This window comes from Lagopus muta, chromosome 1 (assembly GCF_023343835.1).
Source record: "Lagopus muta isolate bLagMut1 chromosome 1, bLagMut1 primary, whole genome shotgun sequence".
Classification (NCBI taxonomy): Eukaryota; Metazoa; Chordata; class Aves; order Galliformes; family Phasianidae; genus Lagopus; species Lagopus muta.
The window spans coordinates 110456084-110528172 of NC_064433.1; the positions used below are offsets into that span (position 1 = coordinate 110456084).

At 41.9% G+C, this 72089-nt stretch overlaps 1 protein-coding gene across 1 annotated transcript; it reads right to left on the reverse strand.

Annotated features, from left to right (window-relative positions):
* Positions 1 to 476: 476 nt before the first annotated feature.
* Positions 477 to 46348, reverse strand: LOC125698036 (amine oxidase [flavin-containing] A-like). The gene is made up of 15 exons (XM_048955884.1): positions 46206 to 46348; positions 32593 to 32687; positions 28074 to 28211; positions 20768 to 20872; positions 18132 to 18223; positions 13357 to 13498; positions 11632 to 11781; positions 10291 to 10450; positions 9079 to 9175; positions 7484 to 7537; positions 6213 to 6270; positions 5701 to 5798; positions 4214 to 4325; positions 2687 to 2749; positions 477 to 1841 (listed from the first exon to the last, which is right to left on the reverse strand). The coding sequence occupies exons 1-15, from the start codon at positions 46249 to 46251 to the stop codon at positions 1686 to 1688; spliced, it is 1566 nt and encodes a 521-aa protein (XP_048811841.1). The 5' UTR covers positions 46252 to 46348; the 3' UTR covers positions 477 to 1685.
* Positions 46349 to 72089: the final 25741 nt, after the last annotated feature.

Sequence of the window (72089 nt, forward strand, 5' to 3'; positions counted from 1 at the left end):
AGCTGCAAAATTAGAAGTTTTGAATCAGCAACAAAGCGACTGGCTCTAACTACCATAAATACAAATGTGGGTGAGTATTTTGGAATGGGTGTTGTGCTCAACACTGTCACCAAGAACATCTGCTCCAATCGGAAAGGGGCGTGATGACAAGGAGCCACCAAAGCAACACCTTCCCTCTGCAAAGAGCTGCTGTTGAGCCCACCAGTGCCTGGGCTGAGATTGGTCCACATAAATTATGGGGTCTGCAAAGCTTTTGCCCTAACTCTTATCCTTCCCCTGCCCCCCCCCCCCAAAAAAAAAAAAAAAAAAAAAAGTAAGAGGACATTTCAATATGATGGACAAGGTGGCGAGGAGTGAAATCATCTTGCTTGGTAGGTGCTCCCATGTGTGGCTACTGCACATGATACGACCTGTGATTTTATAAAGACACAGAGAAACACCACCTTCCACAAACTCACCAAAAATGACACGAGAAAAAGAATATGCAGAAAGTTTATAGAAGAGATCCTCTTATCAAGGTTTCAGGATTATTGAAAGGCACGTTTCACTGATGTTGAATGACAATGGAGTTCATGGACACATACAGTGCTCACATTTCACGGCAAAAAGATCGCATAATGATGGTATGTTGTGAAACCTATATTCCAGACTTCAGTTAACACTAAAGTGATTATTTTAAGAGTGTCATGTACATAATAAGAGCGGAACAGGCAGATGCATTCAATTACTGTAATTTACAAGGCAGTAATTCAAGCCCCAAATATATTTCTCCTTATTGTAGGAAGACAGTACAGATTACGAGCAATACGAGGGAGAGCAAATTGACAGGGAGCCAGGAAACTGCTGATGTTCTGAACATAACAGCGAGCATGTGCTGCAAGTCAGAGTGGCTTCAGCTTTGCTATTTCACTTCACTCCACATTAACAGCCAGTGGCCAGGATGGATCAATTGCACTCGGGCCAGGAAGCAGCCGAGAGCTGCTCCATGGAAGAATTGCAAAGCGTGAGGCTCACTGCCCTACATGGCTTTTGCAGCCACACAGTGTTGCAACTTGCTCAGCTGTGGGCAGAACGATGTCCACGTGTGCTTCTACTCTTGCTCTTTAATGATCCACTTCATGCTAATTATCTTCTTTCATACAGCTGATAATAAAGTTTCACATTGTGATGATTAATAATTAATCAAATGCCTTTGGAAGTTAATTTAACAATTCTGTGCCTGATTGGCATGCTAATCTCTGCTGCGCAGCAGGGATGCTACAGAAGAAACCTCCAGTATTCTGAACTACTGAGGTGAATACGCAAGGGTACTTACTAACTCATGTGACCAAAAATAAAGCAGCAAGTGGAAATGAATGCATATTCCAAGAGCTCTTCACTTTTCGGGAAAGATTTTCCTTTGCCTTCCCTATATTAGGAATACAACACTGATATAAAGATGTCCGATCAAAACAAATGGACAAGAGGCAATTTTCAAAAATACCCCCACAGTTGATTTAGTTTTGTTTTGCTGGTAGCCACTGCAGTAGATTTAATGCATTAATTACAGTTCTAAAAAGAAAATCACATGGAGAACACCTCTGGCCCTTTCCAGTTGTCCATGTCACTTCTCTTCAAAAATAACCCTCACCTGATAAAAGGGAAGAAGAGCAAGTATGCACATTTGGCTGGACATTTAGTTTGCACTAGTTTCGAATTAACAGTCCCTTTTTTGATGCAAACAGCACTGCAGCAGCCACAGAGGTGAAGAACACAGTAGACCCAAGTAGACAGAGCAGTCCTGGCGCAGATGGCAGGTTCCTCTCCCAGAAGGTGGTGATGAATGGTCGGGATGGGACATCCTGGAGGAGAGAGAAATTTGTATGATCACAAGCTCTCACTCACTATGCAAGCAGACACAGCAAATCATAGAATCACAGAATCATTAAGATTGGAAAAAACACTCTGATCATCCATCCGTCCAACCATCAACTCATCACTACCATCCCACTAAATCTTGTCACTCTGTGCCATATCTACCCTTTTCTTGAAAACCTCCAGGGTTTGATGACTACACCAGAAAAAAAATATGGAAAGCTTTGCAAATTTGCATTCTATCCTTGCACAGGGATGCCCCCCCCCCCCCCCCAGGCAAGGGATATCACAAGCTTTTCCTGAGGACCAAATAAGGTAAGGGTGGGTCAGGGTTCTGAAAAAAATCTGCTGAACCACATGGCCACAGGACAGCAAAGGCAGAGCTATTTATGGGTCATGGTTGCCCATCTCTTACAAGGGGATAATGATATTCCTTGGACAAGTTGAATAAATGGATACCATCAGCATGTGAAGTAAGGGGAGAAGGGAAGATTTATGTTGGATGTCAGGGGGAAATTCTTTACTATGAGAGTGGTGAGGTGCTGGAACAGGATGCCGAGAGAGGTTGTGGATGCCCCGTCCCTGGAGGTGTTCAAGGCCAGATTGGATGGGGCCCTGGGCAGCCTGGTCTGGTATTAAATGGGGAGGTTGGTGGCCCTGCCTGTGGTGGAGGGGTTGGAGATACATGATCTTTGAGGTCCCTTCCAACCTGAGCCATTCTGTGAATCTGTGATTCTGTGAATTAAAACCTAGCAGATAAGCCACCAAGAGAGAGCCTGCAGATCAATCAAGGGGTTGAACTCTCTGATTACAACAAGAAAGTCAGGCTTACCTTTGACTCTGGCTCTGGCATCCAAATTTCATTCTTGGGGATCTTCCCCATATGATATAATATCTAGAAAAGATAAACATTGGTACCACATGAGAAAAATGAAAAAAAAGCACCAACTACTTTCTGTTTCAGGAAAACAGAGCAAGATGACACTGATAAAAAGCAAAATTGTGACCATAAAACTGAATAGTGGTTGAACCAGAAAATGAATAGTGATTTCTCTGTTCATACCAGTAATGAGAGAAAGAGGCAGTTTTGATAGTTTGTGTAAAAACAGGATAGCTATTCATCAAATGATTATGTGCCTACCAATGTTTTAAGGATAAAAGGAAAGTTCCACAGAATCTCTTGTACCATCTGCAAGAAGTAGGGCAATCCAAAAGACCTATAGTTCTCCCAGATGTTGTGTTTTGGCTTTGTTCTTCTTTTTCTGACTATGAGCGCTCTCTTACACGGCAGCTTGAGAAATAGCACAGTGCCACGAACTCAGGACAGAAAGGCTGCTGGGAATGATGCTTCTTGAATCACAAATGAGGAAAATGAGAGATTCAAGTCTGGGGCTTTCAAAGTGCGCCATTATGAAATTACCTCCTGGCTACACCCAGGTAGTATGAAGTTCATCATGGATCTTTTTTTTTTTTTTTTACAACAAATTGATTTTAACAATCATGGAGGCTCTTGGGGGCGAGTGAATGTCTCCAGAAGAGAGAGCTAACTGTTGTTATAACAGCTACTCAGCCATGGAGAAGAGAAATGAGAAATGAGGAGACTCAAGCACATAATGAAGATTATAAGGTGAATATGACTCTGTCAAAGGGAAACAAGTGGTTGATTTTCCATTATTTAACAGAACTGTGTCTCTACCATATAGCAGCTGTAACTGTAATACATATCATTTAATGTGCATTTTTCCCCTCTTTCCAGACAGTTGTAGAGATTTTACCGACTGGGAACCCAGCCCAATGTGTGTCATTCTGAAGAGATTTAAACATTATCAGAGGCACCCATTATGGATTCATAAAGCCAAGCTCACTGTTCTCTCTGGTGAAAGGAGAAGAAGAAAGGATGAATCAAAAATCAGAAAAATGCTCATGTTTCCAGATTATTTCATAGGAAATAACTGCAAGCATTTCTGAGACTGAAACTGATTGCAAAGCCTGCCACAATTAATTAGATAGCAAGCATGGTGGTATATCTAAGGGCCGTAACAGGTTGGAGGGTTTGTTTTTGTAGGCATGGGGTATACAGCATGAACTTCAGTTTAAATCTCTGGTGTGGAAACATGCTGTGTAATGTTCATATTGTTGTACTTTATTCAATAAATAAGTTCAAAAAGTGTTGTTCTGGCTTTTTTTTATATTTATTTTTAAAGCCTTTGTTTCACTTTCTTTTCTAGGATTATCTGATTCTTCCCCACCGACCTCAGCACAATCACAGTGTGTGAGGCACCAAGTCAGACCCCTCCAAGCCATACTTAATCCTTTTTAGCCTTTAAAAGAGATGACCAAAGCAAACCAGTGTCTGTACCTCTCTGGCTGCTCTTTCTCCTGCCTGTACAGCCCCCTCCATGTACCCACTCCATTGGGTAGCCGTCTCTGTGCCAGCAAAGTAGATTCTGTCAACGGGCTGGCGAATGATCCTTCAAAACAAATGGAGAATGTCAGATGACAAGTCATAAGAAGGCGATGATCCTTCTAAAAGCAATTTGTTGGCTCTGATGAAGCATTCGACTTTGTTTCTCCATCATTCCTGCAGAGCAGGGCTGGGAGGCATGGTGAAATAAGCTGTTCCTGCAGGACCACCAACTTGTTTCTGTAAACAACGCTCAAGAGCTGAGAGAGAAAAACCAATGCATAAATCAGTATGCCCAGCTTCTGTGCAAAATAATATCAGCCTTATTTTAGTGCTAGGATAAGAAATAATCTTAATGGCCTCCCAAAATGTAGTGCAGCTGGCAGGTGCGTGACAGCTTTGCTGTTATCCTGCTATTACAATGGGGTTTGAATTATGTTTTTGCTGTGGTGGGTCACCAATATCAGCTACTCTTTGGACTTGCCTGGTTGCTTGCCAAAAGAGACTTGCTGCTGAAGGCCTCTGCATTCAGTGAGTTGCATCTGACCCTGAACAGAGCCATAAGCCAGCTTATCAGCCATGCAAAGCTGCACAAGCATCTTGCTCAACACAGATAAAGAGAATGAACTCCCTTTCCCATCCAGCTGTGGATAAGAGACCTCAGCCACTGCTACATCTGAACACAAAGCGTTCAGATAAATTGCTACAGAAGAGTCTGTGCATGAGATGACTCCTTCCCAATCACATCTTGGACAGAGGTCAGGTATAACTCCACAATGGACAGTCAGTTTGAGGAAAACATGCAAGAGCCCACACTGTCGTTTGGTGCTTGGTAATGAATATGCAATTTGCCTGGTTGTTTCTAATAGGTGCTGAATTGTGCTTTCCATAAGCTTTTCAGTGATACACCAAATGTTAATCACTGTTATCTGCTATGACCCTTTATGAATACAGCAGTTCTGTGTGGGGAGAGTACTGCAGGCTTTGCTGAACGGGAAGAGAGTGTGAGTTTTTCTGTAAGGATTTTGCATCTTTTCCCTGGTGATGCAACTCAATAGGCTCTGCTAGAATTCGATGCTCCACCAGCACAGTCAGCGGAGACGCCTCCTCTGTCTTAAGGAGGAGGCCTCATGCTCTTGAGGCCTTAGAAAGCATTAAAAATTATAATGCAAATAGGCAAATAGTGCACAGAGGTCGATACTGTAACTAGACTACTGTGGAGAGGTTTTATAGCTCCGGCAGGTCTTTTCGTGACTGTGTTTTGCTGCCTTGAAAATCACAAGAGAAACTTGGCTCTTATTAAAAGTCAAAAGCAAGACTCATTAGCTGGCATGTAAGGGAGTGCAAAGAGGGTTGGAAGTCCCCCACTGTGCTAAATATGCCCTAAGTTTTTTGCATAAAACAGATCATTGTACGTGAGCTACAAAAGTATTCTGTTTTACCTTCCATATGAATACATTATGCCAGGTGGGAAGTAGGCTGTGTAACAGCCCCCTGAATACTGCTCCATAGTCCAGTTCTTCTCTTCATAATGCACTGGCTGTAAGTATTACCAAACATTAGACAGTGAAACAGTGGCAAAGAAATTGGAAATAAAAATAAAAAACAAGTTTCCTTTGAAGAAGGGAAAAGAACAGGTTAAGGATGCCATGTCATGTCCTCTGATTAATGCTATCCATGTACACACAACAAACATTTGCATCTTTAGAGAAGCAGTAGTTTCCCAGGTGGAAATGATAGGGCAAATCAAACCACACTCTTCCTCATTCTTGCAAAGAATGAGATTTGCCAGCTCTATTTTTCCTGCAGTAGATGCTGCTGCCCTCCCCTTGGCATTGTAGATTCTATGGCACAACACAGAATTTTGGGTACCAGGAATTTTAACTTCATCCTCCAGAACAAAACAGCAACATTATTCTACAAACGGAGGTGAAAATGGGTACTAATTTCTTACATGTAAAGCCTCTTCCATCTGCATTGCCTTGGCATATGACTCACAGATTTTCTTCCTCCTATATGAAAATAAAAGCATTTGGGAAAAGAAAAGAGGGAGATAAAAACCTCTCAGCTATTGCTCGTTATAAAAAAAAAAAAAAAAAAATTGTACACATTGCAATACACTGGAAAGAAAGCTGGGTTTTGCTTTGCTTTTAAGTCTGATTTCCAGTTCTTATATTAGTGTGCATATTCAAATACTGATGCATAAATGTGACATCCAAAGTGAACCCTGGAATGGAAAATGAAGGCCAATTTTGGCAAAGAACTCTAAAAAATAAATCTTGGTACAGTTATTCTAGGATGCAGAGACAATTTGTTCTCATGTTCACTGGTGTAAGACCAGAAGAGACATAATATAAATCAATGAAATCCTTACAGATCTATTATAGCTGAGAACAAAATATGAGCTGGAGAGTACTACTCGCACTCCTAAGCAGAATTCCTCTTTTTTTTTGCACGTATACTAAAATTGCATTTAGAACATACTGTGTTCACTTCAGAGATTAATGAAGAAATCATACTGTAAACATGGATGTTTAAAACTTCTGGCGCACAATCTAAATGTGAAGGATAAGCAGCACTGTGTACATCAGAGCTCCATTTATCCCTGGGGTGAAACATTAATCAGTGGGGATGCAGTCTGAGGAACATGGAGGAGCAGGATGTGGAAACTCAGAAATATCCACAATTGGATGATATCAGTGTTCGTGTCTAGACCTAAAAGCTAAATCTTCACCCCAGTTTCCAGTATTGGCAGTTGCACTGATCATGTGTGTATATACACATGCACACACAAACCACATACACTTCTGTGGAGAAGCATCATAGAATCATATTATAGAATCACAGAATGGTTTGGGCTGCAGGGGACCTCAAAGCCCACCCACCCCAACCCCTGCTGTGGGCAGGGCTGCCCCCCACCAGCTCAGGCTGCCCAGGGCCCCATCCAACCTGGCCTTGAGCCTCCAGGGATGGGGCACCACAGCTTCTCTGGGCAGCTGTGCCAGCGCCTCACTGCCTACTTGGGAAAGAATTTCCTCAACATCTAGTCCAAACCTCCCCTCTTTTAGTTTAAAGCCATTACCCATCATCCTATCACTACCAGATGGTGTAAAAAGTTGGTCCCCCCTCCTGCTTGTAAGCTCCCTTCAAGTGCTGGAAGGTCACAATGAAGTCTCTCCAAGAAGTATCCCATATCTGAAGTATTTACTGTTTCTGAACTCTTACCTCTCCTCCTTACTGAGGCTGGCCAGTTTAACAGCCTTTCTGGTAAGGATGAAACTGAAAAAGAAAAATACGGCATATAAATATCACAGTGTCAGCACTCCAGCTGATTTGTAAGCTTTTGCTTGAAATGACTCTAAAAAAAGATGGGTCAAGCATTCTAATGGTATGTAATGGGCTTGAGAGCTTTTCACTGTATGACATCACTTAGTAATTACAGGTCACAGGGGTGAAACGCCTATGTGGGATACCCTGCCGAGTTAATTGAATGGAGGGCAAGTGTTCCCAGGGGGCATGCAGAAAGGAGGGCCTGGCAGCTACCAGCTGAGAAAGCTGCAGATTGTAGGCGTGTTTGCAAAGCTGCCAGCGCTGGTCTCATTCTCGTCTGGAATGAGCTCTTCATCCCCACTGATTCAGGAGAGCAAAGTTATCCACAAAGTGAGCAGAGAGAAATGACAGCATTTAACAAGCCAGCTTGCACCAGCTCCCTTCTTACACCTAGTTCTCATCCAAAAGGTCTCAGACTGAGTTTTCTCGTGATTTCGATGCTTTACAGGCAGTTTGCCATACCACTGCCCCTGCTGACTGGCTCTGTTAAATGCCTGCTGCTCTGGCATGACCATGGCCGATTTTGTAAGAACTGGGACTGATATTCTCTCAATTTGAAAGAAACAGATTTGGTGATTAGTTTCTCTGACTTCAGTGGAGATATGCAGGAGATGAAGTAGGTTTCTACACCAAAGTTGCTCAGAGAAGTCCACAAGAAGAAAGCATGAAATCATTTGCCTTTTGAGGTCTGGAGGAGGTTTATTGCTCTCAGGGCAGAAATTGTTAAGCTTTGAATATGCCCATAAACACGTGCAGTTCTGTAGAACTGGCAAGCTGTCTTGCCAAATATTCCACATTTAGTTGCCTGACATTTATATTGGCTTTTTGGGCGGGGGCAGGGGGGGAAGTTCTCCTCAGATTACAGTGGAAATATTTGTAAAAATTGTTTGTTCATATTAGCTTAACCTTATTTTAAAAGCCAATAAATGCTGCTACATATTTTCTCATCTGTTTGTCTAAACTACAGCTCCTCTACTTGGCAGTTTCTTCAGAATGCTGATTTCCTCACTGAACAGCTGCTGCCGAACTTAACCACAAGCCAATCCCCTTCGTCCCTCCTCAGTCTGATGAGGAAAGGAGGCAAAGGATGATGTCTTGAACAACTGCATTTTCATTTTGGTCCAGCTGCTAAATACGAGGACCAACGTGAGCAGAATACAAGCTCACAAAACTAGGTAAGGAAAGGATTTATTTCTAAATCTAGTCAGCAGCAAAATGCTATCTGATTGCTTAAAATGAGCAAAGATTAATTCAGCATCCCTTTCCCCACAACTGTCTCTGTATGGGGATATTTGTAGCAGTTTATTGGTTTTTTTTTTTCCTCACATAAAAGCTTACATAGGCTAGAGGGGCACAAGGGAGATGTAGGAAGTACTCTATCTATGAATGATGTGGGAGTGGGCATAACTGATTTGAATCTTATTCCCATCTCTTCCTCTTTCACTGGCTTCCTTATACAAAAGAAATACACATGTGCTAGAGCTCCTAACCCCATAATGGCAGGAAAAGATCCATCGGGTTTCGTGTCATCCAAGGTAATTCCAATTGGACATTCTTCATCATCAATGAAGAGAGAAGCACAGCAACCTAAGGGGAGAAAGGAAAACAAAATGGTTGTCAGAAAGACTCAGTGATGATCACTACTTCTGACAGCAGCGAACAGGGGAAACTATCAGTAAAAGAATTGTACAGTAGATCCCCAGTCACCAAAAAGATCTACAAGTCTGAAGCATTCTTACAACAGTTCCTCCTTCTCTTTTCCACCTGGCCCTGGGTAATTCTGTACACAGACAGTGTACTGTTACTGGAGTCCAGTAACAGTAATGGTCAATCTAATCAAGTATCACACCCCCATTCCAAGCGACGTGTTTCAGATGACCATGCAAAAAATCCTGTAGAGATGGCAACGCATAAACCTGCATACACTTCTTTTTATTCCCATTCAATTACTGGTTTATGTCTTTAAACATGCAAAATTATATTCTTTCAATTGAGAAACATTCCTGACCAGAGCAAATCATTATACAGGAAGTGGAAACAGAGAGGTTGGAATTAGATGATCTTTAAGGTCTCTTCCAACAGAAGCCAATCTATGATTCTATGAAACTAATCTGTCCATATAAATGTTTCTGGAAACGGTAATTGATTTTTTTATCATTTATTAACAGTTAAAGCTGAGAAATGTGTGATGTTGCAAATGTTGGGAAAAATACGTCCCAAATTGAACAAAAAGGTAACCTACTTTTTCCATTCCTCTGAGATATCAAGTTCCAAGAACGGGCACGTAACCAAGGAAGGGCCTTGCTCGCACCTAAAGCTCTCACTGTGATTTGCTATAAATTCTCTCTGGCTGCCCTAACTGTCCCAGCAAGAACTTCCTACTGCAGGCCTCTGTTTCGGTGTGCTGCAGGTGGCTTGGCAGCTTTCAGCTTTAGTTCACTGTGAAATCTGGCTTCTATCAGTCATCAGCTCAGAGCTTTGGGACCCTGCTTGGGTCTGAATTCTGCTTTGAGATGAAGTGTATGCTTAAGCTTAGAAAAACAGCTCTCCTTCCCAAAGAGCTTTACTTTTTGTTTTTCCGTGTGTTTAATGTAGTTTTTTTTCCACATTTAATCCCTCCTTGGATTTGTTCCCTGACAGACAGCAGAGCTTCAAAATTAGCAGAGCACTGGACTCCCAAGTCCTTCACCTTCCTCACATACCCTTCCTCTGCCAGAAGGCTTCCTTGTAGTACATCATGCATTTTATGACAGATCCCATAGGCAAACGCTGAATTAACTGGTTTCTCTTTTGTGGCAGTTCTGGTTTGAAGTGAATCTTTGTTGTCAGGATAGGAGGGATAGCAGAGATTACATACTTGCCCTGAAAGGTAAAACACAGTCAGTAGAAACAAGGCACTGCCTCTTACTGAAGTTGTCCTGCAGGACACATGCATTGGAATAGCCTGCCTATTATAATAAGCCTATAATAGGCCTGCCCACAGCAGGGGTTGGGGTGGTGTGGGCTTTGAGGTCCCTTCCAACCCAAACCATTCTGTGATTCTATTCTATGATTTTGAAGATGCTCTTATTCACTGTTAACAACTTTACCACGCTTGACATTAGTACTTGGCTTTCCCACACAGGTATTTCCAGGTGACCAGAAGAATTCTGCCATTTGGGAAGAAGAATTTTTCCCATATTTAGGGAATATACATAAATATAAATATTTAGGGAAAAATACATTGTTTTGTGATTAGGTGATTCTTGACAGCTTTTTGAATATTACAGGACCAGAGATGAAATCTGGCAGAATACAAGTTGGGGAATGCGACAAGCATAGTTAAAAGTGCCTTTTCCTCCTCCCAAGGAAATATGATCCACATTTACCCAAATGACAAACTGTTAAAAAAATAATCATTATAATTTCTGTGCATATTCACAGGATACTACTTCAGGATAAGCAATAGCAATGGTGATTTCAGCCTTCCTGAATATGCTCCATCCTTCGCACAGTTCTGTCTCTGACCAGAGTGACGAAGGATGCTCTGCTTCAGGGCTCAGGATGACACTGAATCATTACACCCAGGCTTGGCTTTGTATGTAGCACTGCATGTCATCATTGCACTGACAGCACCTCCCTGCGTGAGGGGGCTGAGCTTTGGTCTTGCTTAGTTTGTGACCAGCTGATCTTTCAAATCTTAGTAAATGAGTATAAAATGCCTCTTCCTTCCCTTCCCCTCCCATCCCCCGCAAACCACAAGTTTAGATACAAACAGGAACCTTATTTTTCTTCATTTGAAATAGTCTCAATGTTTAAAGTGTAAAATCATACAGTCTAGAAAATGTTAAGACGGACAAGGCAGACTAATGAGCAATTTGCAAAACACCAAGACTGACTGAGCCATAAATAAATCTATAAAGCAGGTTTCACAGATTGTCTGTCAGGACAGTCTGAGGAACAGACACTCACAAATGAGTACTTCCTGATTACATCTGGCTAAGAGCTACAGCAGATGTATTCCCCACTAAATGCATATTCTTCTTTTATTCTGATCAAATTACCTCATATGTCTCACGGTTTAGAGTCTCCACAATGACATTATCACCTGTCTGATCAATACAGACCACAGGTCTCTCCAGTTTAACCCTGCCTTTGAGGCGCTCCATTATTTTCTCCGATATCTGACCAGAACCCCCAACAAACTTCCTCTCCTAAAAAAAAAAAAGAGGAAGAACACAACAAAACAAAAATTCACCATCATTAGTCACAGTGACATTGAAAAAGACTTCTGTTCATAATGAAGAAACTGCAGATCAAATCAGCAGACTTTCAGAAGAGCTAATCCCTAAGCCTTGAACTCAATGGAGAATGATACCAAAAGCATTTTTGCAATGGCTTTCCCAGCTAGCCAGTTTGGAGGCTCATGAAGCCAACAGAACAAAGAAACGTGAAACAGGTAATTTACCTACTTTAAACAAACCAAATTAGGCCACGAGTGTAGAATGTAATGAGTTTTATTCACCCCTGGGAAGACACCACAATTTGCAACAGTTGTTTTTTGGGTGTAGAGTGTCATTGGAATCACTGACCCTCTTTTATCTGCCGGTCATTGTAGTGATATCAAGCAGTTCACTTCTATATGTTGGATACAGATACAGGCAGGGAGGTTATTTTTATAAGACTCATCTTGGCTGTTAAGTCAGAAACACTCACTGCTGTTGTTCAGCTGATTTTGATCAGGATGAGGGAAGGCAGGTAGAAACCAAGACAGTTTGATAGATCCAGGCTCAAGGAACGTGAAGCACTGTTTTCAGTCTTGTTTTCCTTTCTCCATGCCTTGTCTAGCTAGGAGTGTCCTGGAATTCATCTTACTTTTAATTCTTACCACAACATCTAGCACTTGCTGACGTGGAACAGCAACTGTAGCTGAGAGGCCACTGGGCAGGAAGACTTGCTCTTATTTGAGGGCAGCATTAGCTTTGGTTATTTCCTTCCCAACACACAGTTGTCTATTCTCACCACAATGGACAGACGTTGATGGGGACTTCACATCTCTCCAGGCAACTTCTTTTTATGTTTCCCTACCTTTAGTACTAGGAAGCATGGACCTCTCTCTGCTTTTGCAGTTCATGGCTTAAGTCTGAAATACTGCACATATCTTCTGAGGCAGTGTTAACTGAAGTAAGCTAAAGAAGGGTATTAACATACCATATCCCAACTATTTTGACAGATTCCCTCTTCCCTTTTCTGAAACTTCATCAAGAACAATCACATAAAAAACATGAGGTTCTGCATCCTGATAGAAACAAGATGAAAAAGTCTCAAGGACTCAAAAAACATGCTTCCATGTAAGCTGCCTCAAGATGGAGGGTCATTTTACAAGCTGTTTCCAATTCTTGTCATTAGAGACTTTCACAAAAAATAAATAGGTATTTCAGATTGAAGCACGCTTGCTTTGAACTCTCGACAAACATTCAAATGTGATTATTATCTCATGGAAAACAAATTGGCAGATAAAGAAAAGCAACAGAACTGTAACTAAAGGACTGTGATGCACTGAATGCAGGAAGGAAGAATTAATTAAATTGTCCCAGTTTATCCCAAAGCTTTGCTAACAAAAAATCTCACTGCACAGAGCTGAGAGGGCTGCTCAGCCCTGTGAGAACATAACTGCCACATAAACTTGATGTTTTGTCCTTCTTCCATTAACTGCACAGTTGGACAGATACAACACTCCACTTGCTCTTTTTGGTTTCAAGGGGGAAAGAAAGTGAGACATTTCATACCTGGCCCCCATTGGTGACAGAGAATATCCTGGATGTGCCACCACACTGCCTCACATACCACAGGAACCAGAGAGCAGAGACTTCATGAGGCTCAGACGTGACATTGACATTCACGAAGAGGGTGGCAAAGTCTTTAACAGCTCTGCATGAAACACAGGAGCAGAATCAGATAGTGAATAAATGTGACATGCTGGTGGCTTTCATTATTACTTATTTAGAAGGGTTGCTATCCTACAGTCAAAAAAATCGAAAATGGTGTGTATGTGTCTCATTTTCAGCCTGAAGCTTGAATATTTCACAGAATCACAGAATTGTAAGGGTTGGAAGGGACCTCAAGAGATCACCAAGTCCAACCCCCTGCAGAGCAGGTTCCCTACAATAGCTCACACATGTAGGCATCCAGACAGGTATTGAATATTGAAGGAGACTCCACAACCTCTTTGGGCAACCTGCTCCAATGCTCTGTAACCCTTATAAAGAAGTTCTTCTGCACGTTAGTACGGAGCTTCTTATGTTCAAGTTTTAGGCCATTGCTCCTTGTCCTGTTGCCACTGAGAAGAGCCTGGCCTCATCCATTTGCCTCCCACCTCCCTTCAGATATTTATTAACATTTATCAGATCCCTTCTCAAGTCTTTTTCTCAAGGCTGAACAGACCAAGATTACTCAGCCTTTCCTCATACAGGAGGTGCTCCAGGCCCCTTATCATCTTTGTAGTTCTCCACTGGACTCCTTCTAGGAGACCCCTGTCTTTTTTTAACTGGGGAGCCCAGTAGTAGTCTACATGTAACCTCACCAGGGCATAGTAGAGGCAGAGGATCACCTCCCTTGTTCTGCTGGCCTAGCTCTTTTTCATGCACCCCAGGATACCACTGGCCTTCTTGGCCACATTGCTGGCTCACGGCCAACCTGTTGTCCACCAGGACATCCAGTTCCTTCTCTGCAGAGCTCCTCTCCAGCAGAGAGGAGCCCCTAAACTGTACTGATGCATGTGGTTATTCCTCTCCAAGTGCAAGACTGCACTTGCTCTTCTTAAACCCCATCAGGTTCCTCTCTGCCCAACTCTCCAGTCTGTACAGGTTCTGCTGAAGGGCAACACAGCCTTCAGGTGTGTCAGACACCCCTCCCAGTTTTATATCTTGAGCAAACTTGCTGAGGGTAGAGTCTATCCCTTCATCCAGGTCGCTGATGAAGATGTTGAACAAGACCAGACTCAGTACCAACCCATGGGGAACACCACTAGTTACAGGCCTCCAACCAGACTCTGATTGCTGATGACCACCCTCTGACCTCTTTCAGACAGCCAGTTCTCAATCCACCTCACCATCCACTTATTTATCCCACATTTTCTAAGTTTCCTAAGTTGTTGTGGGAGACAGTGTCAAACACCTTGCTGAAGTCAAGTACACAACATTCACTGCTCTCCCTGCATCTACCCAGCCAGTGATGACATCACAGAAGGCTATCAGGTTGGTCAAGCATGATTTGCCCTTGGTGAATCCACGTTGACTACTCCTGATAATCTTCTCTTTCAATTGCGTGGAGATGGCATCCAGAACAAGTTGTGCCATCACCTTTGCAGAGACATAGGTGAGGCTGACTGGCCTCACTGGTTATATCAAGATCTCCTTCCCCTTCTCCCAAAACATTCATCCATGCAATTTTAAATCCCACTCATTTTACCTCAGTTACTTCTTAACTAGTTTTCCATTCATTGTTTCTTTCATCAAAACATATACTTTTCTCAACAGTAGAATGCATTTGGTAACGTGCTAGTGAAAATCTTCTGCATTTCTCCTCCACAGGGTACTCATCAGGCACATTGTTTCCAAGGCCTAATTGGCCCTTAGGACCTCAACTAGACACACTGCCAAGACATTCCCCATCTTCCACACGACTGTGCTGCACACTGCTTCTGTGAGACTAAGAGTTAAACACTGTAAGTAGCTCAAAGAAATCCAATACATAACTTACAAACTTTTATAACCCAATTTCTCTGGACATGAAGTCCAGTCACCTCTAGTCCATTAGCAAGGATATGAAGACACCATGCATGCAAGAGCCCTCTGTAACCATCCTGAAAACACTGACGTACAAAACGCTGTAACCTGAGAAATGTGTAGAGAGTCTCCAGGTTCAGTACATGCTGACCTATGACACATAACAAATTATTCTTATGTTACAATCTCAACCAAAGTTATACAGAAAATGCTGTAAAAGAGCTTTTCTGTTTAGGGCAGTACAGTTTTTAACTATTTAAAAAAATCTGTTTTATCTTGAAGATCTAAAAGAGGTTTTTCAATATGTTCCCGCTGTGCACATCTATTAATACTGCAGAGTCAGATAGCCACTGAAAGTAGAAACAGCCTTGCAGAGGAGCACTTTCCCACAGAGATCACTATAAACCCAGTTTTGCTTACACTTCACTGACTTCCTGACTAAGAGGAACAGTAAAAAAAAGAAGAGGAAGAGCCAGTGCACTTGGAACAGAAAGGGTGGCTCAAGGGGACTGACTTTGCAGAGAAACAGCTCATGAAATTTATTGTAAAGAAAACTACGATGCAACAGAGAGCAAGAAAAAGTCGAAATCACTGTATCTTGTATCACATGCAGCCAGACCAAGATTTAACACAGTGAAATAATTTCAAATGGAAAGTTTTGGCCCGGAAGCTGCAGGCACAGCGCTAAACCACAGTCAGCATGAAAAAGTAAACACAGCACAGTCAAACAAACAAAAAGTACTGAATGCAAGGCAAGAGAGTAGTACAGAGTAGCATAGGGCCAGCAAAGCATGCAGGGATACAGGTGCTAGCATAAGCATGTTTCTCTTTGCCTAATAAATAGAATTAATTGAAAAGGATAGGAAGAAAAGAGTATTTCCAGCTGTTATCATTCCACATTGAACACTGTTCCTTTTTCTATTCATACAGTGTTGTCCTTCATAGACATATAAAATGCACCGCACATCTTCTAAGCAATATATTAACTTGGGCCATGATCCTACAAATTAGGGAGATGCACTGTTGGATCTGCTACTCATAGACAAGGAAGACCTGTTGGATGAGGCATAGGTGAAAGGCATCCTTAGCTGCAGTAAGCATGAGACTGTGGAGTCTAAGACCTTGGCAGCAGTAAGATAAACAGCAGAATTACAACCCTGGATTTTGGATGGGCAGATTTTAGCTTCCTCAAAGAATCGACTGGCAGGATCCCATGGGAAACTACCTGGTAGGGCAAAGGAACCCAACAGAACTTGCGGATGCTCAAGGACAGCTCCTTGGAGCAGAAGAATGGTGCTTTGCAATGGGCAGAGAGTTGGACAAGTATGGCAAGAGGACAGCAGGGATGAAGACAGAGCTCCTGGCCCAGCTCAGGCACAGCACAGCAAGGAATGTAAAAGGCAACAAGACCACCTTGTTTCATTTCAAGGGCTAAAGCAGACACACATTATAACTAAGTATGAGATGTCACAGCTAGCATCATTCTCCTAGTCTGCCATGGGGCTGGGTAAAAACTCTTCACTTTTTCTAGCTCCATTTCTACGCCAGCCAGTGACCTTCATTCATACTTACAAAGTGGAGTTATTTACACTTTGCTTTTTCTAAAGACAAAGAAAAGTATGTTCTCTTTTGTGGAAATATTAAAAAGAGCACATGCTGTCACTCCCACGTGGGTCTGCAGAAGAAAACCTCAAGTTCCTCTAGCATCTTTAATCATATCTGCCAGCCAACATAAGCACTGTGTACTTACCCTGTCATCCACACATCCTCATTCAGCACCTAACAACAGTACAATAAGATCAGTCTCATCTCAAATATCTCCTGCCCTCTCATTGCCTGTGTATACACCTGCTGTCTCTCAGACTAAACTGTAAGCACTTGGGATGAAATGCCAATATATTTCTGTTGTGTTCACAAAGCATTGTACTCTGTAAGTATCTGGTCTGTGAATAGAGCTCAAAGGCACTAAAATCATAAAAACAGATGTTGATAATAAAGCTTAGCCTGCTCAAATGACTGGCAATTACTTCTTTATTATTTGTGGATGGCACACCCTTAACTTCTCAAAAGAGTTTCAAAAGACTTGTTTAAATAGCTACTGTTTTATGTCAGTTCCAGCTGTCTGCATGCTTATCATAGACGTTTATATCTCATCTTCTCTGTCTGTTCCCTATAGCAAAACCACTAACTGCACTGAAGACCACAGGAATTTTTCTACAAGGCTTCACATCATACAGTAATACTTCTCAACTCCTCTACAAAGACTTCTTCCAAATTCCTGGTAAGTTTCATACCTCTTTGAGTCAGTCCTATTTTTCCAGTACCCTTTTTTTTATTTTTTTGTCACACTAAGAAAAGAAACATAATTTTAATTTCCTCCATAGCACTGAATAAAAAGGAACAAATGTTAATCTTGTTTTATTTGAGCTACTGTGTGTTACAGCAGTGTGAACTGTTAATGCTTCAATGTACTGTCCATATTACCTTTCTTTTTCTACATTGTCACTGTCTTATACTACCATCCTTGCCTTTGTTGGTATGAACCACATCTCATCTGCTTGACACACTTACATCTTCTTGGGCTTAATCTGTCCTTTCAATTCCCAAAGGCTTTTGCTACCCCTCCATCCCATGCGTGCATGGCCCGCTAGAGATTTGATTGTGCCCCATCTGAAGTCAAAGGAAGCACAAGCAGGTCCTTCATGCAACTGTATTCCAGAATTTGCTAGGGGCCAACTGTCATTCTAGGCTTGATTTTGAAGCAAGGAGTTACTTACTTGGTCCAACAAATCTTATTTATCAGCTCTTTCATGGTCATTTTGTCCCACTTTTCAGCATGTGGAGCGTCCCATGGTGCTTCAGGAGGAATCTAAAGACAGAAGCAACTTATTGAAGAAATAATTCAGTGCTGTATCATTGCCAGGTCGTAGCTAGTTTGTGGCACAAAGTTGACTGTTTTGCTGGCCCCAAGATTTGTTTTTGTTCTCTGTTCATGGCTGTAAGGTTGAAACAAATGCACTGAATGGACTAGCTTTTATATTTCATACCCTTGGGTATGAATTGTATCATGAGAACTAAATCTGACTTTGATTAATGAATTATATCCTTATGTTGGGACTCACCTGGCCTTTAGTGATCTAGGAGGGAGGTGTGTATTCTAATTTAATTGTCTTGGTTTCCTCTAAAAGCAAAGCAAAAAAAATTCCTTCTCCAGACATTCACAGAGTTATAAGACAGATATCTGAAGACCCTTATGTCTCTCTTAACTACAGACAGATCAAAAATGTCTAGATACTATTAAATGATGTTTACACAGTTAAATTCTTGTTGATAATCCATGACATTTGAGTTCACTATTGTACATTTTAATGTTTTTAAAATACATATTATTTTACAAAAATACGTATAGTATAGTGTACAAATTTGATTGTGCTAAACCCCATACAACAAATGAACTTTGCTGTGGTAACAGTAACTTCATAGAATCATAGAATTGTAGGAAGGGACCTTTGAAGTCCAGATGGTAACACTCCCTGCAACATACAGGGACACCGACAGCTCAATCAGGTTGCTCAGAGCCCGGTCCAGTCTGAATGTCTCCAGGGACAGGGCATCCACCACATCTCTGTCTGTGCCAGTGCTTTACTACCCTTATCATAAAACACTTTTTTCTTATATTCAGTCTTAATCTTCCCCCTTTTGCTTTGAAACTATTTTCCCTTGTCTTATCGGAAAAAAAAAACCCACAAAAAAACAACAAAACTCTGCTAAACAGTCTGTCCGCTTCCTTCTTCCTTTAGATATTGAAAGGTCTCTATCAGGTCCCTCCGGAGCCTTCTCTTCTCCAGGCTGAACAGCCCCAGCTCTCTCAGCCTGTCCTCACAGGGGAGCTGTTCCATTCCTTGGATCATTTTTGTGATCCTCCTCTAGACATGCTCCAACAGGTCCATGCCTCTCCTATACTGCAGACTCCCCATCCAGACGCAGTACTCTAGGTGAGGTCTCACCAGAGCAGAGCAGAGGGGCAGGATAAACCTGTCTGCTGGCCACTCTTCTTTGGATGCAGCCCAAATGGTTGGCTTCTTTGGATGCAGCCCACATAGTTGGCTTTCTGGGCTGTGAGGGCACATTGCTGGCTCACGTTCAGCTTGCCATTCACCAGTACCCCAAAGTCCTTTCTGTCATGGCTGTGCTCCATCATTACATCCCCTAGCTTGTACTGCTAGCAGGGGTTGACATGACCCAGGTGCAAGACCCTGCACTTGGATTTACTGAACTCATAGGTTCATGGAGGCCCACTGCTGGAGCCTGTCTAGGTCTCTCTGGGTTGCATCCTCTCCCTCAGACGTGTCAGCTGCACCACACAGTTTGGCATCACCTGTAAACTTGCTGAGGGTGCGCTCAATCTCAGTGCCAATGTCACTGATGAAGATATTAAAGAACATTGGTTCCAGTGCTGAACCCCAAGGGACAGCATTTGTCACTGATCTCCATTTGACATTGATCTATTGACCACCACTCTCTGGGTACAGTCTCATAATCAATTTCTTGTTCACTGAATAGTCCGTCCACCAAATCTTTATCTTTACAATTTAAAAGAAAGATTTGTGGGGTACTGTGTCAAAGACCGTACTCAAGTTCAGATAAATGACATCAGTGGTTCTTCTCTTGTCCATTGATGCAGTTACACCATCTCAGAAGGCCACCTGGTTAGTCATGTAGGTCTGCCCTTGGTGAAGGCAAGCTGGTTGTCTTGTATCACATCCCACTCTTCTATGTGCCTTAGCATAGTTTCCAGAAGGATCTATTCTATGACCTTCCCCAGCACAAAGGTGAGGGTGACAGTTTGGTAGTTTCCTGGGTGGTCCTTTCTACCCTTCTTAAAAATGGATGTGATACTGCCTTTATTCCAGTCACTGGGGAATTCACCTGACTGCCATGACTTTTCAAATATACACTATGCTTGTAGGTCATTGTATGGTGGGGCCCCTGGATAAACCATAAAGCATCTGATAAATATTTGAAAAACAGTACAACTCTCCAAGGGATACTCTTTTGTACACAGGAAGACCTCCAGTTGCAATTCTCATCTCCTAGTTTGTGTAGTGCTTTGACAAGCCCTGACATGAGAAAGTACAAACATTAACTACATACATTGAAAGTACTTTTTTTTTTTCAGATATCTTAGACAATCAGATCTTTTTCTACCTTCTTGGTGAGAAAGCCCTGTCATAGCTTATAGCTTCTGGTTAATCTAGATTTCTTTCCCGATTAGAGTTACTGTTTTATTTTTTATTTTTTTTTATATTAAAGAAGCAATAAAAAGTCTGCCAGAGAAAAAAATATAAACAAGGCAGATTTTCTCATGGTGACGTAGGCATTACAAAAAACAGGTGGAATTAACACAGCCTACCTCTTTTCCCATCTTGTCCATGGTCCTCCAGAAGTTATTGTAATCCAGATACACTAAGGGATTCCATGTTGGAGGGCTAATACCCGTGAACTGACGTGACTTTCCCTAAAATAAGAATATAAGTAACATAAGTAACAGAGACACCAAAAAAGCCTACCCACATTAATCATGAACACAGAATTCCCAAAGTCATCAGTTAGTCAAACTTTTGGCCCCAAAAGTGCTAACAATTGAATGCATAAAGCTAAGTATGAAGAAAAAAAAAAATGTTGGGCTGATATTACAGCTGTTGTTTTTTTATTTTGTCCTGGACAGATTGTCAAATTCTGGGCTTTGGAGAGTCAGGCAATGACCAAGGAGGTGATATTCCTTCTTCCTATGCATTCTTCATTACCACATATTAACATATCTTTATATCACAGAATATGCTTACCTGCCTGCTGGACAATTTGCATGTTTAAAACTGCACACATTTTAAACTTTCTAACTATCAAAGTGCCTTTATGACACACTCCACCTTTATAAAATAAACATATCTCTATTATTCCAAGTGTCTAGTGAGAAAAATAGACCCCCAAAAATTATTTTGCCAAAAAGGAAGATTTTAGGCTGCAGAAAGAAAAACTCTGCACACTTGCAAAAATATTATCAATACTTACAATGCTCAAGACACACAGTTGCAACAGGAATACAGACCATTTACAGATAATTCTGTGATATAAAGATAAGCAAAACAATCTAACAGCAGCTGGTTCTTTCTGATAATATTAATCTGAAAGAGGATTGGATGAGCAGGCAGCATTTTCTCTCATTAAATTGCTTTGAACCATTTCCCATGTAACTCAAGTGCAAATGTCTCACCAGAACTTTTAAATATTTGCTTTTCCAGGTGTGTCAAAAGATTGCACAGGTCACGTGGCAGTATACAGGGAACATGCTGGACCATAGCAGGTAGGAGCTGTGGTGCTATGCTGTGTTTAATATGCTTCTTGTGCAATGCGTATGCCATACCAACCCACCAAAGTCTTCCCCACTGATAACTGTATGCAGATTTCTGATATTTTCCAGACCATTTCTTTGCAAAGATCTTAACAAAAATAAATGGCTCAATATGAAATTTAGAGAGCATACTGAAGTTTCAGACTTGAGAAAAGAAGTAAGAAAAGCCAAACTCTCACATTTTGGTCAATTTTTGCCATCCCCAGAGCAGATGCAACAGCGGAAGGAGGAGTACTTGGGCAGGGGACCAAGTCATGAGGTAGTCTGGGAATATGTACAAGTTGGCTAGGGAGGTTGCTCCAGCCTTCTCCAGGTACGTGTGTGCATGCAAAACAAATTTCTGCCACAGACAGAACAGAGAAAACGTTCCTACAAACTACCAGTAAGGGAATGCTCCTTTCCTTTTCCCTAAGCAGCATTCAAACATAAAGCCCACCCACCCCAACCCCTGCCATGGGCAGGGCTGCCCCCCACCAGCTCAGCTGCCCAGGGCTCCATCCAACCTGGCCTTGAGCACCTCCAGGGATGGGGCACCACAGCTTCTCTGGGCAGCCTATTCCTCACTGCATGTTCAGACGCAGAAAAATGGATCAAAAAAATGTATTCAGTGTGGCCAACTGCATGCTCTAGCTTCTACTGTATCAAACTGATGCTGTATCAAGCATGGTAATCCTTATGCAAAGCAGTTAATACTTAAGTAATTATTTTCTTCTTACTGCACAACATTTTGTTTTTCTAAAGATTATCGCACAGCACTCTGTCAGAGTTTATTTAATGCTGGTCAGGAACGCAGGTGGCATCAACATGTCTTCCTCTATGTGCTTTAAAACTAATAATTCTGACCTTAAGAAGAGGTGAAGAGCAATGCTAACAGGTAAATATGAGTTATTACTGAAATCTTGTCATGGTGATACTGTAAGAGAAAAAAAAAATGCCCTCAGTTCAGGGCTGTTTTGTTTAGTTTGAAAAATTTCCCACGGTTTTTCACTGTTGAGTAAAGATGTTCTAAGTCTTTCAAGAGAGTGTTTGAATGGAGTGATGTAATTTGAAAACACTTGCCCTGTCCTTGGCTCACATAACTCAGAAAGAGAAAACAACAACAACAAGAAAGCAGCAGCACTTCTTTTTAAAAGAAAGTAAAATAAACAACTTTTAAGGCTTCTTTCCTTTTTTCTTTTTTTTTTTCTCTTTTTTTCTTCTCCTCAGTGAAACATATCCCTTACATTTCTTGAAACAACAGCCCAAGAAAAGTATCACTAGGTAATTCTGTGATGGGGTTTGTGCCATAACTTTTCCAACTCCCAGTATTGACTCTACCACGATAAAAAGTTCCAGGTTCAGAAACTCTCAAACATATCCTGCAGATGGCTGCAGATGGAATGATTGCTGGGGCAGAGAGAACCTGCTCACTGCCTGCCTGCCTCATGTCTTCCTGCAAATTGTCCAACACTACACTAGCTTTGAATCACCATGACCACAATCCATTGAGAACTAATCAAGAAATCTTATAGTCTAGGCCACTGGTATGTCACAATGGATATTCACTTAACTGCTATTTGAAAAAAAAAAAAAAAAGAATGATCATTTCACTGATCTGATCTTTGGTCCATGGCAAAGGTCAAGAAGATCAATAGGAAAGTGTATTTTAACCCTCTCAGAACTACCAACTGCCAAATGACAATGAATACAGTCTAAATCAATGTTATTTTCTGTTCTCTTATGCATGCAAAATTCATAACTCTAGTAAGATTCAAGACAAGGGGAGGAAAACCTGGAAAAATGCAATATAAACTGACCTGGAAGGGGCTGAGACAGAATTTATAGAGCCTGGAACAGTTCACAGGCTCACTAACTTCTTGTGCAGGGGACTGGACCTGTAACAGGTCAGAGCCAATTGGACAAAAGCCCCATTCTTGTAAGTTCCAGGAGAGAAATTCCCACTGTCCACCACCAGACAGAGAGCCAAATCTCTTTGTTCACATAAGTTCCTCCATAGCAGGGACTAATCCAGCCCATATGGCATGGGGTTGGTAAACTATTCATTGGTTTTTAATATCAGCTTCCAGCTACGCACAGGAGCTCTGGTCACATGCTTTACAGAGAAGGTTGCTGCAAACAGCCAAGATCTTGCAACAGTCCATTTTTAAGCAAGTTTACAGTGTTCTGGGTAGATTATTTTGGGAACTACTGTTTTCTTAACTGAAAGGCAAACAGCCTCCTGGCTTTGTTCCCATGCAAACACAAGGTTGCTTGATCGCCTCACAGAGTTTATCTAATTGTTTTTTCCCATTTCCTGGCATGTTGAATACTTTCCTGCAGACCTCAGAGTTGCATCCTGCTGCCTGCCTGGATTAGTTATCCCACATCAATCCAAAGAAATTATATCCCCAGGCACTGTAGTTCCACGACTAGCAAGGCCTCAGAAAGATGCTGTGCCATCCAAGATCTGTCTTCTCTCTGCCCAGAGTTAAGCTGCAGTTTGTAGCCATTGCTACAAAAATATAGCACAAGTGGTAACACCACTGCATGAATGGAAAATTTTGCTTAGGAGCATTGTTTAGTGGGCATGATGGTGATAGGTGGATGGTTGGACTAGATGATCTCAGCAGCCTTCTCCAACCTTACTGACTTTTTGATTTAACTATTAATATCTTTGATGATATCTATGAAATAAATAGGGTATTTAAACCTCAATGGTGTCTTTATGTATATGAAGCCATGAAGAAATCAAATTACTTTGAAAAATAAAGTTATGTAGAACTATCATCTACAAGTACCTTGGTTTTGTCAGCTTGTGGAAAAAGCCTGGCTCCTGGCCTCTGTACTGAGACCATCTATGCGTCAGAAGCAGAAAAAACATTTCTTATGCTTCAAGAATAAAACTCCTATTGCTCCTGGGCCATATACAGCATGCACAGTTGTAGCAGCAGCTCCTTAAGGTATGAGTCTCTGGTGTGCACCCCTCCATGCTAAATACCTCCAGCAGGTCTAACCTAGCAGTACCTGGGGTTGCAGTACCTGGGGTTGCCTTTGATTCCCATGCCTGGACTGCAGATATACAGTGACCTGCAGAGACATACTGTGACAACGTTAATCTCTTAACCTTAAAGCTAGATGAAGGAAAGAGAAGACTAGAATGGTGAATGTGAAGCACCGCATTAAAAAAATGCTCATCTTTTGTCACACGTTACCTTGCTCTGACAATGGTAAGCAAACAAATAAGCAAAACCAGTCCTTATTTATTGCTGTCAGGTGGAGTTGAGTGCTGCAGCCATGCACCTAGAGGACTGCTGTCATATGAGGAGGTTAATACTATACCAAAGCATGAATGCCTTTACATTCTAAGGTCTTCTGCTAAAAAGAAGGTGAAAATGAAACACAGCAAATTTCAAGGATCTGTGTAAAAAAGCAAAGCTATCTGCCCCTTCTGGAAAGACAGAACCTCAGCACATCTGCCTTTTCTCATCCAAAAAATGCTCTTTATGAACTATGGGAGAGCAGCCATGGAGCAATCTGGCTGGAAAGAAAGTCTGGCAAAAAAAACTACACCCAGAAGTTACAGATTTTCAGTGACAGGATACAAACAAGTTTCTGATTGATATCAAAGCAGCCCATTTTACCATGCTAACTGATGGGAGAGAATGAATATATAAAAGAAAAGATAAACTTTAATTATATATTTGGAATTTCAAATAAACCAAGACTACAAAGCAAACCTGCCCACAACAAGCAACACAGTTTCTAAAGCATCTAGCATGTGGGATTTTTCCACAAACATACTGGAAAAATTCCATCTAGAGCACAGCAGCTCATGAAATCCCTCAGGGGGACTTCCACTTTCCCTTGGCAGCTTCCCCTTCTGGATAAATCACTTTCCTACTTTTCCCTAACCCAACCCAAGCTGTATCCTGGAAACCTGCAGAAGGAGCCAAACTGAACTGACAACTGTGGTAAACAAACAGCCAAAAATCTCTTCATCTGGGCATGGTGAGGATCACATATGATAGAATGAATGATTGTCAGAACTACATCTAAAGAAATGTTCAGCCTTTCCTCAGTACAGCTCTCCCTCTCACCTCTGACAAAACTGCTGCAAGATTGCAGAGTCCACAGATAGGCTCTTGGGAAGAGCCCCTCCTTTCTGACCCTGCCTTCACAGCCACTAAGGGACAGAAACAGTACATGAGATGCAAGGGGAAAAGCCTTCAGGCTGACTCCTCAAACTCGAAGGCTGGCAGTATCCAAGAAGCTGCACACATCCCTCTTCTAGACTAATATTAAATTCCTGGGGCAGTGTCCTCTAATATCAATTCACTTCTTCAGTAACACATTTTTTATCTTCTACAAAATACTCCTTTGGGTTCCCTAAGCACCTCTGATACATATGAAATGTACACCTACAGCAAAGAAAGCACAAATCCCCACCAGGAACACTCACTGTCAGTGCACGATAAAAAGTACAAACCCTAAGATCACTGAGCACTCATCAACCTAGCCAACAACCTGGACTGCACAGTTTGTTTTCAAAAAGTTTCAAGCAGAAGTGGGATGTAGAGATAGATCAATAACAAATCCCTGAAACAAAGGACACGGTGACTACGTGAGCTCTCAGAGAAGAAGGAGAAAAAAAAGTGAAAAACCTTAGGGAAAGAAAAGAAAACAAAAAGCCTGCAATTCATGGGAAGAGGTTGTGGGAGGAATGAGACCTACTGCAGGAAAAGCATAATTATTATTTATTCCGTGTTTAAGTCTTTCCACACAGGGAGACCTCAGATTCTCTTTGCTGTCCTCCTGTTCAACAGCTATGCCTCTCTTGACAACCTTGGTTTTATTGGCATGACCGCAATGCCCAGTCTAGAATTGATCCACAGCCTGTGATCCAGCTAACAGCTCATAATTCCACCTCTTGCTTAGGAACATGATTCCACTTCAAAGAAAAATTACAAAATTACTTGGTCATTAGCAAGGACATGCATAATGTAATAAGGGACAGAAAAAGATGTATTTTCAGCGTCAAAATGGATTAAGGACTCAAATTCATGAAACCTGTTAGAGCCTTTTATTTAACACACAGAAGATAAGTGCCTTTTAAGAAGCAAAGAGTTCCATGTGTGTGCTCAAATTAAATACAGTGGGCCAAGCATACAGCTGGTAAAACCAGCCTACCTCACTTGCCATAGAACTATGTCCATTTTATACCAGGTGGTGCAGTCAATATTTTGAGTGGATTGACTACACAATTATTTAAGATGTGACTATTCTATGAGCATGGCATGAATCTCCCCAGTAAGGAGAAACTACAGAAGTAGGCCACTGAACTTTCCAGCATGAGCTTATTGCTCTAAAAGTAGGAAGATAATAACAATTAAATCAGTTAAGGATCCACCACATAGACCTGCCTCTATCAAGCAGGTCAATTCTGCCTCACACAGGCTTCAAGCCTTGTCTGGGAAGTACCAAAACAAAAAGATATTAAAAATAATAATAATAATAATGGAAAGTAATTTGTGAGTTATGAAGATGGACACTTAGCACCTTATACCTTTGTCCCTCTCTCTCTCTCTGACCACTCTCCCTCTGTACTGGTCCTGAGCAGGACCTGAGTAAAAAACTGGTGGGCTAAAGAACTAAGACAAGAGCTGATAAACTGCTTTAAAGATAGTTTTCATTTCAGTTCACTTTAGCCATTTAACCATACCTAACCAGAAGGAGTTATTCGAACTCCCTCAGTCTCACATCTCAGACACGTTTATGGTGAGCCTTGGAAGTGCCTATTCCTCACCATGAGCCAGAGAATCTCAGCAAGTGTGCAATTTCTAGATATCCAATTTTAAGTAAGATGAATCCCACTCTAAGGGACCGGGAGATACCTCATGTGAAGCTAGCTACATAAGTGGGCCACAGTCATTACAATACTCCAAGGCTAGTCCCATAATACTGTTGTTTGATATCATTATTCAATATTATCGAATAGGATTATTCTTTTTCCAGTATTGAACTGGGCTTGTATTTCAGAAAGAGAATTTTCAGGCAACAATCCTTTAGAGAATATGTGAAAAGATAATCAGGTGCTGAATGTATCAAATTTTAGAATGCCACATGTCTAATTTTTTGAGGACTTTTCAAAAGAAAACAAGAATCATTTATCTAACTGCCAGGAAGTTATAGGAGAGTAACAACACTTCAAACAGGTGCTAATGGGATTCCCAAGAGCAAGCTTTAAATGAAACCCCTTGAATGACTGCCAGTAGTTTCCAAAATTCAGCGTTATCTTTAAGTATCTGAAAATGAAAGATGTAATACTTACCCACTTATAATGGATGAAATAGCCATCTACATTCACTTTATAGGTCTCAATACCCAGCTCTTTTGCCAGCCGGAGAACACGATTTTGTGTAGGTCCCACATATGCTCCACCAACATCCACATAATTAACTTGCTTGTTCTGTCAAAAGAAATAATACAGGAATCAAAAGCTCTGTAGGAAACTCCTCAGTACAAACACCTATAACCAAGAAAAAATATTCCATGCTGAATAGCACTGCAACCATATGAAGAGGAGACAAGGCATACTAACATAAGCAACAGTGAGCCCTGTAATGACAGACACACAAAAGATTAGTGTCTTTACCATGCACATGTTCAACAGGGCTTAACTTGTTTAAATTTCACTATAGTTTTCAGTACTGGCTTTTTCTTGATACAAAAGGCATGAGAATATAAGAAATATCCAACTAAATACATTGGTAAGAAGTCTAACCTCACTCTCTCAGCACTCATAATACTTTAATTGCCATTGCAAAACTTTTCTCAAATCAAAACTATCTCAAGCACCAGGGTTGTTTTCTTTTTTCCTTTCTCTCTGCAGATACCTGCTTACATTTAATGCTGTAGCTGCTGAGCACTGCAGTGCAGTATTCAAAGGATGTAAGCTCCTTTGCAGAATAGCACACTGTGGATCTACCCCGCTGCACCTGAGCTAGCAGTCTCTAGCCATGCCTGCCAGCAAAGGCACTCTGCATACAACACTTGGACCAGCATCATGCTCACTTGGGAAGCAGGCAGAAAGTAAGAAGTTTAAGATACATGCTGTTAAAAGAGGGCTGATTTTCCAAGGCAGTAACACTCAGGATAGTTAACTTTTTTAAGGCTGTTTATAGCATGCATTTGAAGCCAGGCATTTTCAGCATCACAGAGGGATGCTGTTTATGTTTCATGTACAATTATTTCCACTGAAACCCCACTGTTTACCACTGTTTCCCAAGCAATGGCATCTGATCTAATTTAAATCTCCCATTTTTAGACTGGGAGGCAGAGGTAACATCTGTATTACATTACCCTGTGCCTCAGGTGACTCATCGATTCTTTCATTTTCTTTTCAATGGCAGCCAAGATGCAGTCAGTTTTTAAAAGCAGGATAATGTTAAGCCATGCTAAAACATATGCCTGTGCTGTAGTGATGTCTGGCCCTGCTCAGGCTGCTTTCTACATAGCTATCATGCCTGCTACAGTTTGCAAAGTGAGAGTGGAATGGGAGGAGAAATATTTTGACATTCACAGTCTCAGATGATGGTTTCTCTCTATAATCACAAAATCACTGAGGTTGGAAAAGACCTCTACGATCATCTAGTCCAACCGTCCATCTACCATCAATATTGCCCACTAAATTGTGTCCCTAACTACTACATCTACAGCCTTTCCTTAAACAGCTCCAGGGACAGTGACTCCAGCACCTCCCTCATCACTCCTCCTGATATACAACCTGAACCTCCCCTGGTGCAACATGAGGCCATTCTCTCTTGTCTTACCACTGGTTACATGCAGAGCAGATCCTGCCATGGACAAAGGATACGGACAATGTGGGAAGAGTTCAATTACCTTAGTAAGGATGATTAACAATGTTTTAGACAGCCTAAGGTATCCAACACTTCACTGCACCTACAGAAAACCTGCTACCAGAGGCCAGGCAAGGTATCACAGTTCAGCTAAAATGGCACTACATGCATAAGATTCTTAGGAATCCAAATTCCATTTCATAATTCTCAGTGTCACATCCAGATCAATTCTAAAGTGCCTCCTGTCAGAGGAGCCCACTGGAATATATGTGATGCAACTTGTGTTCAAGCAGGGCCACCAAGAGCTGCTTGCTCAAGACCATGCTCAGATTGCTTTTGAGTATCACCAAGGAGGAAGACCTCTGGGCAATCTATACCAGTGCTCAGTCAATCCTAGAGAAAAAAAAACCAAAACATTTCCTGTTTTTCAAATGGGACCTCCTTTGTGCCAGTTTATGCCCATTGCCTCTTGTCCTGTCACTTGGCACCAGTGAGAAGACCATACCTCTGTCCTCTTTTCATCCTCCTTTCATATATTTATAGCCAATGATAAAGTCCTCCCCTGAGCCTTTTCTTCTCCAGGCCAACCAGACTCATCTCTCTCTGCCTTTCCTCATAGGAGAATGCTAAAGTTCCTTCATTACCTTAGTAGGGCCCTTTGTTAGATTCTCTCCAGTGTGTTTGATACTGGGACTTGTACTATTTAATATCTTTATTAAAAACACAGATGGTAGGACTGAGTGAATCCTCAGCAAGTTTGCAGAAACACAAAGCACCATGATGCAGTGATATGACAGAAATAAGAGATGCCTTCCAAAGGGCATCTGAACATAAGCCAGCAGTGGCCAAGAAGGCACAGGGAAGTGATTGTTCCCTGTACTCAGCTCTGGTGATGCCACACCTCAAGTACTGTGTCCAGTTTTGGGTCCCTCACTGCACTGAAGCCCTGAAGAGTGTTCAAAGAAGGGTAACAAAGCTGGTGAGCGGTCTGGAACACAGGCCTTATGAGGAGTGGCTGAAGGAGGTGGGATTGATCAGTCTGGAGAACAGGGGAGACCTCATTGCTCTCTATAACTACCTGAAGGGAGGTTGTACTCTCATATAAACGGTGATAGAAATAGAGGAAATGGCTTCAATCTGCGCCAGGGGAGATTTAGGTTGGATGTTAAGAAATACTATTTCTCTGAAAGAGTGGTCAGGCAGTGGAATGGGCTGCCCAAGGAGGTGGTGGAGTCACCGACCTTGGAGGTGTTCAAGGAATGTTTGGATTTTGTGTTGAAGGACATGGGTTAGTGAGTACTAATGGTGATAAGTGGATGGTTGGACTGGATGATCTCATGGGTCTTTCCCAACCTTGGTGATTTGTGAAACGGACCTGGACAGGCTTGAGAAAAGAATCCATATGAGCCTTGTGAAGTTCAACAAGGCCAAGTGCAATGTCAAACATCTGGTATCAGTACAGACTAGGGGAGGAATGGATGGAAAGCAGCCACATGAAAAAGGACTTCAGGGTACTTGTGGATGAAAAATTGGACATGAGATAGCAGTGCGTGCTTGCTGCTTGGAGGAGATCATCTTTGAAGGTTCCTTCCTCTCTTGAACTCGCCTCTCTTGAACTGCGATACCAGAACTGGACACAGTCCTCCAAATGTAGCCTCACTAGTGCCGAGTAGATCACTTCCCTCCTCCTGCTGCCAATACTTTGCCTAATGCAATCCTCCCAAAAAACATGAGATTTCTTTGTGGCACGTGGCTGGCTCACATTCAACTTGGTGTACACTAGAATCTCTCAGGTCCTTCATTGCCAATCTGCTTTCCAGCTGGGTGGCCCTCAGCATGCATTCATGCCTAGGGCTGTTCTTCGTCAGGTACAGGACTTTGTACTTTCCCTTGCAAAACTTCATGAGGTTCCCATCAAACCATTTCTCCAGCCTGTCCAGGTCCGTGTGGATGGCAATATGACCTTCTGGTGTACTAACAACTTATTTCACTTCTGTATCATCAGCCAACTTGCTGAGGATACACTTTACCCCACCATTCAGATCATGACATAGATATGATAGCACCTCAACCAGTGTTCAGTTTTAGGCCCCTCACTATGAGAAAGATACTGAGTCATTGAAACATGTTCGGAAAAGCTAGTGAAGAGACAAGAAAGCAAGACATATGAAGAGCAGCAGAAGGAGCAGCAGCTGTTTAGTCTGAGGAAAAGGAGGCTGAGAGGATGCCTCAGTGCTCTCTACAACCACCTGATAGGAGCATGTAGCAATGTGAGAGTCAATTTCTTTTCTAAAGTAAGAAGCAATAGGACACAAGGAAGTAGTCTCAAGTTGTGTTACAAGAGGTTTAGACTGGATATCAAGAAGAATTTCTGTAAGGATGGTTTGGCATAGGAACAGGCTGTCCAGGGAAGTGGTAGAGGTGCCATCCTCAGAGGTATTTAAGAGCTGTGTAGATGGTGGTGCTGGAGGACAGGAATTAGTATTAAGTTATGGTTGGACTTCAGGATCTTATGGATCTTTTCCAATCTAAAAGTTCCTAGCAAAATTAATGAATACATTAAACAGGATGGGACCCCTCAGATACACCATTAGGTACACATCTCCCTCCACACTTCATAGAAGTGCTCACCAACCTTTGGGACCTTCCATTTAGATAGTTTTCAATCACACTATCGGCTTAACTACCCATATTTCATATTTTCTCTATGAGGACACTGGAAGACACTGCTAAATTGCTGAGGTCCAGGCAGACAGCATCCACTGCTCTCCCACTGTCTATCATGATAGTCATTTCATCATAAGTTATCAAGTATGACTTCCCCTTCCTGAATCCATGCAGACTGGTACATTTCTTGTCCATATGTCTAGAAATTGATTGACTTGTAGTTCCCTGAATCCTCTTTCTTGCCCTTCTGGAAGACAGGTGTGACATTTGCAGTACCATAGACCAGCACAAGTGAGAGAGTCACAAATTTAAGGAAGCACCTACCCTGATGGTAAATGTCCTTCCTCCAACTCTGTCCCGGGCCTCAAGTACTACCACATTGAGTCCAAACTCATAGAGCAACTTGGCAGCCGACAAGCCTGCAAAAAAAAAAAAAAAAAAAGAGCATGCTCTAAACCAAGTGGCAACTAGTAAATATAATGGTCCAAAGCTGAATCAAGGCTTCATGGTCAGGAACCATAACAATGTTTTCAAAGAATCCTGCAAGAATTCTGAAACTTTTCACGGTGTCTTATCACAGAAATCACATGACTGCTGCTTAGCTGCATATGATAAGCAACTGCATAAACAACGTTCCAGAGATTTAAGTTGCCTCCTCTGGGTTAGCATTTTTGGCTTTTTAAAGAAATTAATCTCTGTTGTTACGGGCATGCATCTCATTTTTCTTTTGTGTAATGCATTGAAAGGGGGAGTCTACCACATGGAGCTTGTGTGGCTAGAGTGATAGGAATAGTAATATACGAAACAGATATGTTCTAGCACATTTCTTCTCTCACCCAACTCTCCACTCTGCTGTTGTCCATTGTCCTCACTTATATACAGAAAAAAAGTCTGCTTCACTGTCAAGATTAATTTTAAACAACAGAGTTTGATCGTGGCAATCAAATAGCCTCTATGTAGGTACTTTATAAAAGGAATTACCGTCTCAGCAAAAATTATCTAATTATGGGATTTTGTGATAGACACACTACAGAGAACCAAAAATTCAATTGGACAGAAGTCCTTTTCGCTTTTTATAAATGAGAAATGAAATTGTTAAAGGCAATCATGAGTTTCTGAAATCAGATTATCCCATTGTCCTGTAGGGCAATTTGGCACTGAAGCATTGTTCCTCTGGAGTTGTTTCCCCTCCTTAAGTACACAAAAGCCAGACTTATTGATCAGAACATCTAATATACCCTGTAGTAAAATAATATTATATTCATATATATTACACTACTTCAAAATTTGATTAAAAGCAACTGTTTGTGAGCCCACAAAGAATACAAGACTTAAAAGGTCAGATGAGAGGAATCATTCTAAGGTTCTGAGCAGCGCCAAGAGTACTCATTTATACTGAGGACAATATAGAACAGCCCATAAACTTCTGTGTATGTGATCTTTTAATATGGTGGGACAGGATTTAATGGAAGCAAGAAGAGAGGAAGTTCAGATGTCTTACGCTGACAAAAAATTTCTCAGTAGAAGTGAACATCTTATTCATTGATATAATTTTTTTCAATAACTTTTCTTGCGTTAAAGACTACAGACAAGACAATTATAGTTATTGTTCTTTCCTATGTCATTTTGCTGATAGTGTTCTCATCCTCAGCATAAACATAGACTTCAGTGCTGGAAATGCAAACTGCAGCGTTTTCTTATAAATAAATATTTTTATATTTGGAAGAATGATTTTTTTCAAAAAATTTGCACTGGTTACTGTCACAAAAACTTGGATTTCTTAAACACATAAAATGGAAACTTGAATTTATATATTCTTCATGAATTAGACACTCAGGCACAAACGGTAATTCTTTTACAAGAAAGTCTCTATATATAAGATGCATAGGTATTGGATAGATGCATGTTTTTTGAAAATATGCATAGGAACATGAAATGGCAGAAAATCTGGTCTAGGTATGAAAAAAAAAATGACTGTATGCAAATCCAATAACCTCATTGGTGTCGAAGACTGACAAGCTTGTCTCTTATTTCATACTGTATACAACAGTTATAACCACACAACGGTTCTTTAGAAAGAATAATGATTTCAGTGAATTAGGTTGAAAGTTAACTTGAATGTTGGTTCATACCTTAATTATATGATGTGTCCTAATAAAGAAAGGCAGCTAAAGTATGGAGAACACGTGGTAATATGACTGTGGTCTTCTATCCTGCTTATTCATTAATCTTGTACTCCAGCCAAATAGACTTTTAGATTTGTTATTGTTAACCCAAGAATCACTGTGGACCAATGGAAAAAAGAAAAAAGCAAAACAACACAAGCCCGGCTTCAGAGCTATAGAGACTGGAAAAGGACAAGAGATACACCATGACAGTGATAATGGCAGTTGGCAGAGAGCCTGACTGAGAATTAAAAACAGTGCCAATTTGTAAATTCAGGTTTACGAAACTTGAAAAGGCCAATGACACAGCATAAGCAGAGGTAGTGATAGTTTTATCTCCCCAAAATTAAAAGCTGAAGATTAGACTCAAAAGGTCAAATATAAAAATATGTATATTTATGCAGAACATTAAAAAAAAAATAAGTAAATAGAGCAATCCCAAATTAAAATAGTTTTCTTTTCTTAATAGAATAAAACCAGAAAAAAAGGTAGGCAGGGGTAGGGGCTGGGGAGAAGACAAAATATGCTGATTGAAGAGTGTTACTGTGCATTTGTTTGTTTGAAGCACAGACACAATTTTCTTTGAGAATGGAGGACTAGCAAGAACACTCACATGCAGACAATGTCTACACACAGCTACTGAATTCAACTCTTCAGCTCCTTGCTAGTTTGAACTGAAGTGCACTACAGAGAGGTGCCTCCACACGCATGTTTTAAGAACCCCACAGGTCAAAAAAGCCTGTGTGCTTTTGAGACATGGGCTAACTAGCCTCAAAAGAGATTGCCATGCCCCCTCACCACACGTTGCTCTGAAACCAGACGCAATATCCAAGTTGTCCTTCAAGCATGGCACACCAAGCCATGCCAAGCAGCGGGCTGTGAACTTCCAGGCTACAGTCAGGACTCAAGCAAGACACTTCACTGATACACTTGTGTATGCTTGTACGAGCAAAGGACAGATATTTCTACCACTGCCACCCCACCTGAGTGCCTTCTTCTTCCTAAGCTGGAGACCTATGCCCTGACAAGCACACGTAGGGCCTTTCCTGTAACTGCAGCGGGCACTGTTTCACAGCCTTTCACCACACTGCACTTGGAGATGTTTTCCTCACCCTGTGATTCCTCCCGTCATCATCATGGCTTCCAATACCCTAGACTGGTGTTGTGCTGGTTGACTCCTCCACAGCCTCTGAGCCTGGCCTAGAGATAAAGCTGCAAAGGACCCCAGATTGCTGGCCATGCTCATTCCGTACACTCTACAAGTACAAAATACTCTCTGCTTCAGAAAGATGAAAAGAGCCTGCCAAAACCATGCTTCATTTGAAGTATCTGGCTGGAGAAATTCACTTGTTATTAGATCAGAATAAACAAAGCCGGATGACTTATGCATCCTCCACAAGGGTTTCTATGGCAATCTCATACCAGGCTCTCTGTGTCTGAAGACACCACACAAGAAAGCTCTTCTCCAATTGATTCTGCAGTGCTGTTAAGGGCACAGAATTGCTGCAGTCACAGATCATATTGCTGCTGCCTTCATTTCAGAAAATTGTCATAATGATATCAAGCAAAGTGGTTTCAAGTGCATCAAAACACTGGATACAGTTTTAAAAAAAAAGAAAAAAAAGAATTTAAGATGATTTCATGCCAATCTGCAGACTATCAGGCATACACCATGGATGAAACAGAGAACAATACTGCATTCTGTATGTGGTCTGAAGGAAAAATCAGTCTTTCAATGGCTAAAAGGGAGCTACAGGAAAGAAGGGGACACACTCTTTAGCAGGGTCTGTTCTGATAGAATAAGGAGAAATGATTTCAAGCTTAAAGAGAGTAGATTTAGTTTAGATAGAAGGAAAAAGTATTTTACAGTGAGAATGGTGAAGTATTGGAACCAGCTGTCCAGAGATGTGGTGGATGCCCCATCCCTGGAGACTTAAGGCCAGGCTGAACTGGGCTCTGGGCAATCTGATCTAGCTGTGGATGCCCCTGTTCATAACAGGAAAGTTGGACTAGATGACTACTATTTGTCTTGCTTCACAGCTGCTGCTCTGAATAGTTTTTCTTGTATTCCCACAGATGACCTATAGATGTCCTTTCCAACTCTAAGGATTCTATGAATCTATGATTCTATGGGTATACTACACAGCATGCCTGCACCTGATAGGAGAGAAAAGATCCTCCCTACAGATAGAGTCCAAGGCTGGGGCTTAAGAGACTTCAACTCAACTCCCACCAGAGCCATGTAACATGGGAAGTGTTTCCCTATGAAATAGGGAAGCGTTTGTATGAGAAACATTAATTATAATCATTCCAAGTTCCCTCATTATAAGGATTAATATGGGGCATCTAAACAGAGTTCTATGACACCAACGGTGTGAGATAAAAAAAAAAAAATCATAAAAAGATGTTACTTTATTGGAAACGTGATAGAATTGTACAGAAGAGTAATTGTACTTTTCAAAATATGTAGTCTGTAAATCCAGTTCACCAAACAGATCCCATGATGTCATGATAGGGGGCAAAAATTACCAGCATCTGTCCTAGAGACAGCACTTCTAACAAGATGGATATTGAGCATTTGCAAAATATATGAGGGCAGTGTCCACAATGAAAGGGAGTGGGAGCAATCTAAAATCATGAAAACGTCACCAAGCCAGGAAGAGAACAGTTCTGACCATCACAACACCAAGGCTAAAAGTGTTGGATCCCCCTCCCTTCTCTTCAGATAACTTGCATCAGCTGAGTAACAACTAGATATTTAAACTGAACGCCAGCTCACCAGCACTATGCATGAATGATAGAATCATTAAGGTTACAAAAGACCTCTAAGACCATCTAGTCCAACCATTAGCCTATCCTCACCATGCCCACTGCCCATGTCCCTCAGTGCCACATCCACACAGCTCTTGATCACCTCCCGGGTGTTGTGACTCCACCACCTCCCTGGGCAGCCTGTGCCACTGCCTCACCGCTCTTTCTGAGAAGAAATTCTCCCTAATATCCAACCAGAAGCTCTCCTGATACAGCTTAACAACATTACATCTTGTCCTATCACTGTTACCTGGGAGAAGAGGCTGATCTCTACAGTATGGGTACTCCACTCTGTCACAAATATCCTGCAAGGCACGGCTGCGTGTCTCTCACCAGGCTCCATCTTCCCTATTACAAGTCATGCTCTCTCACCATGAGCTCTACCTTGGTTAGCTGCAGCCAGCGTGAAGTTCACTACAGCACAGCCTTGTAAAACCTCTTACACTGCCTCCAGGCACTCATATACCTGGTGAAAAAGATCATGCTATGGGCATGAAGTCTGGAAGGCACTCTTAAGTACATGAGGCATTTCAGTGTATTAAAGAAGCCTGATTTTTCAGGGGCTTTTAACCTTTCAAACTGAGGCCAAGCTGTGTCAAGCACTCCAAAACAAAGAGAAAATTAACTGTTACCATGGAAAAGGCAACTGTCTGCTGTTTTTCTGGATGTATTGTTTATTTGCTGGTTTCTTACACAAAGTGTATTTGCCTTTTATGCAACCAATGGCAGGGTGAAAGTTTACCAAAACCAACTTAATAAAATATTCCTTCTTTAAATCTTTCTTCATTACCCTTCCATACATGAAGTGAGATCATTATCTTCTGTGAAAGGCTACAAGCTCACTGTTGTTTTCTAGCAAGCTTTAATTGAATAACTTAAGGACAAAATCATTACGGAAAGTCTTAATATTTTCCTGATCTTAACAGTGGGATAATTTTTAGACCTTTTTGCTCATTATTCTAATTTACATCAGTAATGTAAAGCAATTGTCAATATATCCTCATTAAAGTTCCACTGTAACAGCATGCTAACACTGAGATCGTTGTTTCTCTTCCACTAATGGAAAGTCTAATTTTTTCAAGATACAATTGAGTAATTAAGTCTGGCAACAGCCACCTGAGAATTATGTCTTGTTATTCAACCCAAAGCCACCTTGCCAAGTAAACACGAACCTGCCAATAACAGATGCAAAACATTTCTATCATGATTATAGAGTAAAATCTCTCTTCCTTTCTCCTTATTGTCCTTCTTCCCCACAAGATTTTGCAGAAAATTTTTGGTACACCTTGAGTTTTAAAATACAGACAAAGTGTACTCAATTGCATCAAACTGGCTTCAGAGAAATCACTAATGGACAGCAACACACAGAAGGCTGATAATGAAGGCATTGTTTCCATACTACAAGTCTGTCTGATCTAAAATTGCCACTGAAATTGAGTAAAAGATCTTATTAATTAAATTACACTCCCTTAAATTTGCACAGAACAGCAAGAATACACAGCACTGATCACATGCCTATATTCATTTCTCCTTTTAGCGTTGCCTAACACCAGACTGCCACTGCTAGCTTCCTGTTTGTTGGAGACTGCATTTGGTCTTTCTGCGAGCTTTTTCATTATCCCTGTTTTAGTGTATTTGGCACTGGGGATGAGGGTGCACTTCTGCATTTTCTTGTTTTCTGATTTTCGTATATATCAATTCACCCCCTCAACCTCCATCAAACATAATCCAGTTGATTCACTTAAGATTTCCACATAAAGGAACAAGTATTTTCTGTCTCAGAGAACACTGCTTAACTAAGAGCAAGCCACTCTGGCTAGTTTCAATAGCACTACTGTCCAAATACTTTAAACAGATGCAAACTGTGTCCTAAAGGGTACAAAGACAGTTTCTCATGGACAATGTTAACAGAAACACAGTGCACATGAAGAAGAGCAAATTGTACTCAGAGGATGATTCCACTCCTACATACATACCCATGCAATTTTCAAGTCCAAAACCTGGCTGCAGTAAACTTATTTCCCCAATATAACTTCCTGTATACCCCAAATATAGAGGCAGAAAAAGGTTAGCTAGCACAGAGTTTACAAGGGAACATTCTCCTCCTCACATGAAAACGTTCATAGTTTGGCAGCACCTAGTTTATGGAAACAGCTAAGGTGCTCATGCACAGTTCTTTTTACTTTGATCAGCAGGCAGAATGAATTTCTAACAGTGAAACAGTAATTGTCAGGTAAATAAATCTGTGGAAAAAAAAAAAATTGCTGCAAAACCGTGATTGATATAATTACCACAAATACTGAAAACATCAACACTGCTATTCGTGGGAGGGACATAATGCCTGTCCCATCCCTATTTTTATTATGCTACCATATTTTGATATATGCCCTAACAACTTGGCTGTTTCTTTTGCTTGCTGGAGTAAATAATGCTCTTAAGACTGCGTCTTAACTGAGCTAACAGGAGCATTCTTTGCCACCTTTCAACAACTTGCAGCTAAGCCTGGAGCAAAACCTGCTTCCCAATGACAAACCATAGATTTATAGCATGCTTCTAGGAACACTGAATTTGCTAATCAATGAATCACACAGCTGTATATACTATTTTATTTTATATTTTTACCAGAAACCAAAGGAGCACATGCTTCATTCAGTAACAGAAACAGATGTGATCACTTAGGTTACCACCTCCGTTAGGTGAAGTTTATAAATGATACCATGGAAAGCCATAGAAAACCACAGCAAGAATGTGATGAAAGACAAAATAGAGTCATACAACCGCAAAATGTCTCAAGTTGGAAGGGACCTCAAAACCCACCCACCCCAACCCCAGCCGTGGGCAGGGCTGCCCCCCACCAGCTCAGGCTGCCCAGGGCCCCATCCAACCTGGCCTTGAGCCTCCAGGGATGGGGCACCACAGCTTCCCTGGGCAGCTGTGCCAGCGTCTCACCACTCTCTAATATTTCTGTACTTGGCATCGCAAATATGCTTTGGCCAATACTAAATATCTTGCAGTGAGCATAACACAAAGGCATGTCTTCACAAAAAAACAAAAAAACAAAACAAAACAAAAAAAACATGTCCCATAGTCATAAGATTTTGTATTTGTGGTAGCAAAACATAAGAACATATAATGAAGAAAAGAGACAAATGGAAATTTGTATTTTGCTTATTTGTAAGCAGTGTACATAATGTCCTTAATACTTTTTTTTTTATGGGCGGAGAGGTGTCCATTGTTCTGTTCCTGCAGTGAAGTCTTCACTTAATGACATTCAGCTTGCTAGCAGTACACAGGGAGCAGAGAGCTCTGTACAACATTTACTCCTCCATCCAAAAACAGGGCCCAGAGGAATGTATCACTCCGAATGACAACAGTATCACTGACTGCTGCTTTTTCTGTTGGATATCGAAAGCAAGCAGGAACAAATCATGTAACCAGAGCCCAGCACAGGGCACATGTAAAAAGAGAAACACATTTTAGGAGGCAGGTACTGCGTTCTTTCAAGGACAAATTCTGGAGGTAGCATTAGAAAAAAGAACTATAGAAAACTACTCCAGATTTACACAGGTGCAACTGAATTTTATCTTCTACCAGTAACTGTGTGTTTGACAGTTTATCTGACACTACCACCCACCAGCAGGTTTGTATGCTGTCAAAACAATTTGAGCAGTATACAGTGTAAATTGTGCTGCCAATATAGCAAGAAAGGAAAAATCTGCATCTCATTATTCAGTAGTTCATTCCAAGTCTACAGCCAAGGCGTAGGTAGCTCAAGTAATGGAGTTGTTGATCGCAAATCATGAAGCAGGAAATGCCAAAGTATTCTTCCACAGAAGGGATAATAAAACCAATCGCACAGCATATCATATGTTTTATTTCAATATAAAGACTAATTACTAGCATTTTTACATTTCAGCTTCCCCTACAATTCATGGCCCTTGGACTCCTCTATAAATGCAACAGAAAACACTGCTGTTTCCTTCGTGTGGCTGGCAAATCTAAGCATCTGTTTTCTTCAGCCATGAGAGCTCCTTGTTTCTAGCTAGGAACAAACATGTTTTTATTTGGAAATAAGAACTATCTGTGTCAAAGAATGACAATCCTCAGTGCAAGTTTCAATTGTGGCAGTGTTTCCCTTGTACTTTGTTCTCGTAATGCAATGTGCTGAAAACTCTTCCAGAATATTTGCATGCTAGTTGCCTTCAACTTGCTTGCTTTTAGCTATATTTGTCCATATCTGATATACCTGTTCTGCATTATGTGTATAATCAGCCTTAATTATCCATATGTTTGATAAACTGGGCTTCCAATGTCTTAAATTTCATATGTAAACTGAGACTGGCATGTAAACACAGTCCAAACTTCCTAGTGAAAAAGTTGGGACATTTTGCTTACATCCTTCTTTTCCCCATTTTGAACTATTTATCACAGAAATCATAGAATAGCGTGGGTTGAAAGGGACCTCAGGGAACCTAAAGTTCCAACCCCCCTGCCACAGGCAGAGTCACCAATCTCTAGATCAAGCACTAGAACAGATTGCTCAGGGCCCCATCCAACCTGGCCTTGAATACCTGTAGGGATGGGGCATCCACAACATCTCTGGGCAGCCTGTGCCAGCACCTCAGCACTTCCTCAGTAAAATACTTTCCCCGACATCTAATCTAAATCTTCCCTCCTTTAGTTTAAAATCATTCCCCCTTGTCCTCTCACTATCTACCCTTGTATAAAGTTGATTTCCCTCATGCTTATAAACTCCTTTTAAATACTGGAAGGCCCCACTAAGGTCTTCCCACAGCCTACTCTTTTCCAGGCTGAACAAGCCCAGCTCTTTCAGCCTGTCTTCATAGAATCATAGAATGGCCTGGGACCTCAAAGATCATCTAGCTTCAACCCCCCATGCTACGTGCAGGATCACCAACCATCACACCAGGCTGCCCAGAGCCACATCCAGCCTGGCCTTGAATGCTTCCAGGGATGGGGCATCCACAACCTCCTTGGGCAACTTGTTCCAGTGCATCACCACCCTCTGAGTGAAAAATTTCCTCCAAATATCTAACCTAAACCTCCCCTGTCTCAGTTTAAGACCATTCCCCCTTGCCTTATTACTATCCACCACTGTAAACAGTCGTTCTCCCTCCAGTTTATACATTCTTTTCAAATACTGGAAGGCCACTGAGATGTTCTCGGAGCCTTCTCTTCTCCAAGCTAAACAAGCCCAGTTCCCTCAACCTTTCTTCATAGAACAGATGCTTCATCTCTCTGATCATCTTAGTGGCCCTCCTCTGGATCCATTCCAAGAACTCTACGTCCTTCTTGTACTGGGGAACCCAAGCCTGGATGCAATACTCCAGATGGGGCCTCACAAGAGCTGAGCAGATGGGGACAATCACTGCCTTTACCCTTCTGGCCACCCCTCTTTAGATGGAACCCAGAATACCATTGGCCTTCCAGGCTGCAAGAGCACACTGCTGCCTCATGTTCAGTTTTTCATCAGCCAGAATCCCTAAATCATTCTCAATAGGGCAGTTCTCAAGGAGTTCTTCTCCCACTTTGTATTTATATCTGGGATTACTTCAATTCAATTCAATCTTGAACTTTCAGGGTGTGGTTCTTATGCTGATTCTTTTTTGGCTGGAAAATCTTCGTCAAATTGGCTTTCTAAATATTCAGGAAACAAACATCCTTCCAAAGTTTTTAAAACAAGTATTTTCTATTTTTTTTTTTTTTTCCTACTTTGGAAGTACTAGCAGCAGCAACTTGAAATTTGGCAAGGAGGTAGCCTTTGAGTCAATATGAGGCATTTTGTTATCCATAGGAAAATATGTGCCAGTTAGGTTAGTTAGAAAGCTCTGAGGATTGTTTTCTAGCTCTTAAAAGCTGAAATATCTGAGTGTTCAGTAAACTCTCAGAGCGCTCAGGGCTGCTCAACCATTAACATGCAGTCTTTAAGGAGTGAGCAAGTATGCTGAAGCTCCTTGCAATCCACTTCATGTATCAAAGGAATGGGGTACACTTCATCCTAGGGCTACAGAGCTGAAAACTGAGACCCCTGTAATTGTGGACTTAGCTTGGGAAACAAGTAGTGGAGATGGGATTGGGACACTGTGTCAGGTATGACAGCAACTTAAAGAATCAGAAACATTAACATTAGAAAAGACCTCTAAGACCATCTAGCCCAACCACTAACCTATCCTCACCATGCCCACTGCCCACGTCCCTCAGTGCTACATCCACATGGTCCTTGAACACCTCCAGGGATGGTGACTCCACTACCTCAGTGGGCAGCCTGTGCCACTGCCTCATCACTCTTCCTGAGAATAAATGTTTCCTAATCTCTAACCTGAATACTGCTAGCTAATAAGATACAAGTTCATGGTGGGTCAAACACTGTCAGTTTACTGTCCTTGACAAATGACGGGGTGTCATAGTCTAAACCAAAATGCACAGCTGAAGAGTCACAATCGGTTCAAATCAGAAGAGCATCTTCAGTTCATTAGAAAGTCCTCTAAAGAGAAAAAGGGAACAATATTCAAGGTGTATACAGGTGAATTCCCCATGGGTATGAGGAAAGTAACTCCGTGTATTAATTTATGTAAGATGCTTGATTATAAAATGTAATAATTACCATTAACTGTAAAAGGTGGACACTATCCATTATGCATGATGCAAACATGTTCCTGAGGCTTTTACTGGCCACCATCCTTCTAATGTGCACACACACATTAAGCCCAAGCTCTGCAGCTCCCTCTCTGCAGGGGTCCAGAGGTACTTGTTCAGGCAGTCAGGACAGCTTGAACACAACTCTACAGAGTACAGCAGAAAGATCCCAGTAATAGATGCCACCAAAACAGAGTTCTTATAAGAGTTCTTCCCACCACAAAGGGCTCAATGCAAGAAGCACCCCTGGTGCCCAGCTTACACCCTTCCTACAGGTGCAGAGCTGATTTCATAACCCTGGCAGTGACTGCATACAGATGTGTGTATGCAGAGGCCAGGAGGAGGATGGGCAAGAAGACTGCATTGGCTTTTACAGACACTATCTCTCAAGATCATTCCTCACTCCAAGGAACAGTTACCTCCAGAGGTGCCAGTCAGGGTTTGAAATGTGTTTTGCTAGACACTGTATGAATACTTTTAAAAGCCACTGTCTCATCTGGGAAGCTCTCACAATATAGCAAGCATGTCCCTCATATACATTTCATGTATTAAAGAACTGGTTTACCCTAATGTTTCCTATCATTTCTGGTAAGCATAAAGTAAAGAGTATTAAGGATGTAACAGTAGCAGAGGAGAGAGTAACCTTACCAGATGAGCCATCTGCAAATGTATCTTCAGAGAAACAAGCAGCAGCAAGTCAGTTCTGGGATAAGAGAGATGTAGAAGGGGAAATCCTGCCCATACTGGACCATATTTTACTGTTTATCTCACCAGAACTGAAATCTTAGATATGCATTTATAAGAGCAGAAATCAGCACTTCATATGTAGCTGAGGTATAGGTATTTTAGTGCAGACTGAGCAGCTGTGTGAAAACTAAAACAAATCAAGAGCTGATAGGAATTACTGTTCCCAGCTACGATTGGTACTCTGTACTAGAGATGGATTAATTATGAAATAAGGCATTTAGTGTTCATCTTTCTACAGTCTCTTTCTTTAAGTGATATATGTCCTAATCCTTAAGAGGTAAGATATGCCACTGGCATGACATAAGGGTTTCCATTGGCAAGGAAAGTGTTCCTGTACCTCAAGAGGGTTGTGATGTTTACTTGTCCTTGTAATTCCTCTGACAAATTTTCATGGATTGCAACACCTTGAAATTTCCAGCTGGGCTCCATTGACAGTAGGCTTTAATCCATGAACTGTTCTGAACTAACTTACTGATGCTCACACTATGAGTCAAGATGTGAAATAGAAAAGCCCAGTGTAATTTCTAAAACACTACTGTAGATTGGAAAGCCAGAGGAGCAAAGTGCCCTCCGGGGATGAAAAGCTTCACAGAGTCCTAGAAACCATATTCAGATCACACATTATGGGTGGTAATTCCCTAAGTGGACTGCGTGCCTTACAGGAACTTTAAAGATGAAGAGCAAATGACTTGTGCTATCAGGAAAACATCCAGGCACCTGGTAAAACCAAAAAGCCATGCTGCTTTGCTTATAAATTCATTGCAGTTTAATCACAGAATCACAGAATGGTTTGGGTTGGAAGGGAGCTCAGAGCCCACTCAGCCCCAACCTCTACCGTGGGCAGGGCTGCCCCCCACCAGCTCAGGCTGCCCAGGACCCCATCCAACCTGGCCTTGAACGCATTCAGGGATGGGGCATCACAGCTTCGCTGGAAAGTGGATCTGAGCCGCATTTTGGGACGCACTTCTGTTCTGGTAAGGAATGAAGCACCTATCGCTGTGGGGAACTCAGCCGTCTGCAGGGCGCATCTCTCAGCAACACCACCTGTAGCGACCGATCTGTCAGTGCGGGTATTCCCAGCCGCCTTTCCGCGGCATTTAGCAAAAGAGCACCAACACCTGCACTGCACGAGCTACCCAAAGAAGCACCGATGAAAAACACCATCGTTCTCGAGACGCAAACCCGCCAGCATGTATCCCTGCACACTTCCACACCTGTAGACGTTAGAAAGTCACTTTTTCCTACAGATTTCCCTCTGACGAGCAAAATGTGCAAACCAGCACGGGAAGTGGACACGTCCTAGGCGCCAACATGGGATTTTTTTCCTTTTCTTTTTTCCGGTTTTCCCATCCAAGTGGACCCGGAGCCACCGCAGACCTGACCTCGCATGAACGACCGCTCATTCCCCCGCGATGCCCCCATGGAAAGGGAGATCCCGGGCATTCAGGCGGGCGCTCCGCAGCCCCAGGCACCGTCCTCCAGCACTGGATGAGCTTCGGGACCGCTCCCGGCGGGGATGTCCCGCTAGAGACCGACGCCGCGCCCTCTCGAACCCACCTGAGATACCGCCCCCGACCACCACCACGTCGTACGGCTCGGCCATACTGCTGCCTCTCGCTCCGGTCGTTGCCTTCAACCCGCCCTTCCGCGGCGGCGGCTCGGGACCGGCTCCCGGCGGACGGACAGAGCCGCGCCGTCCCGCCCGCCCCGCCCGCCAATGGGAGCCGCCAGGGGGCGGAGCCTCGATAAGCCACGCCCCTCCCGCTGTTCGCCACGCTCCCGGCCCGACGGGGCGGTCGGGTCCCGCTTTGGGCGCGGTGCGAGGGGGTCGAGGGTGACGCAGCGTCTGCTCTGTTGTCACTGTGCTGATCAGAGCTGACAATAAGCATGGGATATCTGGAGATGCGTGGAAATGAGGTTGCAGGTGGCAGCAGCAAAGCCTGAGCATTTGTTAGAGTCAAACAGCCCTCGTGAGCCACCGAATGAAGCGTTAACCTTCACGTATTCCCCACGAGGATGCCCGCAATAACAGCTCGTTGGCAAAATACCGGTTCTGTTTGTACTTGTACTACTATGCTCTGGTGGTGAGGTCGTGGTGCATTCTGCAGCTCGCCCACTTTTATTGCTGAAGTGTAAATGTCATCTCCGGGCAGCTAAGTAGAAAAAAATAGGCAGACTGCCTGTGTATTGCCTTCCAGGTAAGCACAGAAGACCTTTAAAATTCACATAATTGTAGGAAATCCCAATGCCACTTCATGATAAATACTGATATAAGTTCCAAGAGATGTTGGATTCCACAATCACCTCCATGCCTGAGAAGGACCAAAGGAATGAATGGGAGTTTGATGCTACACAGGCAGTGCCCACAGAAATGCTTTGGCTTTCCCACAGCTGAGACAGTTAGGGCTTCTGATTTGTTCTAATTATGCCAAAGCAAGACAGCAGTGACCAGAGGCAAAGGTATGTATGAAACCACTAATCTTCATGAGGATCAAGAGTAGGAGGCACAGAGTGATAGTTCTTCTTTCAAAGTAAAAATAGGTACTGGGAAAAGTATCCGCTATCTAAAAGTATCCAGTATCTAAAGGGGGGCTATAAGAAAGAAGGAGACACTCTTTAGCAGTGACTGTTATGATAGGACAAGAGGAAATGCTTTCAAACTAAAAAAAGGAAGACGTTTTTTTTACAAATACAAGTGGTGAGTCACTGGCACAGGTTGCCCAGAGAGGCAGTGGATGCTCTGTCCCTGGAAACACTCCAGGTCAGGCTGGATTGGGCTCTGAGCAACCTGATGCAGCTGTAGGTGTCCCTGTTTGTTGCAGGGGAATTGGACCAGATGACCCTTAAGAGTCCTTTCCAACTTAAACAATTCTGTGATTCTATTCTATAAAAAGGAGGGTGTGCAGAGCTAGTTCAATGAGGTGAAGGCACACAAGTGCCAGATATTAATGCAAAACTGACAGACAGCTCTCAGGGAGACCGCTAATTGATACAGCACTCATTGTCACTGAGACTGCTGCTGCTTCATGCCAGAGTAAAGTGAACTCAGAGGGGACAGCCCAGGATGGTTACTGATAGGTATTTTGGAGCAGAATGTGCAACACACCAACAGTTTGTGCTTACTGGGGGAAAACAACTCTGCTTCTGGAGAGTGGTACGGAGAACCGTTCTCATCGCTCTGCCGGCCCTGCTGAATGGGTCACCAGGAGTTGAACAAACAAAAAGTGTCACCAAGTGTCACTTCCCTCGATATCCAGAAGCCAAGTTTGGTGAAAAGCAACAAAAACATCCTCTTCATTAATGAGGAAACTTGTGTGCATCTAGATAACTGGATGATAGATGAGGTTGCCAAAAAAATCTCTGCTGCTGAATGCAGCTGCAGCTGGCTTGTGTAAGAGCAGTAGAGATTCACGTGGCTTTACCTACCGCAGCTCTAATGATGAGAAATGACATCAAAGTACAAAATACACACATTGTGTTAGCCAAGCAGGTAAAATTTGATTTGGAAAGAAGTTAATTGTTGCTTAGAACAGATAAATTAATAATAAAAAAATTTCCACCAATGGCCCCCATTCCTTTTGTACTACCAAAAAATAAATAAAATAACAAACCAGCAAGCAGCTCTGGAGGGTGAGTGTAGGAAACTACTGCTGTTGAAATCACACCTAGCAAAATATCCTGTCTGCTTCAGTGAATGAGTTGCAGTAATTATTTACTGAGCCTGGGGAACATGTGTAATTGGTAATATGAAGGTATATAGTATGACAACACTGACATAGATTTTCATATGTACCAAGAAAACAAATAAACAAATAAAAAAAAACAACCCACACATAGAGGTGTTGAGTAGTACAGTGGAACATCCAGAGCAAGACTTTCACTTGACATCACAGCTATGTCTGCAATGAAAAAGGTCATGTAAGAATGAGCCAAAATGCACCAATTTCTAGTCAAACAAGGAAAATTATTCAAAAATAAATGCTGTCATTAAGTTCTTTGTTGTTCTAAGTGTGTTTTGCCTATCAGTAATTGATGTGAGCAAGTCAAATGTCTCAGGTTACGTTATCAGTAGCAGCGGTCACGTGTTATTTTTCTATCTGATTATTACCTCGAATGATGAGTAAAATCAGCCATAATCATTTGGGAAGGCACAGATATTTTGTACTTCTTCCTGTTGTCAGTTACAGTATTTCGCCAATGCACTTGAATATCAGAACACAAATCTGGCAAAACATGCTGGCATTAAAATAAACTTTTTTTTTTTGTAAAAAAAAAAAAATTCTCTGTTGTAGGCTCATGTGGATAACTTATTAATTATTTTTAACAGTGTCTTTCAACAGATAAATACAAAGAAACTTAGTGCTGTAAGGCAAAAATGCATTACGCCTTGAAGACTGATTGTCATTAAGATCAGAAGAGCTGCCACTTAGCTACCTCTAAAGCCAAGTATTTCCTGTATCTTAACAATGTCAACAGAGACAGCTGAAATATCCTAGAACGTGCCATCTTCAGTTTTACCACCAGCTTAAATTTTTACCATTACTTAATGATCTGTATTGATTAACAGTCTACTTTTCAGGCACAAAGATGAGCTCTCAAGAGAATATTTAAGCATTTTGCAAAGCTTGATTCTACATCTACATGCCAACATCTACTCATTCTTTCAATGACACGGATAATACTCTTCTTTACATCAAGATGGAACATGAAAAACCGCAAAAAATAACCCAAACTCTTCCAGACATCAGACTTCATAGTTCTGCTATGAGCACATAAGTTGGACAACAGTATGCACGATACGCGTCAACTTCAAGCCTCAACTGTAGGTAATACAGTATGCTTTACGGACAGTTTTCCATTCTGAAACAGTATCTTAGACAGTATTACAATGGATTTTAGATCTTCAATGAGTTTACAATACTTAGGAGGTTTACAGAGTCCTCTGTAATTTTTTTTCCCCATAGATTTTGTCAGTAATAAAAATGGCAAATGGTAAAATAGCACATGTAAATACACTGTGCTGTATACTATAAGTAGAAAAGAAAAGGAAAAGTTGTTCTATAAAATTCAATACATAATATCCAAACAAACAACCTCTAATCAAAGTCCCTCCAGGAGATTTATGTGAGTGGAAATAGGGAAAACGTGTTCTCAAGTAGAAAGGAAGAGGCAGTCTTGCCTCCTCCTCAAAGCTGATCCCACTGGAGCAGGTGTCCCAGGGCTTGACCAGCTTAGTTGTGAATGCATTGAAGAATGGAGACTCCAGAACCCCTCTGGACACCTGCTGCAAGGTTGAACTACCCCCACAGTGGAGCTGTTTCTCCTCATTTTGAGTTGGAACTAACTTCTCACATTTTCAAGGGATGGTAGCTACACCTGTACCATCACATTGCACCCTGAGTGTTTTGTGCGTCTTCCAGCTTGGCTGTTTTGGAAAAGCTGTCTCTTGCACTCTTCTGTTGGAGGCATTTTGGGAACTATTAAAAACATTACACTAGATAGTGGGGCTTGAACTTACACCTTCATATTCCCATGTTCTCTTTGAGTATCCTGGAGGATGTTTGTCATCTCTTTGGCTCTCTCTGGTTCTTTGGATACATAAGTATTTCAGTCAACTGGAACGGTCTTAAGAGGGGAATGATAAAGAGATTATGCAAGAGTTTGGTAAAAACTGGGAAGAATCAAGATGTGAACAGTATTGTAGAGCATTAATACACAATTATTGACTGAGTTGTATATTCCTGGCTTTTCAAGTCCACTTTCTTACTTAGGCATGTATTCAAAACTACCAGGAAATAATCACCATTCCCATATGGTAAAATAGTCTTAACTGCTATGAAAAAGGCTTTTGCACACAGACATGGCTGGGACGTGCTTATTCATCATTATTCATCTTTACTGGCATGTTTCCAACAATTATAGGGGCTTGCAGCTTCCTGGATATCTCTATTTCAAGCCCTGCACTAAGCTTTAATCAATGAATAAGAATCTTGAAGCAATTTATCATCACTCGTGATTATTAACAATTTGATTAGGTTTTGGTTTTTTTTTGGTTTTTTTTTGTTTTTTTTTTCTTTAAGGCTCTTCAAGGATGGATCTGTACTCAACTTAAATCATCTGCTTTCCATCTTCTGCTCTGCTCCAGAGTCACTGGCCCCATCTGCTGTGCTGGATGCAGAATGAATCACTCATGTGGCTGTGCTGTGTTTGTGAAGCTGGAAGATTTGGGTAGGGATGGAGAGAACAGGTGACTGGATGTCAGGAATTTTCTTAAGGCCGTGATCAAAAGGTCGACTTGAATGTCCACAAGGAAACTACTCAAATATATTTAAAACATTTATCCAAATTTAAAAGTCCAGCTCTGTGACAGAGAGGATAGAATAACAATGCTGGCTGAGGCTTATGCCCTAAGGGAAAAGTCATCAGACACACACACTGAAGTTCACTGTTGCCCAGAGTAAACTCTTACATACTGACTAGAAAAGGTCTTCACCAAAAGATATTTTGCCTCAAAACTGTAGACTAGAATTAGAGATTTTAGGTAGTTTTAACCACCAAAGAGTTACGTGTATGTTTTCTTTTAGTGATAGTATACTATCAATAATTTCATTCTGTAAAATATTTCCAACACCATATTTCAGTTTATAATACAACATACCTAGACACATGGGGCAGCAGCATTCATAAGATAATCTGGACAGGAAACTGAATTACTTATCAAAAAAGTTAAAAGTGGCCTTCCTGAGTGGTTGTCCAATGTAATTAAGGTTGTTATTGATTTTTAACAGCACCAAATTCTTGTCTTTGTGTGAGTTTTAAAACTGTCAAATATTGTTAACTGATACAGGTCTTGAAAATTCAAGCAACATGTTATAAGAACTGGATAGGCTGCATCATTGGGTGACACATAGCCAAAATCTACATACATCAGAAGAACTCCAATATTCCTAGGCAGCTGTCTCACAAAGAAGTAGTTCTTCCAAATGGTTGTGAGTGAAGATACCGTACTTGGGAAGAAGGATATGAAGTGTAATAAGCTCATTTTTCATTCCCAGGACTGAGTCTTCTCCTATTACAGCTTTTCTGAAAGAAAACAACTATTTTTTTTAAGCATCTTTAGAATGTAATAACTAGTTACATTCCATTACAGTGCAAGATACAGATTTCAGAAAACCTCTTGATAAACATCTTGTGGGGGCTGTACAATCACCAAGCTTTACTGATGCCTTTAAAAATCACCAAGCATTACTGATGCCTTTAAAAATTTGCAAATCCCACATAAACTTTATTTTTAACACAAGGCAGGAGAGAAATATTGTTTAAGAGAGCTGATTCATGCTAACAATAAACATGGAAGCAATTCAAGTTAAAGCTGGTAGGTATGATTCAAAAAATAATGCTGGTTACTCCTTTTTAATTTGTTTAACTCGCTAGCTTTTGTCTTTAATTATCTATCTTAGTTCTGTCAAGACAGACATGAAGTCTTTCCCCTTCTCTCCAATTTATTTTTATAACTCATTTGTCTATAAAGAGATTTAATAACTCTGAGACAAAATGCATTTGTTGACTGTAGTTACAAGAATTTCATATATACATGTGTCTTTATTTGCTTTCAAACAAAAGAAGCTCTCTGAAATGATTTCAACAAGTTGAAGTTCAATAAGTCCTCTAGGATACTTAGTGTTACTTTTGGGGTCCAGGCACTGCTCAGACTTCTGAATTGCCTAGATTTGTTTTTCACATGCACATTCACCACATGCATGTTTTCTGACCTTTGGAGGGGAGAGTGCTAGCATTACCCAATGCATGCACCAGCTAGCAGATATAGCTATGTGTGAAGAGCTGAACTTTGCTCATGTCCGTTAGGGCACGTGAAGCAGACTTATACTCTGCAGAGTCACAGCTGGTATCAAGTTTTTTGTGTGCCCTTCACTACCAACACACTATCAGATTGTTCTTATACATCAGTTTTACAATGCACTTTTGCTGATACTAAGAAAATGTTCCTCCAAGTACCAGCTCCATAGAAAAGTAGCTTGTATACAGCTCATGGATTGCTGGTATAATTCAAGATAAGATCAAAGGTTGCATAAGATGTAACAACAATCTGTGACAATCCATTTGAAGCAGAACTGGTTAGAGATCACAAAGCCTGGCTGCAGTTTGAGCAGGATGTTAGAAGCAGAACAGCCATTACAGGGATATAGGGAGATCAGTGGAGATCATTAGTGGAGACAGTTAAAAAGCAGAGAAGTACAATAAAATCTGATCTGAGTGTAAGGAAAAGCCTGGTGGAAGCACTAGACAGAATAATGAGTCCAGTTACAGCAACTGAACTCTAGCCTTCGAGACAACAAAATACATCAAAAACTTCTGCTAAAGTAGGTCAGAGAAATTGGTCATGTCCTCACACTCCCTAGCAGATAAAATTGAGGTGGAAACATATAGAAGGCATCCAAAAAGAAATAAAGGCTGTTCTCTGCAAATCCTGTATAGGAACTAGTCAGCTGAAGCCATGTGGACAGCTCTGTGTCCCTTCTAGATTAGTGAGTAATTCACTGGACACATAAACTCCCAGTACCTCTCACAAGAAACAAAGTCATTGCAGGGATTTGGGGGATCATATCCCTTTCTCCTGGGCCTGTACATTGATCTCAGCATGGGTTAGCTGGACTCATCCCTAAGCACTGACAGGTAGAAATCCAACGCACTGACATGTTCCCCCAGATCTGTCAGGCAGCTGAACTGAGATGGACAAAAGGGCTCATTTCAGCTTTTTCAACAAGTTTTTGACTGGAGGTTATCCTGTAGATTCGTCACTCTTTCTAGTGTGATCTGAGGAATCACATTTTTTTAATTGAATAAATAATGTCTATTTTCCTGCTTGCAAACCAAAATAGAAAATCCCAGACCCAAAAACAGTGTTATCCATCCAAACAGTAATTTGGGGTGTTAAAATAGACAATGGGAATAACATCATACCCATTTGTAAGGCTGACTGAGAGAAAAGCACATCCTTTGTGTCTGGCGAAATTACTCTGTCTTGGTTTCGGCTGGGATAGAGTTAACTTTCTTCCTAGAAATTTAGATAATAAATTATTAGGCCAAAGCATAACATTAGCATATTCTGTGAGTGAAAATTATGAAAAAATGGTTGAATTCCTAAAAATTTCTAGTAATTGTTATTGCCCTCTGGTGTAAGTATTTGACCTTAGCAGTACTTATGATGGTCACTATCACTTATCTGGTGATATCAAAACCTGCTGTAGAATATTATCAATTATTTTGCACTATGCCAGTTAGTAAACAATTAATCCTATTGCCTGTTTCAGAGAAAAGGTATCTCAGATAAGGCTGCAGATTGGAGGGGAAATAAAGCTAGAAAAAAATAACCTGAAATGAATCTCTGATCAAGGTAATGCTGGCAACATGCTTCCAGTCTAAGAACAAAAACCTAAAAAACATGGGTGTATCCTATGCTGATACCCACTGACACCATGATTTTATGTAGCTTCTCAGACTAGTAGCCTCTGCTAGCTTTAAAAGGATCGCCCCAGAAGGTGAATGGAAGTGGCTGGCTGCATAAACCTTCATGATTAATAAACAGGTATGCAGCTGTGCTGATGCCCTGCAGCATTCAATTATACACAGCAAGCAGCATGAGTCTTCAGGGCCTCAGAGGGCTGCATAGGATACAGGCAGCAGAGAAATCAAAGTTCAATTTGTAGCATCAAGGTGACAGGGAGGACAAGAGAACTGCTCTCAAATAGGAGCTGTTTGCCTCTAGGATGTTGATTTACTTAGGGCTAAATGCCATGTGAAATGTATGTACAGCAGTAGCAGGAGGCAGCTTTATCTATGTGTTGCTGCTGTCCTTAGCACAGGCGTGCGGCACAATGTGTGTATACCAGGGCATGCATCTGGTCTGGGCAGCAAAGACTTTGCTGTTACCAAATCATACAATCACAGAATAGTTTGGGTTGAAAGAGGCCTCAGCACCCAGCAACCCCAACCCCTGCCATGGGCAGGGCTGCCCCCCACCAGCTCGTGCTGCCAGGGCCCCATCCAACCTGGCCTTGAGTGCCTCCAGGGATGGGGCACCACAGCTTCTCTGGGCAGCACCTCACCACCTTCTCAATGAAGAATTTCTTCTTAAATTTCTAACCTAAATCTCCCCTCTTTTAGTTTAAAGCCATTCCCCTTGGTCTTGTCACTATCGGACCATGTAAAAAAGTCGGTCTCCCTGCTGCTTTTATAAGCTCCTTTTGAGGACAGGAAAGTCACAGTGAGGTCTACCCAGATCCTTCTGTTCTCCAGGCTGAACAAGCCCAGACCACTCAAGCTGTCTTCATACGAGAGGCACTCAGGCCTTTGATCATCTTCATGGCCTTCCTCTTGACCTACTCCAACAGCAGCATGTCTTTCTTGTGCTAGGGGTCCTAGTCCTGGACATAGTACTCTAGATGGAGCCTCAAAGGGTGAGCAGAGAGGGACAGTCACTTTCCCACTTTATTGCATAGCACTGGACAACATACATACCAAAAAACCTCACTCAACACTGCACGTAATCTACATGTTTTAGTCCATAGATATCACAGGTTATAACAGATGAAAAGCTATTCTTCTGGGGAAAACAGCATAGAAAGTCTAGCACAAACCTGATAGAAAAATATTTAATAAATGGGATTATTTCCAATGAGATTAGTCACTAAGAGATCTAACTGTGATCAGCACACCTTAGACAAACAAAGAGCCTGGGGAGATCCAGGTATAAACTAGAAAAGAGTTCCTAGTACAGTGCAAACAAGCCCAGGTCTTTTATGGAATTGTGGTTCAAACAGGCACAGAAAAAAAGCAGCAGAATCTTCTGGGAGTGGCTCACACTAATGCCAGTGTTCTAGCCCATAAACACACAGGAGTTTTACAACCCAAGATTTATTGTAGTTTTGCTTGTTCTGGTCTTTACTGAATGAATCTCCTGTCAGCAGCTGTTCCACCATTACGTGAATATTTTCTCAGGAAAAGGTTTGTAACTGGGTGTCAGCTCCTTATAAATATGTTTGAAAGCCAGACCAATTGCAGAGGAGGTAAAATTCTCTTTTCAAGAGTCTCTGATTTACTGCTATGTAACTTGCAGTGCCTGCAGATAAAATGCTCCACAGGTCAAAAGTTCAGGCAGATATAAAAGTTCACATATGTGATGATTCTGCAGTTCAAAAAGTGATTTTCACACTAAGAGGAAACATACCATACTGTTTATTGCTGTAGGATCGTTTTAATCTCTCTATTGTGCTCAAGATAGAAAAATTGAAAAGGGTCAGAAGGCAAAATCCAGAGGGTACTTCATAAGGTATATGCTTACTAAAGCATTGAGCAAATGATATGCAAAAGTAGTCCTCACACCAAAGTGTTGTATTACATGAGATAAGCAGCTGCAAGGTGGGCACCCCAGATTATTACAGGCTGGTGAGTCTGCAGGAAGTGTTCAGAGGGCCCTGGGCCTCTCCTCTGCTGTGATGCACTTCTCCAGTGGCCCAAGAGCACAAGGTACCTGCGAGACTACAATGCTATGCCCCCACATTGCCAGCCCTGTGGAGGGACACAGGGCATCTGCAGCCTGGTTTTACAGGGTGGACGTTGGTAGGGGCCCCAAGCACAAGTAGGATGTGTTGGAGCAGGTCCTGAGGAAGGTCACGAATATACTCTGAGGGCTGGAACACCTTTCCTATGAAGACAGGCTGAGGGATTGGGCTTCTTCAGCCTGGAGAAGAGAGTTCTTCTCAGAGCCCTCACTGCAACTGTCCAGTATTTAAAGGGAGATAATTTACAGGAGGTAATTCAACTCTATACATGGGTAGATAGTGATAGGATGAGGGGGAATGGCTTTAAACTAAAAGAGGAGAGATTTGGGCTAGATGTTGGAGAAATTCTTTCCCTAGAGGGCACAGCTGCCCAGAGAAGCTTTGGTGCCCCATTCCTGGAGGCTCAAGGCCAGGTTGGATGGGGCCCTGGGCAGCTGAGCTGGTGGGAGGCAGCCCTGCCCACGGCAGGGGTTGGGGGGCATGGGCTTTGAGGTCCCTCCAACCCAAACCATTCTGTGGTTCTGTGATTCTAGTATACGATTCTATGAAAATTTTCTAGATACCAAAGATTTGGTTATCCTGCTGGTTAGTAGCCAGCAGTCAGTACAAATGTAGAGCTGACATTAAGATTGTCTGAAAAGAAATGGCTGCCTAGGCAGAGCAGCCCCAGCTTGATATTTTGGGAGCTTGCAGTGGCCAAGCATCAGAGAGCAGCTATGGATTTGTGGTCTCCCTGTCATTCTTGTCTGGCTGCAGAAGGACAAGCAACACCAAACAGCTTGAGTCCAGGAGCCACTCCCACATGTAAGGACAAGCGTGATTTCCTTCTCCCCAGCCATACAACCTCCCCACCTCCACCATCGCATAGCGGCTGAGCCACTGACTCTCAGGAAAACCTCTACAGACCTGGATCCATTCAGCCATCAGGTTGATGTGGGGATTGTCATTCAGCTGACTGCTTCTCTGGCACTTTGCAATGACCTTGCCTCACATCTCCAGCTGGCATTGCTTTCTTTTCTAAAGTACCTGAATGGACTAAAGAGTTTCAACAAACCCATATCTGAAAAGGCATTACTGCTTAATTTCTAGGACAACCATAAACAACAGCATCCCTTATTGTCTGGTCAAGTTAGAGAGAGTGACTGCATAAAACCCACCTCACCCAACTTCACCTGTCTACCAAGAAGACATGCTGTCTGTCTACGTTTCACAGAGAGATGGGTATATTTTTGTATATTGTATTTTCCTGCTTACTATTATTTTCCTTCCTGCTATTGTCCCCAACAAAGATTGGCTGCCCTTATTGTTCTTCCTCTCGACAATTCTTCATTGATGTTTGTCTAAATAAATCAGGTAGGACTGGTTTTTAGTTTGAAATATGTGGACGGCTCAGGTAGCTCTCCAACTTCCATGCTTCTAGTTTTACCTGAGTTTTGATAGTTGCCAGCTATCAGACTGTCAAACTGCGAGAAAAGATTATATCTAGTGAACACTTGACAGTGATGACTGAAGCCAAAATCTTATTCTTATTCCTGAATTCCTGTAGCAGAGAGACTGCAAGTGCAATAAAAAAAAAAAAGTTATTCACATGTGCCTTTGTGCACACAAAGCCTCTGGGTTCAAAGGCACATTAAAAGAAATATAGGATATACAATGCTCATGTACTTGTAGGAGTTCCACAATCCGTTACACCGGAAACTGACAAAGTCAAATGAAAATGTTGATTCAGAAAAGAAAAAGACTATAATAAATAAGCCAATGCATTAACAAACAGAATTTCAGGTAGTTAATGTTTTTTTCTTGCTATCTAGCAGAAATCTATTCAGGCAGATATTTTTAAGCACCTACTAAAAAAAAGGTAAGGGAGAGGAAAGTAGCAAAGAAGTTTTTCTCCTGTCTAGTCTTGAAGCTGTCATGGCATGAAGGTAGAAAACATCAAAATCCTGGTGTACCTGTTAAATTCTGGATTAACTGATAATTTCATTTTTTAAAAGTTATTATTTCTGAATTTTTGTTAGAAGCTGTAAACCCTTTCTTAGAGCAATTAATGCAGCATTTGGTTGAACCTTTCTCTCATTTCCATGAATATGTTCCCGCAATACATACTATTGTAAAAGCAATAAAAATGTATTTTTCCTTACCCTTCCTGTTTTCTGTAGCAAACACAATATCTCAGGTATTGAACAGGCAGGACTAATGTCTAATAATCAAACTGATGATTCAAAGCTGTGATTTAATGATGCACTGCCATAAGGTGGCACTTCTCCTTTTATAATTCAGCATGCACAAACCTTATGGCATCAGAACAATCCCAATTTGGAGGTAACCAATGGCTTTCCACAAAGCCAGATATCATGGTAATGTCAATTGAGGTTTATAAACACAGCAGTTCTCCCCAGTTATTTTTCCATTTTTATGCACCTTTGGACATGCTTCATCTCCTTAAACTGGGACATAAAATGCTGAGATATTAAACAAAGATGGCTTATCTCGCAGGCATCTGCAGCCATGTTTAATTCCAGAGGCTTAGCATCACCAAGCAATGAGTTTGGTCTGCATGCTGGGGAGGAGAACAGAGAACTCACCTTTCATGGAGAGTCTGCATTAACTCATACCTCTTCTCCACTGGTGCTCTGGAAGGATTATTGGGAGCACTTGTGAAGCCCAGCAACCTGTGAATGCGATGTTCTCCTTGTCTCAGTGCTCCAGACCCTATGACAATTTGTTAGCTGAGAGGAAGGATCTCTCTGTGGCTTTGCAGTCATTCTCCAGATACCCTTGAAGGTGAAGCTCAGGACAAGGAATGGTTTTTGCTGTGGAGGTATCTCTGTTGTGCCAGCACAAAAGCTGTTGATGAGTGAAGCCTGATGACCAGAGATGTGGGCAGGTGGCAGAATGGATCCACGTGGGCATCAGGTGCTCCCAAATATTTGGGTACATGAAGCTTCTTTCCCACAGTTTCCAGTAGTGTAGACTGCATCTGTCCAAACACCATTGGGCAGTATTGCAAAGTCATGGAATGGTCTTAAAACTTCTGAGGGAAAAAAGGAAAAGAAAAAAGAAAAAAAAAAAAAAGGAAAAGATATAGTAGGGAAGGGGAAGGGAGGAGAAGGGGAAAGGGGGAAAAGGCAGAAGGGAGAGGAGAGGAGAGGAGAGGAGAGGAGAGGAGAGGAGAGGAGAGGAGAGGAGAGGAGAGGAGAGGAGAGGAGAGGCTTTAAATGTTTAATTGCAAAATCTAGAAAGCACAGAAATTTTGGTGGACTCAAGAATTGGCAGTACTTGCTCTGCCTCTCAGACATATGCCCCTCTGGACAATCGAGCAGTTGTTGTAACTTTGAGAAAATACCCCAGATTTCTGGCATGCCTCTTAGAAGAGAAATCCTGAGCTTTCATGTGTTGCTTTCTTTATTCTTGTTTCTCTACAGTCAAGCCTGAGGCAGCTGGTACAAAAATACAGCGTTTCCAGTAATGCAATTATGATTTCTGCCCAAGCATAATCATTTATATAAAAATGTCTGGCACCCTCAGGAGCAAGCTTCTGGAAATAAGATGTTTCATGACAATTAAAAATACAGATCTCCTTTCACATTAATCTGCAGCACTTATACTCAAGTGTAATAAATGCTTTCCTTTTTTCTTTCCAAACCATGTCACAGTTTGAATGACATATAAAATATTTATACAATATTTGCAAATACATTATTCAAGATCCATTTACTGTTTTGTGTTGGTATTACAAGACAGGTACTATAAAGCAGGTGTTGCTTTCCAAACAGGGACAGACACAACTGGGAAACCAAACAGCAAGTTATCTCCCAGGGACAACAGCAAAAACAGGCCCCCAGGCCAACTGGACACTGACTACAGCCCTGTTTTCATTTACCTCCTCATCCTTTATCTGCCCCTTGCATAGCCTGGATGGTTAGATCCTGCCAGAGCCTCTCTTGTCACGTCCCATGCTCCTTCCCACCACTGCTATGGTGGTGGAGGCCAAGATGGGATGTGGTCCCGTGGGAATAGAAAGCCATGGGGCTGAGGTAGAGGATAATGCTGGCCTTCCATATTCATGGAAGGGCTGTTGCAGTGGGTTGGATCCTATGATGCCAAGGAAGTTGTCCTAAAGCCTCAAGAGCCCTGAGAAGAAAGCTACTACAGTCTCTTGGCTCCTTACCTCAGAGTGCTCCAGTGCTTAGGGTTTGGGCTGTGACACAGACCTATGAGAACTGCTGCTTGGAAAAGTGAGTGAGAGATGGAACTACATCTTCTTTTCTATTTAAATTCAACCAATGCTAAGATTTACACAAGTGGAACAAGTTTTCTGAGGTTTCAGATCTCACCAGCAGCAGAGCGTGTTGCTGATCTTCCACAGAAGTTATTAATTCAAATAATGATGTTCATCTCCTTGGCTTAAGTGGCATGCAACTAAGACATTTTGAAAATATGGGAATGAGCAGGTATGTGACAGACTACTAGTGTAAAACATACAAGAAAGAGGTTGTCTCTATAAAGATTTAGCCAGCATTACAGTCTTTCCTGGGGGATATTACAATTTCAGTTATATCTGGAAAGAGAAATAAAAGAGTATGTGCTTGTATGACAGCCACTATCTCAAAGGAGGAACTGGTGACTTATATGTAGACAATGAAAAATAAAACTATAAGCTGGTTCAGCTTAACCTACAGAATTAGTATCAGGGGCTATAGATAATCCCTGTAACAAACTTTGAATAGTGGATGATAAATACCTCACAAGCTAAGAAAAATAACATTCCTGTTCCCAGAATATAAATAAAAATTGTAGTGGTAGACCCTAGTTACTAATTAACAGCTAGGAAGCTATCTAAGCCAAACCAGTGATTATAGTTATCTAGAATCATGGGCTGTCACTCTCCACCTCTTTTGCTCCTTGTCCTGGTCCTTGACCTATTAGTCTCCATTCTGTTGCTTGCACTTTGTTGGTGATCAGCCATGCCCCATCTCGAAGGTCCCTTCCAACTCAAGCCTTTTGATGATTCAGAGATTCAATGATTCCATGACTTCTCTAATATGGAAAGGCTGAAAGAGCTGAAACTGCTCAGCCTGGAGAAGCTGAAGGAATCTTGTCAGTTAGTACAATTACCTGAAACAGTGATGATGAAAAGGTGGAATCAGTAGTGTCCACTGCTATGACAAGAGGCAGTGGGCACAAACTGGAACACAGGATGCTCCATGGGAAAATAAGGAAACGCTTTTTTGTGTGAGTGACTAACCAATGGAATAGATTGTGGTGTTTCCCTCCTTGAAGTTCTTAAAAAGTCACCTGGATGTGTTCCTAAACCACTTGCTCCAGGTATCCTTGCTTGAGCAGAGGTTAGATCAGATGGTCTCCAGAGGTCCCTTCCAGCCTATAACACTCAGTGATTCTGTGGGAGAATTCTGTCTGAGAAACAAAATTGAAAGGCATGTTAAACCATTTTCTCAGCCTTGGTGCTTCTCTGATCCTACTTTTCTGCTGCATTGGAGCTTCCTTCTAGTTTATGTTGTCTGTCTGTCATGTGTAATGGACTTCAACAGGGAAAAGGAGTTGTTCCACCTCAGAAACCTTTCCTTCCATCCTGGATACTTGATCTTCCCAGAGACCATGTGCAACATGCTCACCGTGACACTGCTGGCACCAGTGCTTTTGGCTTTCTCTCTCTCTTTTTTCTTACCCTCACTTTTTGTCAGACTGACTTCAGGTGCTTTATTTGGTTGATGCTTTTTGTTAGTGTGTGTGTTCACAGACTGGAACAGGGACAGATTATGCTGTTCCTGCTTCTACTGAGCAGACTCCTTAAAGTGACCTTAGGGATGAATTATTAAACACAGGACAAGGAGGGCTCTGACCCATATGGAAGGGCAGTCTGTGAGATGCTCTGCATACTCTGCCTCTATCCCATGAAAGGCGGCAGACAAGTTGGGTTTTGGGGCACTACATCCCACAGTATCCAGCTGCTGAATGGACTGCTGTTGGGTCCCATGCCACACCTCATCAGCTGGCTGGAAAAGTTAAGGCATTTGCTTTCCCAATGGGTCACTTCTCAGCTGTGAAAGACATGCTCCAGTGTAGGAGCACACGGCCCCTTGGCTGATGGATAAAGAGCTGTATAGTGAGGCTTTTAAAAATTCTACTGCTCTCTGCTGCTGGAATACATCTTATTACCTGGCATTTTTAAGTGTTAAGGACACAAAGTGTAATTCTCTGGAAGCTTCAGAAATCATTCTGTAAAGGTGACAGCATCTTCCTTCGCAGTTGGCTGCCTGCCTGAAAAGCAAAACTCCAGAGTTGTACCAGATCTTTAACAACACTGATGATCTTTAAACTCAAATTAAGATTTCAGATATTAATGGACAAAAGGGCTTGTGGTGTTGTTTTTTTGTTGTTTTTTGTTTTTATACCGTGTATACTGTTACTCAAACTCCTTTCCCAAGTGAGCTCCTGCACAGAATAAGAATTGAACAAACTATAATGAAAGACAAAATGCCATCACCTCTTTCGAAAGATATGACAATTTCTGATACTACAAAGACTATGCAAGCTTTTATAACTTCTAAAAATTTAGTGATTTTTTTTTTCTCTTCAACAATCTCTGTAAACTTTTGATTCTGAGAAACCTCCTGGAAAGCCTCCTTAAAGATGGCAAAAGCAACACAGATGGTATTCTTTGTCCAGCATCCCGACTAAAGTTTGGCCAGCAATGCCCTGAATCTGAATGTTCTCTCAAGTACTGGGCCTGAACAACCTCCAGTATCACTGACTCAGCTCCAGTCAATCTTAATTGAATATTTAATTCCCACAGATACATATATATGTATTTTAAAACAGCTTCTTCTGCATTGGACATTATTTTACCACTTTAGAATGCCCTAAGAAGAGCACTGTAAAGCATGTTTAATACCGATAGAGAATGTCTGGGGATACTTTAGATTGATACCATTAGATCTCTATCCTCCCACTGATACTCCAATAGTATGTATGACGCCATTAACTGTGCTTGGACAGAGGTGCTCATCAAGGGAAATGCATGGATTCAGGTATGCAGGGGAACCGGCATGGTCAAGCTCCAGCTGCTGCAGAGCTGAGTAGCCCAGGGCACAGTGTGAGAATTGAGCAGAGGGAAGCAATGGGATGCAGAGGGGTCTGGAGAATGGATTGCAGTCAGGCAATGGGAATTGGTTGGTCGCTTCTGCTTGTTTAGCTTTCAGGGCTTCCAGAGGTTAGTGGCTCCCTTGGGGAGGGAACAGAGAAATTTTTCCCACAGATGTCTGTATTCAGTGTATGCTACTATCTTATGTGGTCTAACATCATGTTTTAAGGTTTTTGGTAATGTTTGTTTTGTGTGAAGGGTCCTATTCAGGGTTATAAGGTATAAGAATTAGAAGTGAGCATTTTTCTAATATATACTTCAAAATGACTTCATCACACAGTGGCCAGGTAGCTATACTAGGCTATACTAAGTCAAGGTACTGTTGATTGAAAAAATCCTTAGTCCTGTGATATTCTTAACTTCAGCACTAGGGCATGAAAACTGGACAGTGCTGTCCTGTGAACATGAGGAGATGTATCTGCTGGAATGGACTGCCCAGGGAGGTGGTGGAGTCACCGAGCCTGGGGGTGTTCAAGGAAAGGCTGGATGTTGTGTTGAGGGACATGGTTTAGTGGGAGCTATTGGGAATAGGTGAACGGTTGGACTGGATGATCTTTTAGGTCTTTTCCAACCTTGGTGATTCTATGATTCTATGATTCTATGATTCTATGATTCTATGCTGAAGGTCAAGGTGCAACCAGCTGTCTGCAATGGGTCCCCACACTTTTAATCTTCAGGATGTCTTTGAGGTTACTTAATGGCTTGTGAGAGCAAACATGAAGAAAAGGACAGGGGACATGTCTAGGATGACCTGGATTAGAAATAAGGTAATTGCCTTAAGTTGCACCAGGGCAGGTTCAGATTGGACATTAGGAAAAATTTCTTCTTAGAAGGAGTGGTGAGGGAGTGTCACAGGCTGCCCAGGGAGGTGGTGGAGTTACCATCCCTGGAGGTGTTCAAGAGCCATGTGGATGTGGCACTGAGGGACATGGGCAGTGGGCATAGTATGATGGGCTGATAGCTTGACCTGATGCTTTTAGAGGCCTTTTCCAATCTTTCCAATGATTCTATGAGACTGTGAATCTAAGTTGTTCTCATCAATGAGTGACAGCTGTGCAGCAATGCTCTAAGTAATACAGGTTCTTATGTATGCTCTCTCCTCCTCAGCTCTTCTGTTCTGTGCCTACACTTGGACCACTCCCTGCCCATGCTATCAGAACTACATTCAGAGATGACTTGCTTGGTAGGCTATATAGAAAGTTAACTAATCACTTTAATGAAGAAAGCCTGAAGTCTCACATGCTTTGTGCTAACTGTTGCTAATGAATTGCTGAACTAAAAATGTTTGAACTCCATGAATTGTATCAATGTCCACTAGTAATACGTCAGTGGATATCACCAATATTTCCAAGCTTAATTAGGCATGAAATTACATTCCTAACCCTTATTTCACATGCATTACTTGGACTACTGAAAAGAAGAGAGTAAAGGTAAAAACAAACAAACAAACAAACAAAAACAAAAAACAAAAAAAAAAACCCCAAACAACAACAACAAAAACAAAACAAAAAAAAAACAATCTAAATGTCTAACTGCCTTTGTTCAAAGCCCAAATGTGTATGTCATAACTGAATGCAGTGATCAATAAAATATTCTGCTTCTGATAATGGTTTTCTCTTTGGTATATCTTACCTAAATCTACCTGACAGGATGGTCTGGAAGGAGAAGCCAATGTATGCTGTAAAAAAGCACCTGACTTCCTTCCACTAGCAGCAGACTGCATCTGGTGGGTATGTGGTTGGAAACAGGAAAAATAAACCAAGTCAAGGGAAAACAGAGTCTGACAGACTTGGTACTTCAGTCAGTTTCTTTGCTAAAATAAGAAGGAATAAGGAGAGACATTTTATCTGTGTTAGGAGAAGACCTGTTTGGCTTTTGAAAAATCAGCTGGTGTCTATCCAGAGCTATACAGCATGCTGGCAAAGAGGCATGAAGTAGTCTGTAAATCAAATGGCTGGCACTGGTGGGGTTCATCAGGAAGATGGAATGTGATAAAGGTGAGAATCTGATGCCTTCATTTGTTTTTTGTTGATGCCTGGACATGGAATGCTCTGTCGGCATAAGATGACAAAGAGCTGTAGGTAGAAAAGTGTTGGCTTTGTCCTGGACTGAGGTAGATATGAGGCAGCAGGGGCAAAATATTCAGATTGAGAGTGTATGATGGGCAACCAAGCCCTGTCATCTTGAGAACTGATTATTGACTACAATCTGTGTTGGTGTACTTCGGAAAGTATCTCATATCAGGACATTAGAAAACATGCAGGTGATTGCACTGAAGTGGAAATGAAATGTTTGTATGTGGTCCTGCAGCTCCAGCACAGAAAGTATCTATGAACTGGACCCAGATCTGCCATCTTTCATTTGTTTGCTATAATATCTTTCCCTTAGTGATCTCTCAAGCCTCCATTTCTCTCCTGCTGTTTTTTGTTTCCACTTAAAGTATAGGTCCTAGAACTTTCATATGCTGAATTTGAAGGGAGGTAGGAAAAACGGACAGATGCTTCATTCTGTAGGTATAAATTGTGGCAAAGGGCCATTTCCAAGGCAAGGAGATGGTTACAGGCCTACATTAAATAAATTCTCGAGTACTCAGAGCAAAACTTGAAGGAGTCAGTCGCTAGTGCAGATGCCCTTAACTTTTCTTTTCCTCCTTGAAATGAAGAGAGGCATGCCTGAGGCAAAGTGCACTGAGCCTATACAAGGAGTTACAAAGCATCAGAGTCGACACTGTCCACTGCATCAAGCAACAGCAGAAAGGGAAATCAATCAAAGCCAGCACAGAGATAGAACAAACAAAATGTAAAGGTTCATATAACAGTAACTGGTAACCTGCTGTTCCCTTCGTTCATCCAGAAAATATGAAATCTATGGATAATCATCATATTCTGTGTGCATTTACTATCTTTTGTTCCCCAAAGACACCAAAGAGTGCTGCAAATGAGAATATATAGCATTAATTACTTCCACAGTGGGCTGAAAAGCAGGAGCTTTTTAACCACACATTACAGTAAAGCTGCAGAAGGGGGGGGTGGAGGGGTTCATTTTGTAGGGCGGGATTGGGCAGCACCCAGAGCACAGTAATGAGTCTTCCTGTCTTTGTAAAGGAGGATATTTGGTTATTTTATGATCATCGATGTCCAAGCCCTCCCTTCTATATTTCATCAAAATTCTTTCCCCATATGTGTAGTTTGGATCCAATTCTCCAAAGTGCCCAAATGCAAACAGATTTTCTCTGGACTCAGCAAAACAAAATGTTGGTGCTTTTCAACCTGTTGAAAAACTGGCAGTTCTGATGTCGTTGAAGATTTGGTAGCTTAAGAAGCTGTAGTCGGAAGCCCCAAAAAGCATCTCAGGGAAACCACGTATAGCAATGGAAAAGCTGAGTGCATAAGGCTGCCTTTTTATTTATTTATGCAAATATATAATTTATAGTCACACTGGTGATTTCTTGTTTAGCCACGACTTGTTATACAATGCTTAGGTAGAGCAATAGATTTCAGCCAGAGTGTCAGCTTGGGTCTTTCACATCTCTATTTGGCTATTATATCTAACAGTGAAGACATTGGAATAAATCCTTATTGCCTGTGCTAAGCAATAAACTCCCTGAGAAGAGTCTCCACACTTGTGGAGCTTTTTCAGCACTGGCAATTGGGAGTTTGTTTACACTGGAGTTATTTCTGTGGTGCCTTCCTATCCTTCCTACACTACATTTGGGCTAAATTTGTTCTGGGGAAAAATAATACAGTGTAAAATGTTCAAAATTCCTTTTAATGCCATGGCTATATCCTCCAGACCTTTCATACTAACACACATTTGTTTACTGTCATCCTGCCATGTTGTACTGTCTAGATCCAGCAACATACTGGGAGCTTGTGCTGGAAAGCTGAGTTGCACTGCTCTTAAGATTTGCTCTTAAGATGAAGCCTCAGAAGCTGCAGCATTAGATTTCCAGGGAAAGCTTGATTGAATCGTCAGTGGCCAATGAGAGCACATTGGGGTCAAACACAAACAGGGCACAGAAGGATCCATTCTGATGAGCCCTAGAGAATGCCTTCTATGAAGGGCACTGCAAATTCTCTTAATGCATCCCTAGCAGGGGGTCACCCAAACTGAGGTGTGGCTGATGTGTAGAAGATGTCCTCAGAGGCTCATTTGGTCAGACATGTGCCTCTACTGACTTTGGTTGCCATGAACCTTTGGCAGCAGAGTAAGTGAGTGAAGACCATGTTGTTTCTATTCTCAGGCTTCGATAGCAAAGGAGCACTAGGGGAATTTCTGCTATAAACTGGTGGTTTCAGGATCACTGGTACTGGGTACAATAACTGACCACTGGAAAAGATAGGGAAAAAGTTATGTACTGTAGCATCATCACTGGAGGCATTTCATAGTACTTGTCCTTCTATTGCACAGTCTTTACTTTGCTGTTACCCTGACAGACAGATGAAAGAGAGAGGAACCAGCTGAGAAAGGGGATTAATCAGATACCTGCACGGAAATGGGCAGCTCTGCAAGCTGTTGGAATGTGCCCATCCAACTTGTACATAAGTAAAACTGAGTAAAGTTTGTGTTTAATCTAGATTCCAAGACAATGGAAATGGATTATCTTTGCCCAGGTCAATCAGGAAAATGTAAAATGTACATGTAAAGTGTTCAATTCCTTGGATGTGCTCAAGGCTAGGTCGGATGGGCCCTGGGCAGCCTGATCTGGTGAGCGGCAGGCAGTCCTGCTCACAGCTGGAGGTTGAGGGTAGATGGGCTTTGAGATCCCTTCCAACCTAAACCTTTCTGTGACTCTATGATAACTCCACCTGTTCTTCAGGTGAGAGTCTGAGGCCCCAGCTCAGCATCTCAGACATGTCTGGGATTCTAGGTAAAGCCAGAGCAACATGGACACTGCATAAGGCAACACAAAAATATCTTTGTCATGGTGATGATCTTTCTTGTTCCTTTGACAAAATATCCAGAGTTTGAAATCTCAGCCCCAGACTGCTTCCCTTCTTACAGCCTTGCTACCAAAAGGACAATTTGTTTATTGTAGAATTGCTCCAGAAGGCACAGGATCTACAGGGCCGTTTGGTGGCTGAAATCAGTAACAATTTGGTGTCATAGGAAAGCTCTCACATTGTGGTGAGAGCAAGCTAGCGAGGACAGTGAATGCCTGGTGGTAGAATGAAGGGAGAAAGTGGCTGTTCAGGCGGACCTCTAATTAAACACTGCAGCTGATCTGCAGTGGGATCTTCTGCTCTGGTTGCCTCTGACAGGACCTCTCTGTGCTGGCAATTGTTATGACACCGGCAGATCCCAGTGGTGGGAGGTGCATACACTTAAACCCATAAATACAGACACGAATTCATCAAAGGACAGAAAAGCAAAATGCTGCTTCTGCTGAGTCTGCACACATGAGCCTCTGGATATCTGGGTATCTCTCCATAACTGGATATCAGGGCTAGCCGGGATTAAAAAATAAACGAACAAATAAATAAATAAATATTATTTTAAAATTTAATTTTATATCTTTTTTCTTTTTCTTTTTCTTTTTCTTTTCTTTTTTTTTTTAATTCCGCCACCCTGGGAAGGACCACCCGCTGGCCCCACGGCGGCGGAGCCCGCGAGGGGGCGGCATTGGCTCAGGAAAGTCGCTCCGCTCCTCTCTGCCCCGCACCATCCTGCGCTGTCCCGCACCGCACCGCGCAATGCTCTGGACAGCGGTATGAGTCTGTGTGCATCCCCGACTTGCACTGAGCAGGGATGTTTACAAAACCGTTTGGGCGTAAACTCAAATGCTGAGCCATTTTTTACTGCCTTAGCAGAGGACGCTGAAACCCTCCCCCAGATAAATAGATACATAGACAGATAGATAGACAGACAGATAGATACATCCGTGCAGGAAATAATTTCCGTCCTCCTTTCGAACAAACATGGGGAATTCCTTAAAGTCAGTCAAGTCGTCCGCATTGGCAGAGAAAAGATCCAACCGGCTGCAAGGGCAGAGCATCGTTCGTACTCGGATTGCATTGGAAGCACCCGAGCTCCCCATGGCAACCTCGTCTCCTGCTGGAGGGCTTTATTCCATCCGCCGCGGTGGAGAGCCCTGTGGCATCCTCAGCTTTGCGCATCCCTACCCGTCAGCGTGCGGCAGGGTTTGCTTGCAGCTGGCCGCCACCAGCAGGAGAGGCGCATTATCTCCATCCAGCTGCACCGTGAGCTAACTGCAAACATGCAGAATTTGCCATAAAGTGTAAGGAAGCCAAATGGTGTTTTCTCTGTATCGCTTTCATTTAGAAAACTCTAGTGATATTGTTGTTGTTTTGTTGTTGTTGTCTTTATTGTATTTTGTTTGTATTATTATTATTTCCTTTCTCTTGTAAGAAAATTGGAAAGGAACTATTCCTATTTCATTGTTCCTTGAAGATATATAGAATCATAGAATCATTGAAGTTGGAAGGACCCTGTAGTCCAAGCACCAGCCCATTCCCACCATGCCCACTGCCCACGCAGCTCTTAGAACACTCCACCACCTCCCGGGGCAACTTGTGCCACTGCCTCATTGCTCTTTCCGAGAAGTGGTTCCTAACATCCAACTTGAACCTTCCCAGGCACAATTTGAGGCCATTCCCTCTCATCCTATCACTGTTACGTGGGAGAAGAGGTTGATCCCCACCTCACCACAGCCTCCTTTCAGGTGTTTGTGGAGTGCAGTAACGTCTTCCCTGAGCCTCCTTTTCTCCAGACTGAACAGTCCCAGTTCCCTCAGCCATTCCCCTTAAGTCCTGTGCTACAGACCCTTCACAGCTTCATTGTCCTTCTCTGGACACACTCCAGGGACTCAAATATGATGGGAACCCTTTTTCTGAAGGCATCTCCCCTTAAATGGTTCTGTGTTTACAGCCTTCTTGGAAATGCAATCCATCTGCATCAGTTCAAAGGCATGTAATACAATTTAGTTACTTGAATTTCTGTGTATCTAAAATCTATAATTTCTAGCATTCTGGTATTGCTTCCTTCCCATTTCTTCTAGTCACATCCTCTCAAATCAGTCATAAAATAACCTTGACCTTCCAAATAAACTGTGTGATCCTTCTGCAAGAATCACTTGGCAGTCTCTGCCACAACTCCATGTGTACACACCCAAGCGTACCCATAACCATACCCCAGGCCATTTCCATATGCTCCACTTCACATCTCTGGTAGCCAACTGGTTTGCTGGTCTAAGTAGGAAGCTTTATGGGCTTTGGTATCTACTGACAGTGAGTGAAACATTCACAAAAATCTAAGTAGGTCAATGTAAGGGATAATTCTGAATCATGAAGATTCAAAGGGTAGAAAAATATCCAGAGTTTTGCTGTACTTTCCCTTTTTGTTCTGAATCACAGGAGTTTGGTTATGGGTACCTGAAGTTCTCACCCCATGTTTTGCATCAGCACATATGGCTAGAAGGCTCTTTAATTTGGTATGACACCATTTTCCTTAGATAAATGGCTTACATGATTTTCCTTTCTATACCCAGCAACATTGCATCAGAGGACTATAGATGTCTCATTCAAGGACAAATAAAATCAAATGTTCCTTTAATTGCAATTGCTCTTTTGAAACTGCACAACCAACCAGGAAATGCACACTGAAATGTTCAATTTCTGGTACACAGAAGAGAAAAAATGCACTGCTTTTTCTAAATACAACAACTAATGCTGTTAAAAACTACATCCCTCTCCTAGTTTACGGGACAGTGTTCTAGCACAGCACATCCAAGTCACTTGGTTTTCTGAGGGCGATTTGTAACTTTGATCTGTTTTAAATCATAATCTTAATATTTGTTCTCTTGGAACAAATTTCATTTTTTATGGGAAGACTTAGCGTTAGAATTTCATATCTTAAAAGCCTGTGGCAAACTTCAAGGAAGGAGCTGTTATTTTTGTGCTTTGTTATTTTGGATGTTCATTGCACGTGTGTATTTATAGTTGCACCTACCTACCTCATCACGGGCATTTATGAAGAGGCATTCAAGATGCAGTCAAGGCATCCATGATGAAGAGCACCCAACAAGTGGGTAACAAGGACCATCATGGCTCAACACAAAATAATATTGCATAATAATATTCCATAAGGGTACAAGAGCAGTTTTTCCACTTCTGCAGTTTATTTAATGCACGCAATACTTGTAAACTGAATGCAAGATCACTGAATCACAGAATTGCAGGGGTTGGAAAGGATGTCAAGAGATCATCAAGTTCAACTCCCCTGCTAAAGCAGGTTCCGTACAATAGATTGCACAGGTAGGCACCAAGCTGGCTCTTGAATATCTCCACAGAAGACTCCAAAACATCTCTGGGCAGCCTGTTCCAGTGCTCCATCATCCTTACCATAAAGAAGATCTTCCACATGTTTGTATGGAACTTCCTTTGTTCAAGTTTTTAGTCCCCTGCTCCTTGTCCAGTCACTACAAACACTGAGCCTGGCCTCATCCACTTGCCTCCCACCTTCCTTTACATATTTATAAACATTTATCAGATCCCCTTCCAGTCTCTTTTCCCCAGACAGAACAGACCCAGGTTACTCAGCCTTTCCTCATATAGGAGATGTCCAGGCCCTTTATCATATTTGTGACCCTGCACTGGACAATCCTTAGGCAGATCTGTGGACTAAAGGATTGGCCATCTTCAGTTTTTGCATTGTGACTTGAGAAAAGTTAGCAAC

Coding starts and splice junctions, on each gene's coding strand:
- LOC125698036 (XM_048955884.1), bottom strand. CDS start 46,251: ATGGCCGAGCCGTACGACGTGGTGGTGGTCGGGGGCGGTATCTCAG. Junction 18,224..20,767: donor TGGACAAGATGGGAAAAGAG/GTAGGCTGTGTT, acceptor TTCTGTCTTTAG/ATTCCTCCTGAAGCACCATG. Junction 2,750..4,213: donor GAGAAAGAGCAGCCAGAGAG/GTACAGACACTG, acceptor TATCTTTTCTAG/ATATTATATCATATGGGGAA.